The sequence below is a fragment of the Urocitellus parryii genome, chromosome 4, assembly GCF_045843805.1.
Source record: "Urocitellus parryii isolate mUroPar1 chromosome 4, mUroPar1.hap1, whole genome shotgun sequence".
Lineage (NCBI taxonomy): Eukaryota > Metazoa > Chordata > Mammalia > Rodentia > Sciuridae > Urocitellus > Urocitellus parryii.
The window spans coordinates 16,013,205-16,085,293 of NC_135534.1; the positions used below are offsets into that span (position 1 = coordinate 16,013,205).

Below are 72,089 nucleotides of genomic sequence, written 5' to 3' on the forward strand. Positions count from 1 at the left end.
TTAATATCACCTTTAAGCACCTGAATGAGGACTTTGGGTTTATTAAGCAAGTTACATGTTGCTCATAAACACGGTAAGCAGGCAGGCTGACACACCTAGTCTTGGCAGGAATGACTGGTTATGTCTTTCACCTGGTAGGAGAGTGCCTTTGGGGCTCAGGCACCTGGGATTTAGCATGGTGGCTGCTGCCAAGAGGATGAGGACAGAGCAGGGCAAGCCAGTGTGTTGTCAGATTCATCAATTAAATGTGCGTTCCTCCTCTCCAGGAAAGGAATGGGGAGCTTGACATGGAGAGATGAGCCCTTGACTACATACATTAAACTCCTTTTATAGGAAACAAATACCAAAAGCAGGGAAAAAGACTCCCCCCCCCATTTGCAATAAAAACCATGTTACATTTTTCCCAGGAATGAGTATTTTTTTAACCACTGGAAAATTTATTATATAATTGGCCATATTAACATAGAAAAGGAGGACAGTCAGATGATCTTCTCATAGATGTAAAATTATTTGGTAAAATTCGAATAGAGTATTAGAAAAATGGAAATGGAAGGGAAGAGTATTAACTTGGTAAAGATTATCTCATCCATTGCTGTGTTAAACATGCTTATTACCATAAGACAGAAGAAGCTGGACCTGTAAATGTAGGGATAAGGCAAGCCTGCCTGTGACGACTGAATCTACTCAAGACTTCCTGAAGTCCTCACCAAGGCAAAAGGAAATGCAAAATAAATGAAAATTACCATGATAGAAAGAACCACAACTATTTTTATTTTTGGATGGTGTGATTGTCTCCATAGAAAACCATAAAGATTTGTCAGACAAATTCTTAGTAATCCTAGAATTGATGTCAACTATCAATTATGTTTCTATTTACCATAAACAGGAAAAATTTTATTTAAAAATTTTAGAGCTAAGAGTTTGGTTCAGTGTTTGATTAGGGACCTTTTCTTTTTTCTTTCCTTCTTCCTTCCTTCCATCCTTTCTTTGTTTCTTTTCCTTCATTTCTTTCTTTTTTTTCTTTTGGTATTGGGGATTGAACATAGGGATACTTTATCACTGTTATACTCCCAGTACCCAGCTGGCCTCAAAACTTTCAATTCTGTTTCTACTGAGTCAGTCGTTGGGAGTACAGGCATGTACCACTGCACCCAGCTTGCTTGAGGAAAATTTATATATACCCTGATTAACCTGTTTAAATTTTACAGGGAAGAGAATAGATCCCAGAATAGCTAAGATAATTTTAAAGGAAAATAAGATGTGAACTTTGTCTTATCAGACATGGGGAAAGTTATTACAAAGCAGCAATAATAAAGACAGTCTGGTATGGGTGTGAAGGTAGACTTGTATCCATGGTGCTGAGAAAATGAATCAATGAAGAGATCTATCAGTCATGGAAACTTAATGTCTGAAGACAGTAGTAGCAAGTTGATCCATGAAAAATGTGGAGCTATAAACTTTCATAACATTAAAAAAAATAATATTGGAGTCCTTCTTTGCATTTTGCAAAATCGGTTTCAATGGAATTAGGGTGTAGATTTGAAAGCTTCCAGAGTAGAAGAGCAGAATATCTATGGCTTAGATATACAGATAAATTTTAAAGAGCACAAATCATAAAACATTGAAAATCAACTACATTAAAAATAAAAATTATCAATCTCATAAAAGAGAAAAATGATACTGACTAAATGTCACAGGATTAGTATCTAGTGTATCTAAATAATTTCTATAAATCAATCAAAAGAAAATCTTCATGAAAGACAGAGAATTATAGAAAATGAAACCTAAATGGTCAATGGAAATAGGAAATGATGCACAACTCACAGGAATTAGATAACCATATATGAATACTTCATTTAAATATAATTTTATGCTTATAAACTGAAAATACCAAGTCGTGGTCAGGATGTGGAGCTGCAGGGCCTCATGTATTTCTGCTGGAAAGGTATATTATCTCATGTTGGTGACAAATTAGAAAATATTAGTGAAACTAAATAAATACTTCCCTTTGATCCAGAATTTCAGTGGTTTAGTGAGCTTATTTCTGAAGCTCTGACCAAAAAGACCTGATAAGAAAAATGTGGAGAAGAAAAAATTTATTTTGGCTCCCAGTTTCAGAGGTCTCAGTCCATAGATAGCAGACTCCAGAGCTTGGAACCAAAATGAGACAGAACATCATGGCGGAGGGGAGTTGCAGAGGAAAGCACCTCAAGACATGGCAATCAGAAGGATGTGGCTCAAGCGGTAGCGTGCTCGCCTGGCATGCGTGCGGCCCGGGTTCGATCCTCAGCACCACATACCAACAAAGATGTTGTGTCTGCCGAGAACTAAATAAATAAATAAATATTAAAAAAAAAAAGCAGAGAGAACTCTGCTCACCAGCAACGAAATATACACCCCAAAGGCATGCCTCCAGTGACCTACTTCTAGTCACATTTTACCTGCCTATAGTCATCATCCAGTTAATCTCTATCAGTGGATTAATCCACTGATTGTCATACCTCTCATGCTCTAATAATTTCACTGTGAGCCTTTTGCATTGTCTCACCTATGAGCTTTTGGGGCACCTCAATCTAAACCATAATATAAATACACATGTATATGTAATACACATATATGCACAAGAATATTTATAGAAACACTGTCAAAACAACATAAGTTACCAAATAAATCAGTAAGCTAGTGTTACACCACCCACATGGACAAATTTCTCAAATGGAAAATTGCAGAAGTTAGAGGGTGGTTACAGCAGAGGTTGTTATATTATTTTAATGGCATGGTTTTGTATATTTTGAATATTGTATCATAACAGGATTTTGTCATTGAAGGAAAAAAATCTTATCTTTGCTTACATGTCAGTAGTGCCAGGCAGAGCTGTAGTTCCAAAGATTAGTAAGCGTATGCCTTTAGCAAAGGGAATAAAGCATGCTAAGGCTGCTGTCTATGTGGATTTCTCTGGTTCCTTCCAGTATTTTGAGAAACAGGCAGGGTGTGAAAACTGCAGTGATGGAACAAGAAATAATCCCCTTCAAGTCTACATTGCGTGACAGCTAAGGGTCAGGGAGTGTTGAGTTGCCTTCTCTGGTAAATTTGCAGCACAGCTGAAGTGCAGACCTGTAGGGAGGCTTCCATCCAGAGCATAGAAGCACTTGTCAGAGGAGCTACAACAGGTCCAAGTTCACTAAAACCAGAATTCTCATAGGGTAATGACAATGAGCTGATTTATGTAAACTTCCCAGCTCAGGGCCAGCATTGACAGGGCACTTAAAATTAGTTATAATGTATACAAATAATGCACTAAGGGTATCTTATGTTCATTCATTCATTCAATCATTTGTTCATTTATGGGCTTTTGACAGGCAGTGCTCTGCTCAGTTCACCTCCTCATCATTCCAAGTCTGTCACATCACCAGTGATAAGGAGTCCTCTTGGTCTTGCTTAACAAACAGGCTGAAATTCTGGCTCCATCTCTTTGCTCCGACATTGTCTGTGCACATGGAGAGACCCACAGCTGATGTTGGAAAATGTCATTTGCTCTGTTGTACTTACTCTGAAGTTGTCTCCAGATTCTCTTTCTGCAGCTGGTGCAGGCTGATTGCCCACGGGGGTCCTCTCTGTTTTGTTATCCCACAGCAGGTGTTTATCATCGGGGCTTGAGGGATCAATATTCTCTCCCTGGAGGTCTGAGGCACCAGGGACTGAGGTGGAATTGGGATAAACAATGTTCTCTACTCAATTTATGATGACAAGAATTTAAGCTTTCTAGAGGGGGCAATGATTATTTTGTGTTATCGTTGTTAGGGATTTCTTCTATTTTTTACAGAGTTGTCTTGTTAGAAAACAGCTGCTTTCTTTCTTGTTATTAATGAAATTGAGCCTTTTTCCATGTCTAAGAAGCTGTGTTTAGGTCTAGTTAATTATGCTCACCACCACAATCAGCAATAAACATGGCTTTCTGAGAAAACCTAAATCTAAGCTAAATTTAAGGATATTTAGTCATTACTGTCACAGTAGAGATACTGCCGTTTGAGCATATTTTACACAATAACATTGGCTATCATTATTTAAAGAAAAAAATTAAATTGAATCCATTTTTTTTTCTGCCCTTTGCTGAAAAATTTACGTATTTTTAACATTGGCCCTATGAGAAGACAGACTTTATTCCGTGTACTTCATGACATCAGAATATTTCAAGTCAAAATTCGTGAAATTAGAAACTTTGAACTGTGTTTGGCTAGAAAGCTGCTAGGGCCAAGCCTCAAGTTTAATCAATCTGAAAGGGGAAAGCTAAATTCAGTCAGTCTGCAGCGTTTTTATTAACAAGCAAAAATATGAAGGAGAGTTATTGTCAAAGATGCTGAATTGACGTTCAGCACTACCTGTTGCATGACCAGAGTATCAGGAATGGGTTCAACTGCTAATAGAAGAAAAGTTGACTCCCTTTGGCTTAAATACTGGGATTTATTTTTCCTTCATAATAATAATTTGGGAATCAGGACTAGGACTTTTGGGATTTGCTTAGTCTTTCTCGTATGCTGGTTGCTTACAGTCCAACATGTCTATTGTGGATCCAGACACCACATTCTGTTTCAAAATGGTGGGTGGTGGGTGGTGGGTGGTAGATTATCAGAAGTATCTATGCCCCATACCACCTTTCCCTGTATCTGATTTCCATGCATCTATGGTACATAGCTCTGTCTGTGCTCCTAGTGGCCATTCTCTTACTGTGTCTCTTGCTTCTCTGCCTCAGAAATGTCTCTGAAAACATGGAAGATGCCTCAGCAGGGTCACCACATTTGTGTGGGGATATGAACAACAATGGCAAATGTCTTAGCCCCCTGTTCTTTAGAGGAATAATTCTGAAAGATATCCATGTCGTTCATCAGCGTCCCCTGTGGGATGGAGTTCCATTTTCCAAGAGTGTGTCCCAGCTAGTAACTCACCTGTTCCGAGCTTTTCTCCTTCTGTATCTCTCTTCCTGCTCCTTCTCTGCTGCTGGAGATTTCCTTCAAGGAGTTTAGCAAATGCACATTCTAAGGGAACACTTCTCATTACACATTCAATCTCAGGTTTGATAGCCACCAAGAATAATTCCCCAAACTCAGGTGGTAGAGACTGAATCGGTATCCTCTCAAACCGTATCTTGAATCTTGACCATTAATGTATGGTTTAGGAGGTAGAGATTTTGGAAAGAACTTAAGTCACAAGGGTGGAACTCTTATGAAGGGGATGTTTTCTTATTTAAAAAGAGCCCAGAGAGCTCTCTGTCTCCTGCCTTTTTTTTTTTTTTAATTTTTTAATCATGTGACACGCAGAAAAGGGCCCTCATCAGAATCTGACAATGCTAACACCATGATCTTAGATTTCCTGCTTCCAGAACTGGAAATAAATTTCAGTTATTTGTAAGTCACTCAGGCTGTGATCATTTCTTGCAGCAGCCTGAACTAAGACATAAGTTGGCACACCGAGTAGGGTGCTGTGTTGCAAATACCTAAGATTGTGAAATCTGCTTTGGAATTGGGCAATGGGTAGATGCTAAAAGAGATTTTAGTTGCCTGTGAGAAAAAGGATTGGTTTCTGTGAACAGACTTCTAAAAGAATTTTGGTGAGGGCTCAGAAAAACAACAACAATAACAACAACAATAACAAATACCAGGAGATTGGCAATGACAATTTCTGTCTTAAAGATTCCTAGGTAGCTATGAACAGAACATTGTATGTATAGATGGTAAAGGCTCTTCTGTTGCGGTCTCAGACAGAAATTAGGAACATATTGCTGGATAGAGGAGAAAAGGATATCCTTGCTATAAGTGGCAAACTGACTTATTATGTTTGTGTCCTGGGGTTTTGTGGGAGACAGAAATTCTGAGCAATAAAATTGTCTATTTTGCTGAAGAGCTTTCTAAGGAAAACATCAAAGAAGTACCGTGGTTCCCCCTAACTGCTTATAGTAAAATGCAAGAAGAGAAAAGTGATTTGAAGACAGGGTTATTAAGCAAAAAGGGAATGGAACTAAAAGATTTTGGAAATGGCCTGTCCACACTGAGTAACTGTATGAGAAGTAATGGGAAAGCACATTTGGGTAAGGAAATGAGGATGAATGTGAACCATGGTCTGTATTACCATCTCAAACAGGAATAGATATGACATTAAAGTGGAAGAAGCTGTTCCTGCCAGGACTAAAGGAAACAGAAAATGGTACAAAATTAAGGAAGTGTGCCAGACTTCTTAGACCCTACAGGACAAACTGTAGATCTATCTGGATGTGTATATGTGGGGTAAGTGGAATAATGACCCTGAAGCAGTTTGGATATCTTCAGGGACACCACTCCCACTAGAAGCCCAGAATGCACAGGTGTAGGTTGCAGGGTTGCCCACTCACCTGGGCCTGTGCATTCTGGTGTCACTGGGACTAATGCCCAGGGGAACTGTGGGGCAAGACAGTGGGTAGAGAGCCTTATTGGTGATGCAGTCCCCACCCTAACAGAACTGATCATGGGTGACCATAGCAGAGAGCCACTGAACTGTGGGGGCAATTTTTTCCAGCCCAGTGAATCTGGAAGGCAGATCCTCTGCCCCAGTGATTTTGCTTTAGGAAAGGAAATGTCTGTCCTATGCCTGACCCACATTTTGTATTTTGAAGCGAAGTAACTTGTTTGGATTTGGAGGTTCCCTGCTGGAGAGGAATCTTGCTTTGGCATAAATTGCACCTTAAGTTTTATTCATATCTGATTTAGATGATACTTAGATGACATTTCAGACTTTGGAACTGATGCGGGGTTGAATTAAGACTTAACAGGGTGGGTGTGGTGGCGCATGTCTGTAATCTCAGTGGCTCAGGAGGCTGAGGCAGGAGGATGGCAAGTTCAAAGTCAGCTCCAGCAACTTAGTGAGGCTCTAAGCAACTCAGCGAGACCTTGTCTCTAAATAAAATACAAAAAGTTCTGGGCTGTGGCTCAGTGGTTAAGTGCCCCTGGGCTCAATCCCTAGTACCAAAAAAAAAAAAAAAAGATTTTGGGGTTGTTGTGATAGAATGACTATATTTTACATGAAAGAAGGATGTAGATTTGGGGGATTGGAAGTAAAATGAGTGTGAGAAATAAAATTAGGAGTGTGAGAAATAAAATTTCAGTCTCTACAACTTAAAGAAATAAATATGTTTTGTTTATAAGTCACTCGGTCTATGGAAATTTGTTATAGGACCTGAATTAGGTTTCTGGAAAGCTATATTCATATAATTGTAGGTTTATTATAGTTGAAAGCCTCAAATTAACGGGCAAACAAAGAGACACAGAGTGAGCTCTGGGAGGGGTCTAAATGTGAAACTCCCATTATGTTCAATACTGGTTATCCTCCAGCAGCAATGGCGGCATGAATGCGGGTGTTCACCCAGGAAATTTGCCCAAACCTTTGTCGTCCTGATGTTTTATTGGGGTGCGATCATACACTGCCTATAAAGCTGATGTTTATTTCCCACATCTTCCAGCGATTCCACATAATACCTTTTGTCTTCAGTTCTCTGGAGTTTGGAAATGGCATGAAATGTCCCAAAGCCCCCGTAAATTACATTGCGAGACCGTCCAGAGGCCAGAGCTTTCTAGACAAAACTATTTATTAGGAAGGACTTTTCAGGGACTTAGAGATCACCGTCTAGCAGCAGAGGGCAAAGGCCCAATATGTCTGTAAGTAAACTTAATTCTTATTACTCACCATCACACAAATCTTCTCTCTCATAGCCATATATCAGGACTACTAACTAACACATGTGTCACCAGAGCAGCAATGGAAGCTTAACCTGGAAATAAATACTTATACAGTTGCTTCACCTTCAGTAAAAAATAATATTAGTGGATAAGCAATCAACTGTAGGCCCCTGCCAGTGAACACAACATGGCATCATGGAAGACTTTCAATTTTGTGGATCGTCTCTTCTCCAGGCCATTCTTGTCCCAAACCATTTTGTGTATGATGCAATATTTTCTCCAATTAAGGAAATTTTTCGTGTTTAAATCTTTATTTACAAATACTTTTAAATGTTTTTATTAGTGCATTATAGCATTATAGTTAGGCATAATAGTGGGGTTCGTTTAGACATGTTCATTTATCGTATTTGTTCTCCTGTGAAGTGTCCATTCAGATCTATAGCCCGTTTATTGATTGGGTTATTTGCTTTTTGGTGTTAAGTTTTTTGAGTTCTTTGTCTATCATCATGTTTTAGGTACAACTCCTGGATTCAACACGTATTTATAAATTTTGGTCTGCTACAAGTATAGTTATCTCTACTGTATTGTGACTTGTCTTCTTTCTCATTTTAGTGAACACAGCCAAGTTTTTGGCGTACATTCTTTTTTCCTTCACTTAACGACTATTTAATGAGTACCTAATATATTTATGACAATTACAGATGCTGGAGATACAGTAATGAGAAAAATACAAATTATTCTGCCTTAATAGGGATTAAATTTGTGTTTCTCATATATACATTTACAATAGAATGAATCATATCTTGAGCAGGTTGCCAGCTAAAAACTAATTCACTCTTAGTGGGGACCTATTGTGGAAGGTTATAAAAGTGGCCACAGATCATCTCCTTCTCTGCATGAAAATTCTCATTGCAGTGTGATGTTGCAAATCTGTCTCTCCAGACCTTAAATAATTTGGACACGAGATATCAGCAAATATGGTAGAACATTCACTGCAGGATATTTCTGATGCTTAGTATTAGTAATTGATGCTCAATTTACGAGTATTTTTTTTGCTACTGATTTTTGAGTTTCTTATCCTTCCTTATTTCATAGGTGGTAGATAAGGAGGTTTAATGTGAGGCTCTTAATGCTGCAAAATATAGATACTTGTTTTTTTTCTTGTTCTTGGAATGGGTTTGGTTCAGGCTGGAAGTTCACATAAGAGAGGGTCCTACTGAAAATTTCTGACAGTGGTCAAATGGGAGACACTTGTGGGGAAGATTTTTTTCTCTTTCCTTATAGGAGAAAACAAGCTCAGGATGGTGGAAGGTATGTGTGTATAAGAAAATGGTGAACTAGGGCTGGGGATGTTGTGTCCGCCGAGAAGTAAAAAATAAATATTAAAAAAAATTCTCTCTCTCTCTCTCTCTCTCTCTCTCTCTCTCTCTCTCTCCTCTCTTATTCTCTCTAAAAAAAAAAAAAAAGAAAATGGTGAACTATACAGTGGTGATCAAGTTAACCCCAGTGAAAATTAGCAACCACTTTCACTAAAAGTATTTCAATTGAATTTTTATAAAGATGATTATAGATTCATATGAAGTATGAATTGCAGATTGTATGGATTATATGAATTGTAGAATCTTATTATTGTAGATGCAGAAGAAATAATTCAGAGAGTTCTCTTGAATGATTTTCCTTTCTCTTCTGTGATAAGCAGAGTAATGGTTCCCTAAAGACATCTGTGTGGAACTGTGTGTATGTTAGTTTACATTGTCAAGAGATGCTAAGGTGGCAGAATTAAGGTTGCTAATCAGATGATCTTGAGATGGGATATTATCCTGGATTATCCAGATGAGGCCAAAGTAATCATGGTGTTCCTTTAAATAGAAAAGGAAGTCAGAGGAGTAGGAGTCAGAAAGAGATTTTAAGATGTTGTGATGGTTACAAGCCAAGAAATGCACGTGACTTTGGCAAACTTAAAAAGGCCAAGCAATGGATTCTTCTTTAGAACATCCAGAAAGGAACACAGCCCAGTTGACACTTTGATTTTCTTTTTCATTTTTATTAACATGAATTAATTATGCTTATTACTGGCATTCAGTGTGACATTTCCGCATACACATAGAACATGAACTGATTAAATACAATCACTCTTTTTCTATCTCCCTACCACTTTTCCAAATCTTTAGTAATTATGTTCTACATTTAGGTAGACATTTTGTTTAGCTTTCACACAGTAGAGAACACATATACTTTATTTCTGTGGCTTATTTTGCTGACTTACAGTTCTGTCCATTTTGACGCAAACATCAGTGTTTCATACTTCTTTATGGCTGAATAACACTCCTTCATCCATCCATCTGTTGAAAGGTATCTATGTTGATTCCAGATTGTGAATAGAGCTGTATAAAACATGGGCTTGCAGATACCTATCTTGAGACTCATTTTGGACTTCTGACTTCCAGGACTGTAAGATATTAAAATTGTATCATTTTCAGCCTTTCTGTGTGTTGTCATTTGTTACAGCAGCAATAGGAAACTGATACACTCCCTAAGTGGACATATTGTGAGTCTATAGTGTAATACAATGATGACTATACTGTATTATTATTATTATTATTATTATTATTATTTGTGGTGCTGGGGATTGAAACCAGGGCCTTATGTATGTAAGGCAAGCACTCTACCAACTCAGCTACTATACACCCAGCCCACTGAAGATGCTGGATCTTATTCAGATTTCCCCTTTTAACTTTACTTGTGTGTGTATGTGTGTGTGTGTTTGTTTAAGTTCTGGAACATTCTGTCACCTTGTAGGTTCCTGTATTCATCTTCACCATCAAGACACTGAGCTGATCCTTGTGTTTCTTTTATGAGCTTTATCCTGTCTTTCCCCTCTTCACATGACTTTATCACTCCACTCCTTACCCAAGCAATCACTAATTTTGCCTCCACTTCTGAAATATTTTTCCTAAAGATATATTTTATAAATGAATGCACACCTTCCATGACCTTTTAGTATCGGCTTTTAAAATCCAGATTAATTCTCAGGAGATTAATTCAAATTGTTCTGCGTATCAGTACTTCATTTTCTTTTTCTCTTGAGAAGTATTTTTGTGTTATGTGTGGACCACAGATTGTGTCACCATTGAAGACATCTGAGTTGAGTTGAGTTTATATCTACTGCAAATGAAGCAGCTGTGAACATTCATGTACAGGCTTTTTTATGAACCTAAGTCTTCGTTTTTCTGGAATAAATGGCCAGATGTGCTGGGCCATATGGCATTTGCATGTTTAGTTGTATAAAGACACTGCCAAACTGTTTTCCTGAGTGGCTATATCATTTTATATCAATGCATGAGTAATTCCATTTTCCTGAATTTTCATTGTTGCATTTAGCATTGTTACTATTTAAAAAAATGCCATTCTCATAGATATACAGTGATATATAATTATTTTAAATTTGCATTTTGTTAATTTATTTCTTAAAGTAGGATAGTGTATGTTTGAGAATGGTGACATAAAGTATGTCTGAGTTCACTTATTTTTACCCTTTTCACTAATAAGAAAATATTGTTAGGCATTTTAATTTATCCTGTTTTCGTCTCTTAAAGCTGAGAGTAAAATTGAACCATTTGTTAATGTTAAATGTAGGGGGTTCTTAGCTCTTCTTTTCTTTTTCATGAATGTTTCTGGCAAGTGTCTCCCGTTTAGCCATTGCCCTAGGACTTTAGACGTTTAATTTTGTTTAACATTTTAATGAATAAGTCCCATTTATATTACCCATAAATCCCATTTTATTAAATTATTTCCCTACTAGAAAAAAAGTCATGCAGTAAATTGTGTGATCAACATTCTGTGTTTTAGTCAGTTTTTGCCATTGTGGCAACACCTGACAACAGCAATTTTACAAGAGGAAAAGTTTATATGGGCCTCAAATGTTTGGGAGTCTCAGTTAATGAATGGCTGGATCCATTGCTCTGGGCTCAAGGTAAGTCAGGACATCATGGAGGAAGAGTGTGGCAAAAGAAAGCAACTCAGGATATGGCCACCAGGAAGCAGCGAGATCTTGAGACCCACCCTTACCAGGGACAAAATACCTACCCCAAAGGTCTGAGCCCTATGACTGCCTCCTCTAGCCACATCCCACCTGATGTAGTCATTACTCAGTTAATCCATTCAACTGGATTAACACACTGATTAGGTTAAGGCTTTCAAACTCGATCATTCCACCTCTAAACTTTGTTGCATTGTCTAATACATGAGCTTTGGGGGATACCTTATATCTAAACTATAACACTCTGTTACAGCTTATTCTTCTTTCAGCTTATATTTTCTTATTTTTTTTAACTTCTAAGGCATTTTCTTATTGTTTATGTTCATAGCTAACTCATTTTTATTTAAAATGTACCATAGTTCTTTGAAGTTGTGAGCCCAATGTCTGTGTCCTTAACCATTATTTATGTTATTGACCATGGAGAATAGCAGAGCCATAGAATTTATGCTGTTTATGTTCTATGAGCCACTCATATTTCTGAGTCTATATTTTCTTGGTAAGATTTTAATATCTCTGACTTTTGAGGTTGCTATAAAGCTCAGTTTACATTATAAATCTGGATACACTATTCAGCAAATAAGTAAATTTTGATCATAAATATGTATACATATATATATATATACATAAATGTGTATGTGTGTGTATATATATATATATATATATACACACACACACATAATATAGACTTACACACAGGTACACACATATGAATTTATTGTCTTCAATAATGATTTGGAAATATAAGACTACCATACAGTGAAAAAGTTAAATATTTGGACCTTTGAAAGTGTAGTCACCAATGAGGTTTCTGGAATTGATCTTCATGGGATTAGTGTCTTGTTAGACATAGGATATGCTATCCAGACATAGAAGCAAATTTTATGTACACTATTTTGTATTTTTTGCTTTTCTGTTTTTCCAAATATTGGAAAAATGCATGATTAATTGTGAAAACACAAACTTGTTTTGTTTTTCTTAGATTCATCTTGCAACTTTCTGCAACTGGTGAAGACTGATTGCTTTCTATAGTAGTGTTTTCCAACTGCTCCACGTGGGCATTTTATTTCCAAGGCCCGTGGAGATGGGACTTGACTTGCAAAGATCTCAAAGACTAGGGACAAAAGTGAGCTCACAGGATGCAGCATTTATTAGTGTATCATGGTCAGACAGAGCCAATGAGGTCATTTCTATAATGTGTATTATAACCAAAGTATAAGAGATTGTCATCCCATGTTATTCTGTGTTATGGTTTGGATGTTAGGAGCCGCCAAAGGTCATGTGTGAGACAATGTAAGAAGGCTTAGAAGAGAAATGATTGGGTTATGAGAACCTTAACTCAATCAGTGAATCAATCTCCTGACAGGATTAACTGAGTGGTAACTGAAGGGCAGGGTGTGGCTGGAGGTCATTGGGGTATGGCCTTGGGGTATATATTTTGTATATATTTTGTATATATATTTGTATACATTTTGTATATATTTTGTATATATTTTGTATCTGGCAAGTGGATTCTCTTTCTCTGCTGGCTGACCATCATATGAGCTGCTTTTCTTCACCATACTCTTACATCATGATGTTCAGCTTTGCTTTGAGCCCCAAGGAATAGAACTAGCTGTCTATGGACTCTTAAATCATGAGCCCTGAAATAAACTTTTCCTACTCTGAAGTTGTTCTTGTCAGGCCTTTTGGTCACATTAGCAAAAAGATGATTAAAACATTTTGCCTCTACCCTTAGCTTGTATTCTCTCTTGAATGAATGGTTGCAGGGCCAAAGGACCTGGGTTGGAATCAAGAAAATCAGTTTCTCATCCATAAATAGGGTTTTTATAACAATGTTCTGTAGGCCATAGGGAGATAGAAAATGTATGGAGCCGGGCATGTTGGTGCATGCCTATAATCCCAGAGGCCCCGGAGCTTGAGACAGGAGAATGATAAATCCAAAGCCAGCCTCAGCGTCTTATCAAGACACTAAGCAACTTGGTGAGACTTTGTCTCTAAATAAAATATAAAAAAGTGCAAAGACTGAAATCCAGTTGGGCAGACACATTCTGTCCTCGGTGTCCAGCACTGGGAGCACATGGCATTGTGACATTCTCTCCACAGGGCTTGTGTAGCTCTGCCCTTTGACTGTGCTGATTACAGCCCATGTGGCCTCTCTGTGGGTTTGTCTCTGCCTGGTTCCTGTAGGTTTACTCGGCACATGTCCCACATTACTGGCATTTTTTGATCGTGGGGGATCTCCACTTCAGCTTCAGCTTCCTCTTCACATCTCCACACGGTTCCTTCTCAGGGGCTGCTTGCAGTGACTCCAACCCTATTGCAATTTGCCTGTCCTCCCAGGCCTTTCTTTGAAATCTTGCTGGAAGCCTCTGTCACCCCCTAAATCCAGCATCCTGCTTTTGTGCAGAACCAGCACCATGTGGTTGCCAACAAGGTCTGCTTCTATACTGAGCAGTAGCTAAGCCTTCAGGGACCACAGTTTCAGCAAGCCTTTAAGTGCCTGGGTGGCTGAGGATGGTGAAACCACTTCCTATGCAAGCAGGGTACTGTGCAAGCAGGGCACCCCACTGGTCTCTCCTGATTAGAATTTTTATTCCTTTGGGCCTGAAATGGGTGTGACCTTGCCAATTCCTGAGATGCCCCCAAATCATCTTTCCTAGGTGTAGTATTTCTGGGCACAGTCTTTAGCATTTCATTATTGGCTACAATGTCTTTAGTAACTACAACTTCCTAAGCCCTGCTTTGGGCCTGGCTATATGAGCAATGACCAAACAGACTGCATTTTGCCCTGAGACTCCAAGTCATGTAAGAAATGCCTTTCCCAGGGAAAGCCCCACCTCTGTACCCATCAACAGTTGCTTAGCACAGCATGTTTAGCAACACAAAATGGCAATTCTTATACAATGTAAAAGTGTTCTCTCTTTGGTTCCCATTTTTCTTGGACAATGTACCCCATCAGAGATTGATTGTCTAGATGCTAGTAACCATTCCTTAACTCGTACACAACTAGGGATGTTTTGGCCCACTCTCTTTTCTGCCAATGATTCAGATCTCATGACGTTTGTTTATGGTTTTGAATCATAGCAACAGCCACTTACGCTTTAATATGGTTTTATACTATAAAAGATGTACTCAAACCCCAGAAGGTATAGACTTGCAGCCTACCCAGGGCCTGTCAGCTGGTGGATCTGGACCCCCATCTGGTGAATAAAGTTTCTGTTTCCTGCCTTAAGATCAATTCAGTGATTTATTGCAATCTCACCTTAACAGCCCCAGTTTTACTCCCACCTTTCAAGTCCAAGTTTTTCAAATCTTTCTGATCTGTTTTCTGTTCTGATTATTATAATGAATTTGTCTAAAAGCTGCCAATAACGCCACCATCTGAATGCTAAGCTGCCCAGAAATTTCTTCTGTCAGATTAAGAAGTCCATCACTTTTAAAATTAGCTTCCTAGAAAGTCTTAGGACATGGGCAAAATGCAGACAACTTCTCAGCCAGAATGTAGCACCATGACCACTTTTCCAGTTTCTAATAGAGTCTGCCTTTTCTGAAACCTCAGGAGTCCTGTCTTTACTGTCCACAGTCCTATTAGCATTCTAGTCTTCGGAACTCCCACTAGAATTTCTCATTAAGCTCCACTTAAAACAATCTAAAGCTTTTCCAGCTGTTATCCCTAAACTTTACAAAATTTCTCCCCCAAATTCCAAAAAGTTCCAAAAGTTTCTAGACCATGTTGTCTGGTTAGTCACAGCAATGACCCCACTTCATGGTACCAATTTCTGTTTTAGTCAGCTTTTCTGATGCCATGATTTAAAGACTTGACAAGAACAATTAGAGGAGAAAAAGTGGGGGCTCATGGTTTAAGCCATCTCATTCCATAGAAGGCCGGCTCCATTCCTTAGGGTTCAAGGTGATGCTGGACATCATGGCAGAAGAGGGTGGTGGAGGGAAGCAGCTCAAGACATCACATCAAGAAGCAGAAAGAGAGCTCCACTCAACAAGCACAAAATATAAACACCAAAGGTACACCCCCAGGGCTTTATTTCCCCCAGATATACCCTATTAGTCTACAATCAGCACTCAGTTAGTCCCCAATCAGGCATCAGGGGAATAATTCACTGATTGGGATAAGGGTCTCATAACAACATAATTTCACCTCTAAACCGTGCATTTTCTTACACATAGAATTTTGGGGGACACCTCACATCTAAACCATAACACCAGAGATGATGAACCTCTTTTACCGGTATTTCCTGGGCGTTTGTGCTGCTTTATTTTAGCAATGTCCACTTTGTTTATTTGCCTATTTGTTGAATGGGTCGTGTGTGTGTGTGTGTGTATGTGTGTGTGTGTGTGTGTTGAGGTTTTTAGGCTCTATTTTCACCTTGATAATTGTTTTATTTGTATGCAGAAGTTTTCAATGTGATGTCATCTTAGTTAGTGATTCTTTTTCTTCCCCCTAAAAGCTTTAGTTGTCCTATTCAGGAAGTAGTTGTCTGTATCCATAGTTGGGCTGTTGACCTTCTATTTTCTTCTAGCAGTTGCACCATTTCTGGTTTTATACTCAGGTCTTTGATTCATTTTGAGTTAACTTTTGTGCAGGGTGAGAGAGAGAGGGATTTACTTTCATTCTTCTACACATTGGTCTCCAGTTTTCCCATTACCATTTGTCAAAGAGGCTCTCTTTTCTCTAACATGTTTTTGGCAGCTGTGTTGAGGATAGGATGCCTGTAGCTGTGTGGGTTTGACTCTGTATTCTCTTTTTCTCTGAGCTACATGTTTGCTTTTATGCAAGTACCATGCTGTTTTATTTATTTATTTATTTATTTTTTTAAACTAAGACTTTGCCTTTAATTCTTTCATCTCTAGCTTTAAGTAAATTTTCACGCCTGAACAACATATTTCCTAGTGTTCTTATTACTGATCTTAATGAAAAATTAGATTTTATTTTCTTCTGAGATGTTTATTTTTTACTCAATAGCACTAAAACCTGCCTGTTGTGTTGTGATAGTAGTATCATAAATTCGTTTTCTCTGCTATGTAATATTACACAAGTAATTAGATTCTAATTCATTCATGTGCGTGACAGTTGTGTCATTTACACAAGAGTGTAAATGACTAAGGGTCTCAGTTGCTCACTTTGAAATCCACTGTAGCAGTTTTGCTGAGGCCACACCTCCTGTGGGCTGTTCCCTGCCCATGACTGTGGGAAAGGATTCTGAGGCAGACCCAAAGGACTAGACTCCTTGGTACTAGTCTCCATAGTACTCCTTTGTCAGCCCATTTGGCTCAGGAATTTCTTGGCAACCTTACATTTTATGACAGTCTCATATGCTCATTCAATCTTTTCTCCTTCCCTCCTTTATTTGGGATCAGACTTGCTTCTTTCTCAACTTTTCTCATTGCCCTATCACCTTTTATGTGAGAATTCTCTGAAACATTTTGTTTTTGCATATGTAATCTCATCTCGTGTTGGCTTCTTAGGGGATCAGGACTAACAAAAACATATCCTGCCAAAGAATGTGAATTGTTTCAAGGTGTTTCTAATATACACAAGTTTGCATCGAACTTTATTGTACATGGTACATGGATATTGTATTACTTCCTGTTCTTATTGATGATGTATAAATTACCACATGGTTTGCCATTTCCTCTTCCTTGAGTCCAAATTCCTACATGCATTAGAATGGTGTTCTGCAGGTTTTCAAATGGGAGGGTTTCCATAGATTATCCTATGACTAAAGTAGAGTTCATATGAAGGATTGGGAAGGGATAATGATATGTGTGTCAAAAGAAGCTATCTCGCTTTCTGAGAGAGAATGCATCCCCAAATAAGTGTCAGTGCATAGTATAAAAGGTTGTTTGTTCTAGTACCAATAGCACCCCTGGCACAACAGCTTAGATAGGTGCTACCATTTGTCTACATCTGTGGTAGCCCATCATCTGGGTTTCTCAGGTCCTGGACTGGTTAATTAATTGGAGATATTATGGAGACCACGATTTGTGTGTATTCTCATTCTTACAGAGTGGCATTATTCTACTCCTTTACCTCCCTATGTAGAATTTTTCTGAGATAATTTCGTGTTTACTCTCCCCTTAAATCCTTCCATTACAGTTGTGCATAACCATAATCTTCTGCTTCCTAACATCAATGTCCTTGGCAGTAGTCTGACCTTGTTTTAGACAGAACTAACCATTTATTTATAACCAACAGTTATGCCAAGTTTAACAGTTCATTTTATATTTCTTTAACCGAATATCTAAGGCTGGATAGTGTATAAAATTTGTTTACTTAATTCACAGTTTGGGAGGTTGAAAGTCCATCTAATATGGCATCAACTCTGGTGTGGGCCTCCCTGGATGCATCATATCACAGCAAATGGCATCAAGGTGCGAGCATGTGTGAAAAGGAGAGATCACATGGCAAGACCGGAAGCCAGAGAGTATAGGGAGAGGCCCCCTGTCTTGCTCTTTTATAATAACCTTCTTGTGAGAATTAACTGGGGTCCCATGAGAATGACATTAGTTCATTTTGAGGTCAGTAACTCCAATGACCTTCCACTAGTCTCCTATTCTTAAAGGTCCCAGCACTTTTTATCTTTTCCAAATGGGGACCTGCAACACATATACCCTAAGGGGAAATACTCAAACCATAGCACTAAGTGTCTAGGATTAGTCTAAGAAATGTGTGATTTGTTTGGTGGGGAATGTTGGAAATACCATCCATTCATTGTTATGGTTTGGATATGAGGTGCCCCCCCCCCAAAAAAAAGCTCACAAGTGAAACAATGCAAGAAGGTTCAGAGGAGAAGTGATTGGATTGTGATAGTCTTAACCCAATCAGTGAATTAATTCCCATAGGGATTAACTGAGTGATAAACAAAGAGGTAGGTTGTACCAGGAGGAGGTGGGAATTGGGGCGTGGCTTGGGGTACATATTTGTATCTGGCAATTGGAGACCTCTCTTTCTCTGCTTTCTGATTATTATGTGAGCTGCTTTCCTCCACTACCGTTTTTCTACCATGATGTTCTGTCTCACCAGAGCCCTGAGGAATTAATTCATATGGCCTTCTATGGACTAAGACCTCTGAAACTGTAAGCCCTCAAATAAACTTTTCCTCCTCTACAATTGATCAGATTGAGTTCTTTCATTGCAGGGGGTGAAAAAACTGACCCAGTCATTCATCATTGCCAGAATGGGGCACGACTCCTCTTGGTTAATGACATCTCTGGTCAGGCTCTTTTTTATGGCCCTAGTTTGCCTGTGCCAGTAAACAACTCCGTCCATGTGTCTTCTGTCAACACATAACACATACAAACACTCAAAACTCAAAAACAAAAAGAAGACAGCATCAGTAATAACAAAACAGAAACAACTCTTGGAGATTCTCCCAAGGCTTTCTCAAGCTACAAAGCTCCATCCACATATTTATTCCATAAACTGTGTATGATAAAACTGAGAACATCAGACACTGAGGATTTGGGGGAATAGATCTTATCACTTGTGTCTCCTTGTTCCTTATTCCAGTCTTCACATTTAAAGTGACGGAAACATTCTTTAAAATTTCATTCTGTGGGTTGATTTGTGATAACAGTGTTTGATGTTAGTACAGGAAGCTGCCTCTCTTAATAAGCTTGCAAAGCTATGGCTGTGGTTTCCCTCTTCAACCCAGAAAAGGCCGGACCCAGCTGCTGGCTGCTACTTCCAACTCCTATGAGAGTGCTCTGTTTAGGTTTCTGAGCTTTTGTTTGGCCAAAAAAAAAAAAAAAAAAAAAAAAAAAAAAGCTCAACAAATGTATGAGTAAAACAAAAAGTATTTACTCAACAAATATTTATTGAGCAATGAATAATATGTTAAGGACATGCTGAATGTTGGGAATCCAGTATTGAGCAAGATGTCTTCATTATCTTTATGCGTCTGTATTGGTGTGGACATTCATTTCTCTGGGTGGCAGGATGAATCACACTGTCATTGTGGAGCCAACAAAGAAGGAAATTTAACCATTAGAAAGATGTTAACAGCATTTCCGGTGTAATTAGGCATCTCTCTATGCCTAGTCCTTCTCTATGCTTGATCTGGCTTTAAACTAGTTCAGTATCAGTACTTCCTGGGAGGCGTTTTTTTTTAGTTCCTACTCTGATTCCCACATTTGAAGACTGCTTTCTTGAATGAAAATGTATTGGTTTAAGATGTGAACATGTCTTCCTATCTTAGAAACGTTAAACTGTGGTAGAACATCTCCACTGGATGCTCTCACGTACTGAACACGTTCACCTCCTGTTTCTCAGGCTGTAGATCAGGGGGTTCAACATGGGAATGACCATGCCATAAAATACAGAGGCCACTTTCATATTCTCCTGGGCATTCTCAGAATGAGGCTGTAAGTACATGTAAGCAAGGGTGCCATAGAAAATGGTGACTGCTGTCAGGTGGGAGGCACAGGTGGAGAAGGTCTTCCTCCCTGCACCTGGAGCTACCAAGCTCCATTCACATATTTATTCCATAAACGATATATTACAAAGCTGAGAACATCAAGACAGCGAGGAATTGAGGGAATGGATCTTCTCACTTGTGTCCAGTCTTCACATTTCAAGTGACAGAAACATTCTTTAAAATTTCATTCTGTGGGTTGATTTGTGATAACGGTGTTTGATGTTGGTACAGGCAGTTGCTTCTCCCAATAAGCTTGGCAAAGCTATGGCTGTGGTAGAAGATGTAGAAGACATCTTTGGGATGGTGGTCATGATGTAAATGTAGAAGATGATGATCAACACAGTGAACATCGAGTTAAATCCCACAAACACCACAAGTAGCATGATACTGATATCAGTGTGGCAGCATGAAGAGTGAGATTTGGGGGACATTACAGAAAATCACTGATGCTGTTGGACTTATAGAAGGACATTGAAACAGTAAGTCCTGTGTGGACAGAGGCATTTATTGAACCAATGAGAATCTAACTGTGAATTGACTGAGGACTGTTCAAGACAGAATTATGGGACAGCAAAGTGGCTTACAGATGGTTATCTAAGGGTCAACTGCCTTGGCTGGTAACTGACACTGGTTGCCCACTTTGCAAGAACCAATTGCATTACCCATCCTCTTAATGATAAGGACTTGTTTTCTATGATGAAGTTTTTCAGCATCTTGGGATCTGGGATCGATAGCAGTTGTGCAACAGACATCACCAAAGCCAAATGTTGCAAGAAAAGTACATGGATATTTGGAGTCTGGAATCTGTCCTAATGAGCAAGGGTTATTCCAGTATTCCCCACCATGGATGTCACGTAGATCATGAGAAATGATGAATAGGACACTCTGAAACTCATCATGTTGGACACCAAATCCCAGAAGGTAGAATTCAGTCACTTCAGTGCTATGTCTTTATGTCATGGCTGCTAAAAACTCTAGAGAGAACCAGGCAAAGAGGGAAAAGAAAAGAGGAAAATCTTTGTGACATTTTACAGCGAATGATTCTTCCATTTCACATCACTTTGATTTGGACTTTTCTGACAAACACTCACGAGGGAATTTAGTACTTTCCAAATAATTCTTTCAATATTTTTCACATAATCAGTATAATTCAGCCATTTATTCATTTAAAAATGAAGACCACTGCGTATAATGCTGACTTTTTATGTCGGATTCTAAGAAACATAGATTAATGTACTTTTCAACTATTTTAAACAGGCGTCTCTACTTGGATGAGACAGTAAACAAATATGATTTTGTACCTTCTCAGCAGCCAACAGTTTTTCTCAGCCATTTATCATTTTAGTCATAGCTCTGGTTCAAGCTCTTGACATTAATAGAATTAGAGTGAGAAAAATTTTCTGAGCTATGTTCATGGACAATACACCTTTCATCTTTTTTTTTAAAAATCTATCCTTTCAGACAAACAACATGATTTTTAGTAGAAATATAACTAAAATATTGCATGGAAATATTGAAATAAAACACTTATTATGAATCTGAAACTTGAATTTAAATGTGCATCCTGTATTTTCAACTGTTAAGTGTGGTGACTGTACTCATGTGGCTTATTGCTGTTTACTGTATGCTGGGCTCCTACGTGCTTGTGTGAAGTGGAATCTGTGTCTCAACGGATTTCATGTTCCTCTAGTTTGATGGCCTGGGATTGTGTGCTTGTACCATTGTCTTTTTGTAACTCCCATCAGAAAAGTTCTCCTTGCAAACTAGGCAATCTTCTCATTTTATATCTATATGAAAAGGATGTTTGAATTTTCCATGGAATTCTTTCTTTTCAATTATGGTGTAGCTTAAGGAAAAGACAGGTGCTAACAATTTGACTAATACATAATGATAGCTTATTTTAACTCGTAAGTATTTTTGCATTTTCTATCTAAGTTTTTTTTTCTAAGTTTGGTGCTTTGATGCACATATGCCTGATTTTTCATGTGGTGTAGAGTGCCCTTAAACACCCTGTTATTGTCTTTATGGTAACACCCTGATTATTGTGGGATAATGGACCTTGGTATGGCAGGAATTGACTTGGTATCCTTAACACCTGTGTGTACATATATCTTTTTTCTGGAACAATTGCATACACTTTTATTCACATTTGCTTGTGTGTGCAAATGATACAATATTCTGGCCAAAGGAACATGGGTAAAAGCTATCTTTAGGCCTGAATCATCTCTTCTCTCCCATTCCTATGCAAATAAAACCAAATGACTTTGTGCTCCCTTTCTTCCTCACATATTAGCTGGATGTTGACACTCAGGGACACTATGCAAATCCTGTGGTAGGGTGGCCAGATACAATACCAGATGCCAAGTTAAAATTTGAATTTCAGATAAACAACATAATTTTTAGTACCATTAAAACAATTACTGCATAGCCAGAACTCAATTTTAACTAACTGTGCATCCTGTATTTCCATCTGTTAAGCCTGGTGACTGTGTTTGTGTGGCTCATGGTGGTTTACTCTATGCTAATTTCCTGTGTGTGAAGCAGAGTCCCTGTCTTAAAGCATTTTGTGTTCCTGTAGTAGAACACAAGGGAGTAGGCGATTTATACAGAGAAGGAAGTTTGGGGACCTCATGGTCTGGAGCCTGGGCATTTTGAGATGGAGGAGCTACACCAGGTGTGGACTTTCTTACTGTGCCATTCCATGGTAGAAGGTGGAGGGCAGGAAAGAAGGAGAGCAAGAGAGGGCCCAACTGGTTTTTGTGACAAACCACTCTTATTGTAACTAAGCCTCTTCCACAATAACATCATGAATTTTCTCATGAAAGCAGATCAGGCCCCAATTACCTGTTATTAGGCCTCACCTCCAACCCTGTGGTGTTGGCAATTCCGTTCCAGTATGAGAACTTTGGAGACACATTCATCCTGCAGAAGTCTCCCTGTTAGCAACATGCTTCTGCCTCTGGATTTTATGTGATGGAGAATTTCTATCATTTTATGTCACTGAAACTTAGGGATTTTTTTTTTTAAAACTACATATAGTCTTACTTTAAATCATTAATCTTTCAGTGACACAGTACAAAGAATTTTTTTTATTAAAAGGTATAAATGAATGCAGACGTAGCAACAGTTTAAATTTCTATCTGAAAGTAGATTGGCAAGTGATTGCTCATTTATCAGACCCCAGAAAATAAAATACTGAGGCAGAAATAGAGAAAGCATAGAATCAACTAGGTTTATACTACAGAGTCCTCCAAATGCTGATATCAACAGGTATACTCTGAGAGCGTTGAAGGGAGTGTTAAAAGAATGAGGGTCGATTGAGAGCCTTCTAAGAAGCAAGTTATAGGTTATAACTTTTGGTTACAACGTTTAGGTCAGTAGCTTACCTCTCTGATACCTGAAGAAGAAAAAAGAAAGAGAAAAAAGTCCCTTGGATGAAGTCAAATCTACAAGGAAGAAGGACCATCTTTGAAATGTACAAGCCACCCCCCAAACAAGATATCAATGCATTTTATGTTATTATATGTTATCTTCTATATATTTAGTAAACTTACTTTCATGGTAGAAAGTGAGAAGGTCATTATTGAAGCATGTGCATGTTAGTTAAAATTAGGTATTATCTTAAGTTGGAATGGTACCATGACTAAAAGTGCGGTTGAATTTCTCCCTAGAATTTTATACATCTTTATTCATGGAAAATGTTGTATAATAAAAGAACCATTGCAGAGGGGGAGAAAGACACATCCCTAGTTCATCAGTAGACTGCTGCTTCTTCACTCATACCGAAGCAGAGCTCCATCTTCAGGGACAAGATTGGCACTGAAGCTAGTGGTTGATATCAGCTTCTCTGGTTCTTTCAAATATCTGCAGAGGCAAGCACGGTGGGATAACTCAACTGACGGAACAGGACACTCTCGTCTCAAATTCAACTTTTAGGGAGGCCTGAGAACAGTAAGTTCTAATGAGCTCCTTCCTCAGGCAAATGTGTTGGAAAGCAGGTGAAGAATCCATCCATCCAGCAGGGACAATAATTCTCAGAAGCTGGGGTAGGTCAGGTGTCTATGGAAACTGCAGTCTTGATTGGGTGAGGATATTTACTTTATCCATTTTACTGTAATCATTTTGATTTCAACGAAGGTGATGTCACATTATGGAGACCCTTTTCAAGCCTGAGGACTAACGCCCTGCCCATCACCCCACAACAGAATGTGTACACTGGGATGAATTGACTCGATGTGAACTATTTTGTTTTTGCATGATGGAGGCATTTCCTAGTCAAAAACAAATGCTGCAAAGAAAGTAGCCCACTACCAGAATATTTTAAATATGCTTAGCATGCACTTGGTCTCCATGCTTCTGAACTTTCATCATATTCTCCTACGTGCAGTAGAAAGGAGACAGGCAGCCCTGTGTTTGAATTCCGGTCTTGCCAGTTAATAGAGGCTACGGATGTCGCCCCCCTCTGCCTTACTTCCTTCCTCTGTAAAATGGGAGTTATGGCACTCACTTTGAAGTTCATTATGTGCCTGCAACAATGTTTGTCCAAAATGATTTAAGAAGTAGGTTTAAATAAATCACAGTAGGTTAACATTGTGGATCAACACACAGCCCCCCAAATGAGATAAATATATGCCTTTATGGAAAGGTGCCCGTGTCATATGGTCAGAAGAGAAAGCAAGGCCTAGAATGATGGTTAGGGTGTGGGCCCTTCTAATAACCAAGCTCTCTCTCTCTCTCCAACTCTTTTGTTCTCATTCCCTTTATTTATTTGTGGGTAAACTTGAGAAATGATACACACTCACTCTTTGATCATTATTATCTGTAGATGTGTTTTGGGTTGAGAGAGAACCTTGCTTTTTAGATCTTTGTAAACTTTGTTTTTTTGACTTTCACTGTTGAATTTGGAATTCATGACTCCTATTGCTTTAAAAACAAAGATCATTTATTTTTTAATTTATGTTGTCCTTGATACTATAACACTTGAATGTGATTTTTTTGTTTTCTCTTTGTTTCTTTCCCTTTTGTTTTTTTCTTTTATTTTTCATGCTTTTCTGTGGGCTGCTTGAACATACTTTAGAATTATGGTATGATTTATCAAGTGTTTACACGGGTAGCTCTATGTGTACAGCTACATATTTATTGTCATATTTTACTGTTAAGTGGCATAGAGACCTTACTTTCTTTTATATCCCTGACTCCCATTATTATTATTACTATTATTATTATATTTAGTTCTGGGAATTCAACCCAGGGGCACTTCACCACTGAGCTACACCGCCAGCACTTTATTATTTTTAAGTTTTGAGACAGAGTCCCACTAAACTGCTGAGGGTCTCATCTGATCGCTCAAACTTACAAATCCTTCTTTCTCAGCATCCTGAGTTGCTGGGATTACAGGTGTGGGAGTACCACTGCACCTGGCCAATTTTTAATATGATCATGTTAAATATTTTCCCCAGGTACATTGAGAACCATATCAGAGAGTGCTGAATTTTTCAACAACACTCCAGATTAATTTAGGAAATTCAAGAGGAGGATGTTTCCATGCTCTCTCATCTTTTCTGATATTCCAAGATTGCTTCTCTGATGACAATTCAGAGGAGAAGTTTGGCAGAATGGATAGAGAAACACTGTGTTATTATACGCTGTGAACAGAGAGTCACTTCAAATACCATGATATATGTAGGTCAAAAGTAAAAGGAAGGAAATGAAAAGCCTTACAAACATTGATCAAAAGATTGAAAGGGTGGCTATGTCAAATGTCAGATAAAGTAGACTTCACAGCAAAGAAATTTAGCAGGAACAGACAGAAGGAGATGTTATACTATGGTACACTTATTGATCCACCAATAAGAAATAGCAGTTCTAAATGTTCAGGCACTAAACGAGAGAGCAAAAACTGAAAAGAGTGAAGAGTAGAAAAGATAATCCACAATTATTATTGGGGAATTTGATAGAACCTCTAGACAAAGATCAGCAAAGAGAGACCTCACTTTCAACTGATAGGATTTTCATAACATTTGCAGGACATTCCACGTAACGTGAGCAGAATACACATTTTTTCAAGCATGTACCAATTTTTTATTGAGACAGACCACATCTGACCACATCAAAATTTGGTATTTAATTTAAAATATTTGAAACCATATAATATGTGTGCTCTGAACATGATGAAATTGAGCCAGAGACCAATAGTAGGAAGAGAAAAGAGATTTCTCTTGTTATGGTTTAGATATTAGATGTCTCCCAGAAGCTCACGTGCGAGACAATGCAAGAACCTTCAGAGGTGAAATGATTTCGTTATGAGAGCCCTTAACTCAATCAGTGAATTAATTCCCTAATTGGGATTAACTGAGTGGTAACTGAAGGCAGGTAGAGTGTGGCTGGAGGAGGAGGTGGGTCACTGGGAGGTTGCCTTTGGTGTAGATACTTGGCGAGCTGAGCTTAGGCTCTCTCTGCTTCTTGATCATCCCATGAGCTGCTTTCCTCGCCGTGATGCGCTGACTCACCTTGAGCCCCAAGGAATGAAGCTGGCTGTCGATGGACTGAGACCTCTGAAACTCTTTCTCCTCTGAAATTGTTATTGTCAAGTCTTTTAGTCACGGCAGTGAAAAAGCCAACTAAGACATTTCTATAAAGTGGAAAAAGAAATAACTCATTTCTAAATAAAACATGGGTCAATGAGGAAATCTCCAGGGAAATGAGAAGTATTGAACTGAATGAAAGCAAGATTGCCATACACCAAAATTTATGGGATATAGCTAAAATAGTGCCGAGAGGGAAAAGTACATCCTGGAAGCTTAAGGTAGAAAAGAGAAGAAATCTCAACTCTGTTGTCAAAGCTTTCAGCCCAAGAAACTAGGAAGAGAACAAAGTAAACATAACACAAGCAGAGGAATAGAAAAATAAAGCTGAGAGTAGGAACAGATGACATGGAGCAGAGAAAAACCACAGGGGAAAAAATTCAATGAAAAATTAGGTGGTTTTGTTGAAGAGATCATTAAAATTGATGATGTTCTAGTAGATCTGATAAAGAAAAAAAGAGAGAAAAAGCACAAATATCAAAAAGAAAAAGAAAAAAGAAAAGAACCCAATAAAGGAATACTATGAACAACCCACACACATAGATTTGAACAGCTCAAAAGAGAAGGATGAACTCACTGAAAAGTAAAAGCTTGACTAACTCAATATGAAATCAATAATCAACCATTAAGAACATTGAATGTATAGTTTTAAAATGTTCCCATCAAAATCCCCTAAGGAATTCACCAAAACTTAAGGGAGAATTAAACTCTAGGTAGAAAGAGCACTTCCCAACTTAATCTGATATGAGAGCTACTCTCAGGTAGGAGATAGGGCATGGGGTTCTGGACTCTATATAGGGTCCCTCCGCCCCAACCAACACACTCTCTGGAAATCCTTCCTGTGAAGGGAAACTGGGCCATCTTGTGGTTAAAGGGAGGAAGCTAGATGAGCACAAGAGGAATTCAAGACTCTGAAGGACAAGTCCCTGATCCTGGGCATGGGCAAGAGCCCAAGGGACTGACCTGAAGTTAATTTGTTGCTAGTTTAGCAATATCATTAGCCTTGTATCTTGGTCCCCCCTCTCCAACCCCGCATTTTCCTAGACGATGGTGGGGAAGAAACTTATGCATGGACAGTAGACAAGAAATTATGTCAAATTCAGCTGTCAATCAAAGTGCCACCAACCCCAGATCCACCCAGGAGAGAATGGGAGAACTAACACAGACCAGTGAAAGTGAGCTCCACTGTGTAGACAGGGCTTTAAGCTACTTCGCAGCTCAGCCTACTCTGCTGTCCTGGGTGTTTTCTTTCATTTTAATAAACCTTTGCCTTGCTTGCCAACCTCTGGCATCTTGCTCAATTCTTTGTTCAAGACACCAAGAACCTGGACCTGGGACCCCCTGGTTGGTCCTGCCTGTGAGCTGGTAACACTCTGATAATAATACCAGATAAAGACAGTATAAAAAAACTAAACTACTGTCCAGTATCTTTTATCAACATAGAAGCAAGATTCTTTCCTAAAATATCAGCAATTCAGAATACACACACAATTATGTATATCACCAGGTGTGCATTACCATCGTGTTGAAAGCTTGGTTCAGTAAAAGAAAATCTGGATCAGGTAAGTTTAGGAAAAAAAATTCAACACCTATTCATGATTTTTAAAAAGGCTCAATGTTGGAGGAGTCACAATATCTGATTTCAAAATATGCTACAGAGACATAGTTTAAAAAGGAGCATAGTTCTGTCAGAAACACAAACATGTAGACCAATGAAATAGAATCGAGGACACAGAAAGAAGCCTGCACAACTACAGCTACTGTCATCTAGTTATCGAGAAAGGCAGTAAAAGCACCTGTTGGAGAAAAGACAAATGGTGCTGGGAAAACTGGCTATCCATAGGTAGAAGAATTAAACTAGATCCCTCTCTCCCTGTAAAAAAGTCAATTCCAAATGGACATCAAAGACCTACCTATAAGACCAGAAGTTTTGAAACTGCCAGAAGAAAACAGGGAGAACACTTCCAGATATATGCACCAAAAAAAAAAAAAACTTCTTCCTGAATAGACTCCAGTAGCTCAGAAAATGATAGCAAGAATTGACAAATAGATGATATCAAATTAAAAAGCTTCTGCACAGTAAAGGCAATAATTAACAGAGTGAATAGTCAGCCTACAGAATGGAGAAATGACATTTCTGTCATTTCTCTGACAGCTACTCTTCCAACAATGAATGAATATCCTAAATGTATAAAGCACTAAAAAACCTAACACCAAAACCAAATGCAAATACAAACAAACAAAAACAAAACCAAAAAACAACAAAAAACCCCAAAACAAGCATGCAATATATGAGAAATGAACTAAACAGACTCTTCTTTAAAGAAGAAGTACAAATAGGTAATAATTATATGAAAAAATGTTCAACATCGTTAGTCACCAGGGAAATGCAAATTAAAAATACATTGAAATTCCATCTCAGCTCAGCCCAGTCAGAATGGAAATTATCAAAGAGAACAAACAGCAACAAATGCTGGTGAGAACGGGAGGAAAAAAGAACCCTTAGACCTTGTTGTTGGGAATGCAAATTAGCATAGCTAATGTGGAAATCAGCGTGGGGATCCCTCAAAAAACTAAAAACAGAACTGCTGTTATGATCCAGCAATACCACTCCTTGGTATATATAAATGCACACCCATGTTTATCATGACAAACTTCACAATAAGCAATTTACAGATTGCAAAAGGGAAATGTGGCATATATATATATATATATATATATATATATATATATATATATATACACAATGGTGTTTTACTCAACCATAAAAAAGAATGAAATTATGTCATTTGCAGGAAAACAGATGGAACTGGTTATCACAATGTTGAACAAAATGAGTCAGACACGTAGGAAAAAAAAGCATCATGTATCTTCTTTCTAAGGTGGAAGCTAGAGGGGAAAACCAAAACAAAACAGGAAGACAAGGGACACCATCAAAGTAGAAATAGAACATGAAGGTAGAGGAAGAGGACCAGGAGGAGGGAACATGGGTTTGTATTCCAGAATGAAACTGGCCAAATTGTTTCTATGTATGTGTGAATATGCCACAATGAAATCCATCCTTCTGTAGTAATTAATGTGCACAAATAAAAATCACAATAAAGTTCTGATCACAGGAATCAATGCTTCTTCCACCGTATAGGCCAAGATTCCTCAGGCCTCTACCATTATCATATGCAAAGCTGCCTCCATTTTCGATATTCAGAACAGCAGTACCTAACCTTCAGTCCCAGTATCTGCCTTAGTCAGTTTCAGCTTCTATAACAAATAACAAATAGTCTGCGTGGCTCATAAATAATGGACATTTATTTCCCACCAGTCTGGAGGCTGGAATTCTGAGGTGAGGGTAGCTGCTTGACCAGGTTCTGGGGAGGGCCCTGTTTTGGGCTGCAGTCTGCCAAATTCTCATGGTCTCTCCATAGAGCAGGGAGCAGAGAGGGAAAGAAATGGGTCCTGTGACACTTATAAGGGCACAGATGCCATTCATTAGCTCCAACCTTCTGACCTCTTCAAACTACGACTGCCTCTCAAACCTTTTAATACCATCACCTTGGTGGGTAGGACTTCAACATTCTGTCTAGAGTGCCAGAGTTTTATGAGATAGTCTAGTGAATTATCAAATCTGAGGGGGATTGTGGAAGCCTCCAAATTTGTAGCCTGTAGGTCTAAAAGAAATGTGGCCATGGGGACCCCAAAACTTTGGGATGCGTCTGAACTAATATCAGTTCCCTGGGAACTGTTCTCTCCTACTGTGCAGTCCACTGAACTTTTTTTTGAAGGTGGTCATCTCGGGAAACAGAGAACAGCAGCAAGAAGAGTGAGATACAGATGCAGCAAATGCAGGAATGAGTGAGGAAAAAAAGGAAGAAAAGAAGAAAAAGAAACCCCAATGAGAAAAACACATAGAAAAAGTTGTTCTCTCTAGAGAGAAAGCTTACATTTTAGTCAGTAAAAATAACAGTGAACATTGTTTATCCAATTCCATCTCAAGGCCTGGAACCTCCTATTCTCAAGAGAGTGAGCCCTGATCCCTGAGGCCCCAGCTGTCACCTCCCTGGTGGGGAACCCCTCAGAGAGACCTTGGTGGGCAATCAGCTGTGCCAGCTGCAGAAACAGAATCTGGAGGCAACGGTGATGTAAAGAAAAGGCAAATTTCACTTTCAACATCCGCTGTGCACCACTGTGGTAGGTGCAGCTAATGGTGGAGCCAAGGGTCAGAGCCCACGTTACAGGAGTCACTTCATCCCTGGTGATAGGATGGGAACAGAGTGAGGAAGCTGCATTGGGCTGAGAGTTGCCTAGGAGGGATGTGAATGATTGAATGAAAGGAAGAACAGGAGATGCACTCCGTGTCCTTTGCTTGGGATTTTGAGACCAACGGATGAGAAGCTGAGGTCGATGTAACAAGGTTACAACGAACATCATTCTCTTCTAACTAGTTCCATATTCCTCATTTTACAGAGGAAGAACTGAGGCTGAAGACAGATGCATTCTTGGTCTCTGAGGTGGTGGAACCAGAATTCCAACCTAGGTCAGTCTATTTATTTCCAATGCACAACTTAAAAGAAGCTTCAGAAGCACAGCGATGTAAAAGAGGGTGAACTGTTCAAAAACACTCAAGTGATTGACTATCCTTTCCATAGCATTCCTTTGATTATCAAATACCCTCATCAAGATGGACCAAAGAATTTCACATTGAGTAAAACCTTCCATAAGAGGCAGATCTCTGTGTGTATGCCCCTTGTTTCTATAGCTCTTGAAAAATGCCCCTGGCAATGGCATATCCTTCTGTTTGAATTCAGAATGATCAGATTGTTTCATTGTTACAGAATTATTCCACTCTGTTATTTCTCCAGATACTCAGAGCACCAGATAAGCCCACATCAGTGACAGGCTTAGCTGGCTCTATTCCCATCACTAGAGGCACATCCACATCTACCCCCAATCACTCCATATGTGGAGCCAGCACAGCTCTTCTTGGCCTTACTGACCTCTGAGCGAGGCTGACTTCTGCCTCTTGTCTTCATTACTCAGGGTTCCATAGGAGAGATTCATCCATGTAGTGGCACCGTCTCCTGAATTTTCACTAGGTATGTAGTAACGATGACTATTGTTTCTATGACAGACAATGCTGACAAGAACATTCTTAAGTGTATGTACATATTTGTATATATGTATATTTATAAATACACACATGTATTTGTGTATTACCATGTTTATGTGATCATTAATCTTTCTAGAACATGTACCTATCCTGGAAATTCTGAGCCATAGAGATGCAGGTTCAATTTTACTAGTATTTCTAAATTGTCTTCAACATTACTGTACTCATTTACTTTCTGAAAAGACAAATATGATTTACTGTGGGATCTCATTGTGTCCAAAGCTTGGCAATTTAAATCGATGAGTATGAAATTATAATTCAATTCAGTATTCTTAGGCAGTTGACTGATTACTATAGTGAGCTGGGAGTCTCTTCACATTTCCTTTATTTACTTTTTTTGGGGGAAGAGGATTGAGCCCAAGGAGCTGTATCACTGGATGATATCCCCAGAACTTTTTATTTATTTATTTTTCAAGCTTTGAGACAGGGTCTCCCTAATTTGTCCAGACTGTCTTCCAACTTGAAACCCTTCTAGCTAAGCCTCCTGGGTTGCTGGGTTTACAGGTTCCTACTACTAGCATGGTATCTTTTCATATCTCTATTGAACATTTAGGTTTTCTTCTATAAATTTTTTTTTTGGCAGGAGTGAGGGTACAGAGGATTGAACTTAGGAGCACTCAACACTGAGCCACATCCACAGCCCTATTTTGTATTTTATTTAGAGGCAAAGTCTCACTGAGTTGCTTAGAGCCTTGCTTTTGCTGAGGCTGGCTTTGAACTTGTGATCTTCCTGCCTCATCCTCTGGAACTGCTGACTTTACAGTCATACACCACCATGCTCAGCTATAATTCTCTAATTCATGTCTTTTGTGAAATTTCCAATTAGATTTATTTATAGAAACTATTTATAAATACTAAATACTAATCTTTGACATGGATGAGTTGCAAACAAGTTTGCCAGATTAAATTTCCAGTGAACATCTAATACTTTCTGTTTTATAATATTGGCTTTAAATAGAGATGAGTTTTCAAGTTTTATCATTTGTACGTTTATGTCTTGTGTCAATATTTTTTTCTACATCGCTAGGTCATACATATTCAGCAATATTTTACTCTCAAAACTTTAAATTTTAAATCTGTAACCCTATTGGAAACAACTTTGGTGAAACATAAAGTAGGAACCTAATTTTTTATATATACAGATAAGCACCAAAGAATATTGCACTGTTTTCATTGATGTACACGTTCATGTTTTTATACATCAGGTTTCCATAGACAAATGAGTCTGTTTATGACTTTCTTTCCTCAGTTTCACTGGTCTATTAGTCTACCCTAAAGCCAGCTCCACAGAGTCCTTATAAATTTCTTTATAATAACTTCTGATATCTGGTAGGGCAAATTCTCTTCCACCTTATTTTCCTTTAAAATTCCACATAAAAATATCAGGATGAACACAAAAATTTCTCAAGTATTTGACTAGAATTCATAGAATCTATAGATCAGTTTTGGGGAAATGTGGTGTTTGTAGTACTGAATTCTTATCCATGAAAATGGTCTATGTCTTGGTCTTCTTCAAACTGTTAGACAAAGCTTTATTTCCTTAATAAGTATCATGACAAACTCTTTTGGATTTACACTTACATATATTATATTTATTGTCATCACATGTATTTTTTGAAATAGCTTCCCCCCATTTTTCTAGAAATTGTAATATCATTTTGCATATTAGCTCAATATCATGTGAATTTGCTGGTCTACAAATTGATCTGGCAACACTTTACAGTTTTTTCATGCAGAAAATTTCATCATCTCCAAATAATAATAGTCATAGATCTTCCTATAAATGTAGTGGCTTTCAATTCTTTTGTGTGTCTTTTCTTCTCCTGGTTAAAGACTCAAGAAAAACATTGAGTAGATTCGTCATAGTAGGCATCTGGTCCTATTCCTTCGTTTATGGCCAGTGCTTCTCAAGACTGACTAGCAATGAGGGTGTTTGGTACAACAGGGTGGGAGACCACACGTACCAAGGCAACATAGCTCCCCTCTAACTCTATTTTGCTATCATGAAAGTGTTTAATTTTATCATATTTTTTGGTATCTGCTGAGAGGATCATATGGCTTTCCCACATTAATGTGGTGGCATGGCAAATTAGATTTTCAATGTTAAAAATTCTTCCATCCTGGGATCAATGTCACTTGATCTTGATTGCTGGTGGAAAGTGCATTTTCCTTGCTTCTGATGTTTCTTTCCTGCAAGAGGGCTTCGATTTGTGAAATCAAGTCCTCCTTCTCTCCACTTTATGGGTTCTGTTTCTAGAAAGGTGAAATGGCCTGTTTGATTGGTGAATCTGAGAAGAACATCCTGGCATGTTCTGCTCTGCCCTTACCTGCTTGGAGCATCTGGCCTTCTAAAGCCCATGACCCTGCACCCTGAGGTGCTCCCCTGCAATGCTTCAGAGAAAAGACAAATAAATCACTGTTGCCAAGACTGAGTTGGTAAGTCTATCTACCTACTATGTTTATTGGGAGCAAGTAATTTGCTTAATAAATCCGAAGTTTTCCCCAGCTGCCTAAAGATGATATTAGAGTCTCTCTATATGCACTTTCTTTTATTTCTCAATTGGATTAAAAAACCTGAGAAGGGAAGAGAATAAATACCGAAGAGTCCTTTGTCCCCAGCAATCACTTATTTACTACATGACTGAATTTGGTGAGTTTTTTTAAAAGTTGTTTACATTTCCATTCACAATGAATGGGGTTGTAATTTTCCTTTAACTATTATATTACTTTTGTGTTGAGGCTATATTAGCATCATGAGTCAGAAAATGTTAGGACAATATTTGAGACAATATTATGCAATATGGGAGGTAATACATAAATGTTTGGTAGAAATTGCTTGCAACATAGATGAATTGAGTGTTTTTGTGTGTTATTTTTAAATAGCAAATTTAATACTTAAATTTTTATATATGTCTGACACATGCATACATGCAAGCTTGCACACAAACATTATCACTCTTACTACTATTAAAAAATAAAGAATGAGAAAACATAAAAGAACAAGTGTCAACTTATATTTATGGTACAAACTATCATGATTCAACAAACACCATGTACCAGCAACCAAATGTAAAAGGGAAAATAACTTGTATCACAGGATTTGACTCTCAGTAAAATGACTAAGAAACATGAATGGACCTCATTGCAGTTCTTCTTTAGAAACAAACCATGATTCAAAAATGAGAATTATTATGTAACATTGCTGTTTTCCTAATTTTTTTTAGGAAAACATTTTTTTAATTTAGCATTTAATGATTTCTGGCTCATAAAGGACAACATAGAAAATGTTAATTTAGACAGAATGTGAGAAAGAGCAGATGAGAGATTCAAAAGAAGGCTAGACAAAAGTATCTGCAAATCAACTCAGTAGAAATATTGGCAAAAATAAAAATTTTAATGAGAAAGTAGAACACCCAACATTTAGTGAGATATAGAACACCAAAATCTTTGACTATTGGACAATGAGCAAATTATTTTGTAGTTAAGGAAAGAAAATGAAAAAAAGGCACTTTGTGACACCAGTGACCACAAGGAAGTGAGTATATGGGGCCCGTGAGCAGGTAGCTACAGTGTGCACTGGGGCTTCCACCAGAAGGTGAAGTGGCCACACTTGGGTGGAGTGAATGTATGTGTCAGGCCCTCAAACTCAATGGTGGTGTTTCCAGGAATACATCACAGAGAAATGTTCACACTGAGGTATTTTCAGTAAGACCAGTTGTAGGCGATCTGCTCTTCATCACTAGCAGAGGACACAGGTAAATGGAGACAATGGACAACACAGAGCACACCTGTCCAGGGGTAGTCTGTGGACCATCATTGCACCAGGGACTCCATTACCTGGCCATGGTGAGATAAGTGCAGAAAGTGACCGTGCACATTTAAAACTACTAAAGAATTTTGACAATGCTGACATTGGGATCGAAAACATATTAATAATTTAAAAAGAAACAATCCATTTCCATAGATACATTGAAAACCTTTTTACAGAAGACTGTATGTGCCCATGAGCCCATGTTAGTCACAGTGGAGTTGGTGAGTAGGGAAAGGGGTAAAATGGGAAAATGGACATAAATTAGAGCAAGATCATATACAACTATCTGGGCAGGCTAAGGTTTTCAGATATGACAATTTATATTTGGGTAAATGGTATTTTCACTAAAACATATAGAATGGTTTTAAAAAGCGTAAGTGAATAAAAGCCAGCATATTTTATGTGCCTTAACTGATATATTTAGGAAACATCAATCACTTCCTGAAAACTCAGCTGATGCTCAAATAGCCCTTTCTCCAAAATACACAGGCAATTATCTGTGCTGAGCACCAAGGTTCAGCCTGTAAATTCAAGTCCATTATGTCACAGAAATACACTCTGAGCCCACTGTGGAACCCAATATTATACTATTTTCACATCTACATTAAGAGAATCACAGGGCCATACCTTTTCTGCTCTTGTCTCTTTGCCACTTTACACATGCTGTTTAATCTTTAGCAACCATGGGACACAGTAATGGCACTGAAGTGACTGAATTCATTCTGCTGGGATTTGCGGGTCAACACGAGTTTTGGCACATCCTCTTCATGGTATTTCTGGTGACCTATGCAGCCACCTTACTAGGCAATGTGGGGATGATCCTCCTCATCAAGAGACACTCCTCCCTTCACACCCCTATGTACTTTCTCCTCCAACACTTGGCTTTTGTGGACCTCTGCTATGCCTCTGCTATCACTCCCAAGATGCTGCAGAATTTCCTGTGCAACAAGCAATCCATCTCCTTCACAGGATGTCTGGTGCAATTGCTGGTCTATGGTACTTTTGTAACCAGTGACTGCTACATCCTGGCTGCGATGGCAGTGGACCGATACGTGGCCATCTGTAACCCACTGCACTACCCAACTGTCATGTCTCGGAGACGCTGCATTCAGCTGCTGCTGGGTTCATACTTCATGGGTTTCCTGAATGCCTCTGTAAACACAGGTTTTACTTTCTCATTGAACTTTTGTAAATCCAATGCAATTAATCACTTCTTCTGTGATGTACCCCCAATCCTTGCCCTGTCATGCTCCAGTATCCGCGTCAACATCATGGTACTGACTGTCTTTGTGGGGTTTAACTTGACATTCACTGTGCTGGTCGTCATCTTTTCCTACACATGCATCCTGGCTGCCATCCTGAGGATATCTTCTGCTGCAGGCAGGAAGAAAGCCTTCTCCACATGTGCCTCCCACCTGACAGCAGTCACCATTTTCTATGGGACTCTCTTGTATATGTATGTACACCATGGGACCAATAGATCTCAAGAGCAAGAAAAAGTGGCATCTGTGTTTTATGGTATCATAATTCCCATGTCAAACCCTCTCATCTACAGCCTGAGAAACCAGGATGTGATAAAAGCCCTAAAACACATAGGAAATAAGACCTTCTAGCTTGAAACATGATTTCTATGTCAGCAGGATCCAAAAAGAAGGCCAAAGGGCTCTTCCTATTCCATCAAGTGATGAGGCAAATGTTTCTGACAAAAAAATCTATTCCTGAATTATCAACAATAACTAAAAGATGCCAAAAATAAATTGATTACATAATTGAATTTCTAATAATATGTTTCCTAGAAAACAGCCATCTGAATATAAGTAATAAGTTTTTGCTATTGCCTTTGTACACTTCGATGAGCCTCTTGATATATCTGGCATTAAATTAATTAAAGAGAACATAATCAATGCTATATCAATGCCTCTTCAGTTGCACTATGAAGATTCATCTAGGGAAAAACCTGTTTGGTTTTTATGAAGTACTTGCCTTCTCTTCTCTTTTGGTCTTTTCTTCAGAATAAAAATAACTCTTGTTTTTCTCTCAATATCTATCTTATTATTATGAAGTCAATTTTAGAGGGCATTTCTTCAGATAATATGTACCTACAGAAGAGTTGGACCAAGAGGACAATAGGATAGATCATCACACGTATGGAGGAAAAAGGAATGAAATCCACCCTTTCCGTCCTATTTTCTTAACAAATTAGGAATCTGACACTGAAGTCAGGAAAACCTGGTATATGTCAGCATTATCATTGTTAAAATGTACCTTGAATCTTCACCTCTCTTCCACTATCGGTGTATGTCTTAGGAAAACAAAATCCAATGCAGAGGAGACTCATTGCCCAAACTCCAAAATTGAGAACAGATACAAGAATCCAGGATTAAATCTGGAAGTCAAGTATGCACTTGTTAGAGTCTGTAAACAAGTCAGGATGGCGCCTGGCATTTTGCAGAGGGAGTGGTTTGTGAAGTGGCACCAGAGAGCCATTAAGTGTGGAGATTTCTTATTGGTTGACTGCTGTATCTAGTTTATGCTAATTAAGATAAGCTGTGTGGAATGTATAAATATCCCTCCGGTCCTACAATAAACGGCTCCTACTCCTGCTGTATCAATGTACACAAGTTGTTCGTCACCTCCCGGTTATTTTGCTGCAGCTGGACTGCGGCATGCACTCAGAACATGGTATTCTCAACAGCTGGAGGAAAAACGAAAGGATTAAGCACCCACTCATCCTATTTACAGGAAATATAAACTAAAAAGCTGAGAACCCTTGTTGCAATTCTGTTTTGGTATTTTCTCTGGTTAGTTAAACCACAGGGAGGTGTCAGTGGGGTCATTGTTCACCACCTTTCCCAATGTTTCCAGAAAGTTCACTGAGAAAGAAACAGTGGGTTGTCAACCAACCATCACCCCAATGTGCCAAGGGAATTCAAATGGTTCCCAACCATGCAGCAGGGTGCATCACAGTAGAGAAGTCCCCAGATTAGTTAAGTCTGGTCTCACATGATGATGCTGGTCTCCTGTCCATCCGTCCCCCAGTTGAGAGGAATCTTAATGCTTCTCTGAAATGTAAGGAAATCTCTAAAAATGAAGTGCAAGTTTGATCTTTTCCATGCTGGACCATCCTCATGGAGGGAACGTCAGGAAGTTTTCCCATCCTGATATTCTCCTAATACAATTGTTCTTAGAGATAATGGCTGCCAATGCCCTTGCTCAGAGGAACTGGACTGCTCAGAGATGGGAAAGATTCTTAGTCAATTTCTGTTCCAAATTAGTTATATTCAACATTTACAAACTAGAAATACATTAAATAAAGGACAAAAATAAGGCAATAGTTATAGCAAATTAACCTGTTCCAGCCTATGACAGACCACATTAAGAAAAAGTTTATTTTATAGAAAAAATAATTAGATATAATTAATGAAATTGATCAAGTTCATATTTAGGGACTTTAGTTTGTTTTAAAAAGCATGGATTAAACCATGTCTAGAGTTAAAAAGTTCAGGTTTTTTTTTTTTTAACTTCTGCAACACATGCTTAGAAATTAGGCCTTATCCTAGGAGGCATTAGGGAGGGCATCTGTAGTTTAATATGAACTTTGCTTAACGAGCCCGAGTATGGATTAGGGGAAGAGGGAATTTCTCTAGATTTCTGCCACTTTGAAAGTTAAAAATCATGTAAGCCAGCCTTTGGTTGAACAAAGTTTGCAAATATCTCTAAGAATTTACAAGCCATTTTAGAAGCTACGTTTTAAGCTACGGTGTTCAAACAAAATTTATGACTCTACAAATACTAGAATTAATAAGCACAAATAGGTTAAAATAATTAAGCCTACCTTTCAGGCGAGCGCGCTACCGCTGAGCCACATCCCCAACGCCAAGCCTACCTTTCAAAAGATGATAAAATTATTGTAAGTTGAGAAGAAAATTCTTTTATTTTACATAAACTTAGTTTATAATCACTATTTTTAAGTGATACAACTCATAAATCTAAGGCCTCATTCTTTGCAGCAAAAGCAAAATGTGGGTTTTTTTTTTCTTTTCATTTTATTATTTGCTATCTTTTAAAGAAAAATAATGCTTGGGGAAGCAGGAAATACAGAAAGGAGAGGATAATTAGCTTCACAGTACGGAAACAAATTAGAGAGCCTGGTGGAAGATGATTTTCTGTCAGAAAGTATTGATCACCAAAAGTTATACAGAAGATACAAAATAGCAACTACGATGCCATCATAAGGAAAGAAGGAATTGATTACAATTCAGGAGCTACAGCACCTATCTGTGGGCCTGAAAGTTATCATGGACCAGAAAACACTGACGTAAGGTGACCCCATGTAGGGCACGGCAGAAGAAGGAAGGCTTCATGGTAATTTACGTGAAGCAAGCTAACAAAGCTCAAAAACTAGCCCAGTGCCACTCACAGACATTAATATAAAATCACGAAATAACCATAGCAACACAAAAATAATGGCAGCACAGCGAAAAGAAAATTGTCTCAAAACTAGCAACTCAAAGCAGGAGTTCTTCCATAGGACCACAGAATACTTGAGTATTAGAAAATCTACTATAATAGTTCCTTCAAGAGATATCTGCGCCCCTGTGTTTATTGCAGTATTATTCACAATAGCCGGGACATCAAACAATGTAAAGTCCACCAAGGGGTAAGTGCATGGAGAAAATGGGGCACAAGCACCCCTCTGCACACATATATGCACAATGGAACATTATTCAGTCTTTAAAAAGAAGGAGATCAACCATTCCTGACAATATAGGCAAACCTGCAGAACAATATCTGAAATGAAATAACTCCAACACAAAAGACACTGCCTTTGCCTTCTCTGAGCAAAGGCATTTAGAGCCGTTATGTTTAAGAATAATTGCTTTGTGAATGGGAACCACTTGGGTTCACTGGGTACATTTGGGTGATGATTGGTTGACAACCCCATTGTTACGGTCTCAGTGAACTTCCGGGAAACACTGGGAAAGGTGGTGAACAATGTCTCTTATCCATGATCCCACTGACACCTCCCTGTGGTTTAACTGGCCAATGAAATACCAGAACAGAATTACCAGGAGAGCTGTCAGCCTTTTACTTTACACTTCCTGTACACTATAGGAGGGTGTGTCTTGATCCTTCTTTTCTTAGCCCCCAGCTGTTGACAATACCATGTTCTGAGTGCATACTTGACTTCTGGATTTAAGCTTGAACTCTCTCTATCTCTCCTCATTGTTTTTGAAGACTGGGTGATAGAAAGCATCAAGATTTGGGTAAATAAATCTGCTCTGCACTAGGTTTTGTTATCCTAAGAAGTACAGCTTTCATCACAAAGCTAGAGAAAGCCAGCTGGAGATTCAAGTTGTACTTATCAATCATACAGCCAATAGGCACCGGATCTTCCTGACACCGATGTCAATTTCCTATTTTGTTAGGAAACCAGGAGAGCATGAATATCAAATGCCTTGATATCTGTGAGGATTTCCCTGTTTCCCTGTCTGCTCCCACTCTTGTTTTCTGTACCTATTATCCAAAGAAGCAGCCTTTAACATTTTGTTTCAAATAAAAACCTAGATAGCTAGAGAGAAATAGCAGGAGTTATTTTTTCATTTTAAAGAAGGGATAGACTTCTTTTTCTTATGTTTCTCTTGGTGTATTATACATGATGGTTGGATTTATTTTGACATAATCATATAGGCATGGAAGTGAATTTGCTCCATTTCAGTCCCCAGTGCTTCCCCCTTCCCTTCTATCCTCTTATTCCCCTTCCTCTTACTCTATTGGTTATTTACTTATTGGTAATCAGTGCATTATAGATACACATAAAGGTGGAATTCACCTGGGTATTTTATACAGGTATATAGCCTAATTTTGTCAAATTTATTCCACATTTCTTCTCCTTTCCCAACTCTCTTTATCCCCCTTCAATCTAAGAGGAGATGTGCTTTCCTAGAGGAAAAGTGGAATAAAGTCAATGAAGCTCTTATTTCCTATGTGTTTTAGGGCTTTTATCACATCCTGGTTTCTCAGGCTGTAGATGAGAGGGTTTGACATGGGAATTATAATACCATAAAACACAGACACCACTTTTTCTTGCTCTTGAGATCTATTGGTCCCATGGTGTACATACATATACAAGAGAGTCCCATAGAAAATGGTGACTGCTGTCAGGTGGGAGGCACATGTGGAGAAGGCTTTCTTCCTGCCTGCAGCAGAAGATATCCTCAGGATGGCAGCCAGGATGTATGTGTAGGAAAAGATGACGACCAGCACAGTGAATGTCAAGTTAAACCCCACAAAGACAGTCAGTACCATGATGTTGACGCGGATACTGGAGCATAACAGGGCAAGGATTGGAGGTACATCACAGAAGAAGTGATTAATTGCATTGGATTTGCAAAAGTTCAATGAGAAAGTAAAACCTGTGTTGACAGAGGCATTCAGGAAACCCATGAAGTATGGACCCATACATTCAGCAGCTGAATGCAGCGTCTCCGAGACATGACAGTTGGGTAGTGCAGTGGGTTACAGATGGCCACGTATCGGTCCACTGCCATCGCAGCCAGGATGTAGCAGTCACTGGTTACAAAAGTACCATAGACCAGCAATTGCACCAGACATCTGTGAAGGAGATGGATTGCTTGTTACACAGGAAATTCTGCAGCATCTTGGGAGTGATAGCAGAGGCATAGCAGAGGTCCACAAAAGCCAAGTGTTGGAGGAGAAAGTACATAGGGGTGTGAAGGGAGGAGTGTCTCTTGATGAGGAGGATCATCCCCACATTGCCTAGTAAGGTGGCTGCATAGGTCACCAGAAATACCATGAAGAGGATGAGACAAAATTCTTGTTGAGCCGCAAATCCCAGCAGAATGAATTCAGTCACTTCAGTGCCATTACTGTGTCCCATGGTTGCTAAAGATTAAACAGCATGTGTAAAGTGGTAAAGAGATAAGAGCAGAAAAGGTATGGCCCTGTGATTCTCTTAATGTAGATGTGAAAATAGTATAACATTGGGTTCCACAGTGGGCTCAGAGTGTATTTCTGTGACATAATGGACTTGAATTTACAGGCTGAACCTTGGTGCTCAGCACAGATAATTGCCTGTGTATTTTGGAGAAAGGGCTATTTGAGCATCAGCTGAGTTTTCAGGAAGTGATTGATGTTTCCTAAATATATCAGTTAAGGCACATAAAATATGCTGGCTTTTATTCACTTACGCTTTTTAAAAACATTCTATATGTTTTAGTGAAAATACCATTTACCCAAATATAAATTGTCATATCTGAAAACCTTAGCCTGCCCAGATAGTTGTATATGATCTTGCTCTAATTTATGTCCATTTTCCCATTTTACCTCTTTCCCTACTCACCAACTCCACTGTGACTAACATGGGCTCATGGGCACATACAGTCTTCTGTAAAAATGTTTTTAATGTATCTATGGAAATGGATCGTTTCTTTTTAAATTATTAATATGTTTTCGACCCCAATGTTTTAAAAGCAATAAAATGGTCTCAGCATTGTCAAAATTCTTTTGTAGTTTTAAACGTGCATGGTCACTTTCTGTACTTATCTCTCCATGCCTCTTTTTACTTTTTGGCAATATAGCTACTGAGGTGATTTAGGGATACTTTTGTTCGGTCTATTGTTAAACCTCTCATGATGTGTCAACAAAGATGTTCTTATGTTCTGTACCCCAGTAACACAACTTTTATCCTTTATAACCAGAAATCAATGACTCCTAAATAATATCTGATATTTTTTTGCCTCATGATTTGTTTCAAAAAAATACAAATATTAATGAAGTTCATTCTTTTTGAAAGTTTATTTTGTTATGAGAGCCAAATTCTGTGATACTCATGATTGCATCATGAGCCTTATTAAGGAAAAGAAAACATTAAAGGCTTGAAGAAGACCAAAAATCAGACTGTTTTTTCTGGATAAGATCTCAATACTATAAATATCACATATCACCCATAAATTAATCTATAGGTTCTATGCCATTCTAGTCAGATACTTGAGAAAATTTTTTGTTCAACTTGGCATTTTACATGGAATTTCCTAGGAAAACATGGTGGGAGCAGGACTTGTCCTATGAAACATCAGACGTTATTATGAAGAAATTAATAGTAAGAAAAGTGTGGAGGTGGCTTTGGTAGACTAACAGGACAATGGAACTGAGAAAAGGAAGTCACAAACAGACCCTTTAGTCTATGGACACTTGAGGTGTGAAAACATTAATATGTACATCAGTGAAAAAGGGAGCAATACCTGTGTATCTAAATGCTTACATATTGAAAAAGTAATATTGATTCCTTACTTTATATTTTACAGAAGTGGCTTCCCTATGTGTCAGAAATTGAGATTTCAGTTTTGAGAATAAAACATTGCTGAATATGTATGATTTAGCATATAGAAAAAAATTTAGATGACTTAAAATCACAAATCATAAAAATTAAAAATTCTATTTAAAATTATCACTATAAAAGAGCAAAGACTGAATAGTACTGGAAATTTGGTCAGGCAGATTTATTTCCAACACGTAGATGTCAAAGATTAGTATGTATCCAGTATATTATCTAGTTATAATTCAGTGTAATGTGAAAATTCGTGAGAGATATGAACAGGGTAATTATGGAAGAAAGCAAACCTAAATATTCGATAGAAATATGACAAGATACACAGCTCTCTAGTAATGACTTATATATGAATACTTCAAAGTATAATTTTTACAGACATTACTTTAAATTACCACCTTTTGGTGACAACATGGTCCCTCAGAAACTCCTATTTTTCTGTTGGTAAGATAAATTAGTACAGTAATGTTTGAGACAATTGAAAATGTTAGCACAATTAACTATGTGAGTCTATAATTCAGTATTTCTAGTATAAGCTGTATTCTAGCAATATTAGTGACTACATATAATGGACATTCACACATATGTACATGTTCATGTATGTGTAAGTTTTGATACAAATAGACATATACAAACAAGAATGTTTTGAGCAAATTTTTTTTTTGTAGTGTGCTATGCTCTGAATATCTAAAAATATGGTAGCCTCTTTGTGTATGGATAATGGTAGAGACCACAGGAATCTTGGGTTACATGCAAGAAGGAACATAGACTTCTGAGATCAGAATTTCAAAGTGTTTCACATAAGGACTCAGAAAAAAAAGAATTATAGAGATAGCTTTCTTATTATTAGAGAATACCTGATTAACCATGAATGGAATATTGGATGGATATTATAGAGGCTCCTCATGAGGTCTTAGATGAAAAGGAGTAGCATGTTATTTATTGGACAATGGGGAAAAGACAATCCTTTTCATGAAGTGGCCAAGAACTTGGCCGAGATGTGTTCACATTCTTGTGTTTCAAGGCAGATAGGGTGATGAAAATGCATATCCAGCTGAGGAGATTCCTGGAGAAAGTGTTGAAGGAGTCATTTGCTTCTTACTAAGTGCTTTTGGTCAAGTTGAAAAGAGCGACATTATTTAGGATAGATTTGTCAAACACAGGAGACTAGGAGCTTAAAGAGTTGGGAAACTCTCAGGATATCTGTACTGCAAATTATGACACATCATACTTGGAAGAAATTACTAAGAGCATGGCCAGGTGACTGATGAGGAGATTCATAGGGACATGAAACCAGGGATCTTATGTGAATCAAAATAATCCCAAAGCCAGGATCTGAGATGGGATTATACCAGCAGAAAAAAACACCAGTTAGGAGTCAATGAAAAATGGAAAAGGGGAAAAATTGAAGCAAGATTGTTGAACTGCTTGGAACCTTCAGGATTGACCCATTGCTGATTCCTCCAAAGGCAGGAAGAAGGACCCTGCAGGCCATTCAGAGATCACTGGGGCTGCCACACTTGCCAAAGGCACAGAGTTCATAGGCTCATCATAATCATCATCATGATCATCATCATTGAAAGAACAAACAAGGCTCGGTGTCGGAGCAAATGCCTGTTTATTGAGGAACAACTCTGCATATTTATAGAGCCAGAGGTGATTTGATAGTTGGCATGGGGTGCTTTCTGATTGGTGGGTGGAATCAGGTGAGCCAGTAGGGCTAGTCTGATTGGTGGGTAGGATCAGGTGAGCCAGCAGGGCTCACCATTGGATGGCTCTTCTTGGGGGATGGGGATTTTAGTCTTTGGAGCCAGGGTGACTCCCAACAATCATCACCATCATCATAATCATTAGTGGTATTGAATTCAGGGGTGCTTTATCACTAAGTTACATCACCAGTCATTTATTTATATATTTATTTTTTAAATAGGGTTTTGCTAAATTGCATGGGCTGACCTCAAACTTGTGATTCTCCTGCCTTGGCCTTTTCAGTAGCGGGATTACAGGTGTGTACAATTACACTCAGCTCAAGAGGGTTATTTATTTATTTATTTTCACAGAATGTATCTTATATTATTCACTAAATAGCAGATTTCTTGATGAACAATTATTGATGAAAGTTGTTGTTCATCAACTGTTATCTCACTAGGGTTATTTTTAAGTAAAAGATTCTCGTAGAGTTTACTTTCCTAGGTTTGGGACTTGTTTTGGACAATTGCTTCTTTCTTATTTCTTCTTTTTGGAGTGGGAATTTCTATACTATTCCCATCCTGCCAATGTTTTTTGGAAGCACATAAATTGGTTTGAGAGGTTCACAGCTGAACAGGAGTTTTGCCTAAGAATAAATCATATCATGATTCTCATTCATATTTTATTTAGATGATGTTTAGTTAAGACTTTGGACTTTAGGCTTGAGTTGATGGTGACATACATCAGGATTTTAGGATTTTTGAAACTGAATGAAGGCACTTTGTGTGCAAGATGGATATGAATTATAGGGACCAGAGATGGGATGTTATGAACTTAATATATATGTCCCCTTGAGGTTCATTTGCTGAAATTATAACTCTTACTTTAATAGTAAGACATGAAATCTTTAGGAGATCATTAAGTCACAAGGGTGGAGCAACTCCGAAGGGGTTTAGTGAGCACTTTAACCTTTTTTATGCTATGTTAGGAAGGACACATGAGATATCATGTTCAAGCCGGCATCTTCATTGTGGAATTCTAGCCTCCAGAATTATGAGAAAGAAATTTTTGTTGTTTATGAACTACTCTATCAATAGTCATTTGTTACAAAGTCCAAACTGAGGAAGATACCAGGAAAGAACTATACATACAAGTACAGTTTTATTACAACAAGCAAGAAGATACAAATAAGAAACAACCAAAGGAATAGATGCATAGAGTGAAGTCTGGGAGTGATCCAAATATGACTTCCACCATCCTGGGGGATGAGTTATGCTTCTGACTCCAAGTAAGGCAATGTGCATGGAGTATTACCTGCTTAAGAAGCTCACCTGAGTCTTTGGTATCCAGAGTTTTTATGGGGGCTTGAGGACAAACTAGCCACATGACTGATCTTTAGATACAGGCTGCTCCTAGAGGAACAATATCGTCTTGAGCCTCCAGTTCCTCTTGCATTTGAAACTGATGTAGAATATTCCCATGTTTCCGTTATAAATCATTTTTTGAACTGTCCAACATCAAAGACTCAAGGAAAATGTTGACATTCCTATGGGTAGGACATTCCTTCAATTTAAAGATCATTCCCTAGTATCTGAGAATAGGCAAAAACTTTTTTTTAGGCAAGCTTAATTTTTCTCTGTACAACCTCAAATATATGACCTCTATTCAAGATATGTGCCATGAAGCTGCAATGAAGTCTGGGGTATAAAATTTCTATTTCTGCCACTTTACTTTTTCTATAAAATCAGAGTTCTTTCAGGAAGTATTAGGATAATGAATGGATTGTCTAGTGCATAGACAACCAGCTATGTTTTGCCACACAAGGAATGGTTATTGATTCTTTGTATTTCGGCATATGTAGCTACTCTTTCCTCCATGCTATTCCCATTCCAAACTATTTGGAGTATGGTATCATATTTCTTTCCTTATAGTCTAAACTTACACTTTTTAAAAGCATAGTTTGCCATTAAAACAGCTTACTGTGCTGGACTGTAGATGGTGAACTTCCTCATTGAATGGAACCTTCACCTTTTCTATATGTATTCTCTGTTCACTTATTCAAAAAACAGTCTGATGGGTACTTAGAGAATTCCTGACACTAATAGATGCTAGAGACATAATAATGAACCTCTTCATAGAGATCCAATTTAAATGTTTCTATAGTTTTCATATATGGCAGGATGAAACATGTCCTAATCAGGGTGTCATCGAGAAATAAATTTTCTCTGAGTAGGAGCTTACCATTTTGAGGTAGGCATGATAATGTCCACAAGTGCTTTCTTTCTTTGCCTGTACATCATTATGGTATGAAGTACAATCTGAATACTAACACTTTTCTGCTACCTGTTCTTTGTCTTGACTCAAAGGGCTTTTGGCCTACATTCCTATTGGGTTTCTATAGCATTTATCAAAAAAAAAAAAAAAAGATCAGTATAGCTTTTGTAAATGAATCATCACTAGTAGTGTTTAGATGTATCTATTTCTAGTTACCTGTACTGGAGATGGAAATAGAAAATGTTTGCCAGAGTTCCCTTTCCCTAGGGAGAAAGGGATGGAATGAGATGAAAAAGGGTAACTAACGACAGAAATAAATGTATTCAGGTGCCAGGGAATGTAACAACATGGGAATTTTAGGTAAAAAGGATATCTTAAGCCAAAATATGCTTTTTAAAGAATTCATTATTTTTCATTGAGGTTTGTGTAATAATTTGGACAGAATATACAAAAGACCTTATTGTATATAATATAGTGAAATTGTTTAAAGATGAGGAAAATGAATTTACATTTTTTTTGATTGTGGAAAGTTAGGGATTTTTGTAGCCATTAAAAGTATACTTGAAAAATATTTAAAGTGATAGTCTATAAAGTCTATGCACTGTGGAGAACAGTGACAGTGCATGGGAGCCCAGTAACTGAGATTGGGGTCCCTGATGACTTCATGGCTGTAGCATGCTTGGTGACTGGGAAATTTTCTATCCAAAGGCGTAGGATGTCCAGTTGCTATGACAATGCTCTCCATGGGGAGACTCTGTTGCTAGGGTCTTATCAGCTTCAACCTTGCTCTCAGGCACACAGTTCCTGGGACTGAAGGAACTTCCTTGCTAGACAACAGCAGTGTTTCACCAGTTCTGCTGCTGCTGAATCTGCCCACAAATTAGTAACTTTAAACAATGGACTTTCTTGAGAGCTACACAATGCTCCTATTATTTCACATTGCAACCATGGAATGTAACTTAAGAAATAGCTGCATATGTTGCTAACTCTGTAACTTTCATGAATCAAAGAATAATGCTTGCATAGTCTTTAATCTGATTAATGAGACATATATAATAAAGATTGCTGGTGTAATTCTTTTGACCTGCTTTTCCATCAAAGAGCAGCACTCCACCAGATCCCAGCTGTTTTACCTTCAAAATTTGTGTATGTGACTCTTATTTCTTCCAATCTCCCATTGCCCCAGAACCTGCTACTTTGGCCGCCACACTAGCCATGACAATAGACATTTCTTAATATTTCAATATTATCCATAAAGCGTTCTCCATAGGGATTATTTATTTTCAAATGGTATTACAGAGTAAATGAGTCTCAGAAGAGGTCTTAAGATATTTCTTACATCTAAGATATTTTGTATCAATAAGGGTATCCCTGATTTAAAACATTTGAATGTTTTCAATTTTTGAAACAACTCTACTGGGTGCTTTGACGTGCTGAATTGGAAAAATTTGGATCCAACCTAAAAGAGCTTTTTGGTCACCACTTTTAAAGCTTCCTTCACCTCTTTGTTTCTCAGGCTGTAGATCAGGGGGTTCAACATGGGAATGACAATGCCATAAAATGCAGAGGCCACTTTCATATTCTCCTGGGAATTCTCAGAATGACGCTGTAAGTACATGTAAGCAAGGGTGCCATAGAAAATGGTGACCGCTGTCAGGTGGGAGGCACAGGTGGAGAAGGTCTTCTTCCTCCCTGCAGTAGAAGACATCTTCAGGATGGTGGTCAGGATGTAAATGTAGGAGAAGATGACCACCAACACAGTGAAGGTCAAGTTTAATCCCACAAACACAGTAAGTACCAGGATGTTGATGTCAATGTTGGAGCACGATAGCATGAGAATTGGGGGAACATCACAGAAAAAGTGATTGATGCTGTTGGATCGACAGAAGGACAGTGAAAATGTAAAACCTGTTTGTACAGAGGCATTTATTGAACCCATGAGGTATGAACCAGCTACCATCTGGATGCAGACTGTCTGAGACATGATGATGGAATAGTGAAGAGGCTTACAGATGGCTACATATCGGTCAACTGCCATCGCTGCTAGGAGGTAGCAGTCGCTGGTTGCAAAGGTTGCATAGACCAGTAATTGCATTAAACATCCACCAAATGATATGGACTTGTTTTCTGTGATGAAGTTTTGCAGCATCTTGGGAGTGATAGCTGTTGTGTAACAGATGTCAACAAAGGCCAGATGTTGTAGGAAAAAGTACATGGGTGTTTGGAGCCTGGCATCTGTCCTGATGAGTAGGATCATTCCAGTATTCCCCACCGTGGACGTCACGTAGATCATGAGAAACACAATGAAGAAGATGATCTGAAACTCATGTTGGGCACCAAATCCCAGAAGGTAGAATTCGGTCACCTCAGTGCTGTTTCCTTGTGTCATGGCTAACCAATGTCTGGATAGAAGCAAGAAAAGGATCAAGAGAAGAAAGGAAATCTTTGTGACCTTTTCAAATGAAAGATCCTTACATTTCATGTTACTTTTTAAAAATTTTTATATTCATGACAAAATCAGAATCTGGTTTATTGTATTCCAAATAATTTTTCTATATTTTTGATAAAAAGCCATCACAAACCAGTGTATTCAAGCTATAGATAAATTTTACGGCAGAGAAAGCTTCAGAGAGGAAGAACAACTTTTAACCCGTGATTATGAAAAATGTATATTAAACTACTTTTTCATTATTTTAAGTAAATATCTATACTTGCATAAAGCAATAGGATTTTCCACTTCTCAGCAATCTATATTTTTTCATAGGCATTTATCATTCTTGTCATTTAATCCTGATTCAAACTTCTGACATTAGAACTCATTGGAATGAAGAATTCCGAGTTATGTTCATGGTTGTGTTTGTCAGCTTTTCCACTGCTGTGACTGAAATACCTGATAGAACAATTGTAGAGCAGGAAAAGTTTATTTGGGGCTCATTTTTTAGAGGTCTCAGTCCACAACTCCATTCCTCTGGGCTCAAGGGGAGGCTGAACCTCATGGCAGAAGAGTCTGGCAGAGGGAAACAGCTCACGTGATGATCAGACAGCAGACAGAGAGACTCCACTCAACACATACAAAATGTATTCCCCAAAGGCTTGCCCCTTACGACTTACCTCCTCTAGGTACACCCTACCAGCCTTCAGTTAACACTCTGTGAATCCTCTCAGGATTAATTCATTGATTGGGTTAACCCAATCATTTCTTCTCTAAACCCTCTTGCATTGTCTTACACATAGGCTTTTGGGAGATGTCTCACATTCAAACCACAACCATAGTTCACATGATTGATGGCTTCATACTGTGTGTACCTCTCTTCTTTTTTACAACTCTCTTTTAAGTGATTACCTTCACAAAATGTTTCTGATTATCCCCAAGATAATCTTCTTGCTTCATATAATTAAGAGAGAGAGAAAAAGTTTCCTTTTCCATAGCATTGTTTCTCTTATAGTTTTGGCTTAGCTTAAGAAAGATCATGTAACTATTTGATTAGTATATGGTTATAGCTTATTTTACATCATGAATGTCTTTGTTTTTCTCTACCTGTGTACTTCTGTGCCAGGTTGGGTATACGGCTGAGATGTAATCATGGCTGATTTTCATGTAGTGTAAGCCCTCAAACTCTCTGGTTTGGTGTCTTAATTCTTCAACAATTCTTTCCATATTTCCTAGCACGTGTGTCTCAGACCATGCCTATACACTGCAGAAATTGGTTTGCTGCCTATCAGTATCTTCATCTTTTCTTCTGGAAATGCAGGTAGACATCCAACCAAACTTGCTTGTGTGAGGTTATCTTCTCAATGTAACATAAGTAAAAGCAATGTATGCTAAATCTAGGCCGGAAGCAGCCCTCTCAACCCCATACCTGTGAAAATGGTTACAATATAACCTTCTACTCCATTCCCACCTGAGCTGTTAGTTAGATATTGGCAATTTAGAGAGACTTTACAAATCATGAGATAAGGTTGCTGGATAAAACAAGGGACAACAAGTTAAAGTAAATTTCAGAATAAATAAGTAAAATATTTCATATTAATACAAATCAACTTTAGTATTTATGTTGTCTATTGCATGAGAAAAAATAAAAACAAAAAATACTTATTGTTTTCCAAAATTTACATTTAACTGGGCCGTGTGTGTGTGTGTGTGTGTGTGTGTGTGTGTGTTTGTAATTTTGGTAGCCCTCCTTGTATTGTTTATTGTGTTCCACTTCAGCCTGGGTTCTGGGATGACTGTACACAACACAGAATCTCTGTCCTACTCTATTTTGTGTTGACAGAGCAGAATGCCACACTTCATAATAATGAAATTCATAGAAATAAAAAAAATGTATTTGGGTGATAGCTGTTGATGATGGTAAGTCCAAGATAGTGAAGCTACATCACTTGGGCACCTTGTGACCACCTCATAGCATGGCAGAAAGTGGAAAGGCAAACATTGACATCAACAGAACAAGATAGGGATAAACTTTCTTTCATAACAAATTTAAGGTCAAGATAACTAACCTTTTTCCTCAAAATCAGCATTAATTCAGTCATAAGGGCCATACCTCTTCTCATGCTTTAACCCCTGACATTGTCACAATGGTGATTAATTTCCAACATGTGAACTTGGGGGACACATTCTATCCATAGCAGTCCACTGCCAACAATACCCTTCCTCCACTGGACTGTATGTGACTGAGAATTTTTAGTTTTGTACAAACTGATATTTATGGAGTTATTTCTTTATAACATTTACTATTATCTTAAATAACTATTATTTCTTTCATAAAATGCAATAATGATATTTTGTAAAAAGGTATAAAGGCAGGAAGTTGTAACAGAAGCACAAGTTTCCAATTGACTAGTGATGGCTTATTTATAGGTCCAAAAAACCTGAAATACCTAGTCAGCAATAGGAAAATCTTAGCCTCCACTAGATTTATGCTTCAGAATCCTCCAAATGGTGATCTTAACCAGGTGCATTGTGAGAGGGATTGTGAGCGAGTCCTAACAGAACGAGGTTTGGAAATGAGGTCCTTTTAAGAAGCAAGTTATAGGTTAGAACTTTTGGTTCAGCAGCAGCTTACCTAAGACACTAGAGCTTCCTTGTCTTATCAATGTAAAAATACAAAAAGGGATTCCTCTGGTACCTGAAAAAAGAAGAAATGAAAAGACCACTTGGAGGGAACATATACTATATAATTTATACTAGGTATACATATTTATATAAATATAAAATGTATAATTATACACAGAGAATTATTACCTTTGTGACAGATAAATAGAAGTACATTTAAGGGATTAAATAGAAATACGTGTAAGGGATTAAAAAACTGGCTGTAATATATCTTATATATATATTTGTGTGTGTGTGTGTGTGTGTGTGTGTGTGTGTGTGTGTGTGGTGCTGAGGATCAAACCTAGGGTCTTGGGCATGAGAGACAAGAACTCTACCAACTGAGCTATACCCCCACAAAGACACACACACACACACACACACACACACACACACACCTCACCAATATCAAAATCCCGCTTTTGGTATCATAGTGGAATCAAACAAGATGTAAAAGTGGGTGGAAGGTTCACAGGATCTCTTGGCACTGCTGCCCAATTTCCTGTGAATCTATGAGTATTTCAAAATAAAAAGTAAAAGAAAAACGAAGAGGAAAATACAGAGCCTAGCTTCAAGTGATGTGAGGTTCAAATTATCAAAGTTACAAAGACCTCACAGCAGGGTGCAGACATTGAGTGCTCACTCCATGGCCCAAGGACACATGCAAACATTATTTTAAGCACATTTAGTGTTAGTTGGTTGATTGACTGATTCATTCACATTCTTTCCTGGGCAACCCTTGGCCAGAATGAGGGCAACCCCTCAATTCCTTCCCATCATATCACCTGATGAGCTGAGTCCTGGTCTCGGGGTGTGACGTTCTGGAACTGCTCCTCTGACCCTGGTGGCTTGCTGCTTCTTGCACACAGGGCAGTGCTACACAGCTGCTGTTGACAGTGGGAGTTACCCTGTTGTACTGGAGCCAGAGTTGCCTCCAGAAGCTCTTTCTGCAGCTGCTGCAGGCTGACTGCCCATGGAGGGCTCTCTGTATGGCTCTTCCCCACCAGGGATCTTATAGCTGCCACCTCAGGGATCTATAGTGACTCCCTTGGTATCTGAGGTTCCAGAGGCTGAGATGGGATTGGAAAAGCAGTGATTAGCAGTGGTAATTGGCTGAAGAAAATGTACGTTTTCCAGAGAGAACAAATATTTTGATGTTATTCTATTTTTAGAGGGGACAATTATTTCTAATGTCATGTGTTGTTTAACAACTTTGCTTTTTTTTTTTTTTTTAAATTGTTATCCGTCAGATTAAATGCCTTTGCATATGCTGTCAGGACTAAATTTACACTTTCTGGAGAGGACTTTGTTTTTCAGTGTTACTATAATGCCTGCATAATAGTTTTTTTTCTTGTCATTTATTCTTTAACAAGTACTTAAAAATTTTTTATTATGAAACAGGTTAAGCATCTTTTCTTATATCTCAGGACATATGTTTAGGTCTAGATAAATCTTCTCACTAATCAGTAAAGAACATAACTTTCTGATAAAACAAATCTAAATCTAACCTAAATTTTGAAAAACATTTTTATTAGAGCATTATAGTCATACATAATTGTGAGGCTAATTTTGATGTATTCATAAATGTATATAACATAATTTGTTCCAGTTCAGTCCCCAGTACTACTACCTTTTCTTCTCACTACCCCAAATCCCTTCCTCTATTCTATTGGTGGTTCTTCTATTAATTAATATATTTAAATTGATGTATTATAGTTATACATAAAAGTGAAAATCATTGTGATATGTTCATGCATATTTGTAGCAGAATTTGTTCAATTTCATTTTAAATCTTTTCCCTTTTCTCATCTTCCCTCCCTCCTTCCAATTCCTCTTCCTCTACTCCTCTATTTTCCTTCTATTTTCATGAGATCCCTTTAAAATTTTTTATTTCTCTCTAGTTTTTACATATGAAGGAAAACATTTGACTCTGGACTTTGTGAGTTTGACTTATTTCTTTAACATGATGTTTTATAGTTCCATCCATTTATGATTTCATTCTTCTTTAAGACTGAGTGAAATTTCACTGTGTATATATTCCACATTTTCTTTATCTTTTCAACTACTGATAGGCACCTAGGATGGTTGCATATTTGAATATTGTGAATTGTGCTGCTATAAACATTGGAGTAAATGTATTAATTTAGTATAAATTTTTAGTTATCTTGGATAAATAAAAAGATGTGGTATAGTTGGGTCATATGGTGGGTTCATTCCTAGTCTTTTGGAGGAATATCCATACAATATCCAAAGCAATTGTACAAATTACAGTTCCATCAATAACACATGAGTGTACCCTATTTCCCACAACTGCACCAGTACTTAATGATCTAACCTAAATTTAAGGGCATATTGTTCATAGTATAACAAATAAAGATATTATTATATGTGTTATATTTTATAATATTATGCTGGCTATTATTTGTTGAAAAATATTTCTGAAAATTGCTTCTTTCCATTTTTTTCTATAAACTTATACATTTAAAAAAAGTCAGATTTCCACTATAATAACATTTACTCCTAGTTCACTTCATAGCATCAAAATAATTTGAGTAACTGTGAAATAAGAGACATTGAATTTAGTTGGTCTATAAACTTGCTAGGCTTAAGCATTTAATAAATATGCAAAGAGAAAGTGACACACACACACACACACACACACAATGTAGCGTTACTCAGTCATAAAGACATTATGGCATTTGCCAGTAAGTAGATGGATCTGGAGACTATCATGCTAGGTAAAATAAGCCAGTAGCCAAAAGTCAAGGGTTGAATGTTTTCTCTGATATGCAAAATCTAATCCAAAATAAGGGGTGGGGTGGATAAAAAAAAGAGAGAGGGAAAGAGAAAAAAAAGGAGAGAAATATGTAAATAGAGAAAGATAAGTAGAGTAGAGAAAGGGGATTGAGGAGGAGAAAGGAAGGACAGGAAAAGGAATGGACAGTGGAATGAATCTGACCAAACATTCATATGTGCGTGCAGGAGTGTAGCATGGTGGGTCCCAGCATTAGGTATATCCATTGGACATAACTAATTAATTAAAAGAGCTGTAAATGAATTGAAGAAAGATCAATGGAGTGGAGAGGTAGAGAAGGGGAGTGGGGGTGGGGCAGGGAGGGAAGTGCTGGGGACTGAGATGTGTTCCATGCTTTTGTGATAATGTCAGGGTGTGTTCTGATGTTGTACATAACTAAAAAGAATCAAGAAAAATAAATGTGTAGGGAGGAATCTTGATTTAGCCAGTCTGTTGTTCTTTGGTGAACTGCAATTGAATGCAGGGGAGTTATTTTCAAAACGCTACTGAATTCCACTTCAGTATCCTTTACTGCATGACTGTTTCAGTTAGGGATGTGCTCAATTGCCAGTAGAAGAAAAAACAACTTCCTTTGCCTAAATGCCACGATTCATTTCCCGTCATGACAACAGGTTGAGAGTCAGGACTAGCGATTCTAAGATTTGCTCTGTCTTTGTCAGACACTGGCTGCCTCCTCGTTGCCAACCCATCTGCTACAGTTCTAGAGCATCTAATTTCATGAAGTGGAAAGGGCAAGAAGGGCAGGGCAGTAGCCAGAGAGACCCTTGCTCTGAATCTCCCAGTAGTCTTGTAGCCAAATGTCACTGGCTAGAAACGTGTAACACAGAGTAACAAAAATCTGTGTCTTGCACCACATCTTCTCAGAACTTGATTTTAGTGCCTCTGTGGTAAAGAGCTTTCTCTGCCCTAAGAGGGGCCCATCTTCTATGGCATCTCTGCCTCTTGCCTCAGGATTGTCTCTGAGGCCATGAAAGACCACCCCTCAGAATCAGCACAGATGTGAGGGGTTTTAACCACCTTGGCAAACCTTCAAATAGTGGAGAGAGGAGAGGAGAAAAAATGTCACAACGTCCTCTCTTGGGAAGGACAATTCTGAGGGACATTCTTCCTAGTTCACTGGAGTCCCTGTGGAATTGAGTTCCAGTTTCCTAAATTGTAAACCAGGTAAGTCACTCACTCAGTCTTCCCTGAATTTCCTCTTCACTTTTTCTTGTTCTTCTCTCTGCTGCCTGGAATGAACACCACCAAAAAGTTTAGCAACTGCAGAGTGTGAAGGAATGGTTCCCACAAGAGCTGATGTCACTTCAGATAACACACAAAAGCTCAGGGGTGCCAAGGACCACCCTTTTTACAAAATCGCTACTAATTATCACTCTGAGACTTGAGAGTGCACTAGAATATGTCACAACTCTGATGTTAGGCACCAAAGATTCATGTCCCACCTTCTCCCTCCATTCATATGTTGAAATCCTGCCCCCAAAGGGCTGCTATTAGGGGGTGGGGAGTTTGAGAGGTGTGTCGGATTTTCTAGTTATAAGGTTGGAACGGTGCTAATTAAGGGGATTGTGCCTTGTGAATGCTGCGGGAGCTTGATTCCCGTCTTGCTGTCTGCTGTGACAGGACAGAATGAGAAGTTAGCCATCTCCACCCAGAAGACAGCCCTCACCAGAGCCTGATCACACGGGTTTGTTCATCTCAGACTTCCAGTCCCCACAACTGTGAGGAATAGGTTTCTGGGATTTAGAAGACACCCAGTGTACTACAGTAGTTTGTTATGAAGCTGAAAATAAGACAGAGATTTTTTACCAAGAATGAGGTGTTAATAACTAAAAATAACTAAAAATAGGAGAGCAGATTTAGACAGGGGAAATGGGTAGAATTTGGACATATTTTGCGGTTTTCTGGTAGAAAAAGTCTAGATTTCTGTGAACAGACTTCTCAGAGTAACCCATTTGAGTCCTCAGAAAGAAGAGATAGAGAGGATGTTTCCTTATTCTTGAAGACCCTATGATCTGTAAGTAGGTTCTGTTGAGATGTCAATCTCTGGGTCTGGAAGGTGGAACTTCTCTCCCAGAGGTCCTGGAGGGCAGTGTGTGGAGCCAAAGAGGATGGCTCTTGAGGCTTGGGGTCTCACAGAGCTCACCTTCCTAGGTTTTGCACTGACATGGGCCCCACCATCTCTCATTATTTCCTATTTCTCCTTCCTGGATTGGGAATGTCTATGGCTGTCCTTTTGTGTTTTGGATTTGAAGCTCACAGCTGGAGAAGAATTTTGGCTCAGAATAAATCATCCCATGAATCTGATCCATGTCTTATGTCTATGAAACTTAGATGAGACTTTGGACCTCAGGCTTTATGGATGATGGTAGATACAAGAAATTTGGGGGTTGCCAGAATGGAATGAATGCATTGTGGATGTAAGAGGAATAAGAGTTTTAGAGCCCAATAGTGTAGTTTCTCAATTCAAAATCTCAATTTCAAAATCCTCTACTATAACATAATAGTTTCAGGAAATGGCACTTTTGGGAGATTATTAAGTATAAGGATGGATTCTTCTTGAACAGGTTTGGAGAACTCTCTAGCCCTTTCTTCTGCCAGTGTGGACACACTGAGATGTTGACTGTCCAACCAGGAAGAGTTCCCTCACTGGATCCTGTTGCCTTCTTTACTTTGGACCTCTACCCTCCAGAACTATGATAAAGGAATTACTGCTGCTTAAAAATTCTACTCTCAATAGTAATTTGATAGTATATTTGATATACAGTCCAAACAGAGGACGAAATCAGGAACTTGCTATACATACAGGTTTAGTTTTCATATAGCAGAAGAATAAAGTTAGTACCAATAAAAGTAAGAGTGACACAGAATGAGTCTGGGAGTGGTCCTCACATGAAACTTCTACCATCCTCAGGGACACATGGCTGTCTTGGCCTCAGTTAAGGCAATATTTTTGGAGTATTACTGACCCAGGGAACTCACTGAGTTTTTGATGTCTAGTTATTGAAGCTTGAGGACATACTGACTATGTGGCTGTTCCTTAGATCCAAGGAACTCTGGGAGATCAGATAATACCTTCTGTCTTCAATTCCTCTGAAGTATGAAATTGATGTAAAACATCCTCCAATTCCTATCACCATTCACTGTGTTGGACTGTGCAGTGGCCAAAGCCTCCAGCCAGCACTGACACTCCTATCTGGCAGGAGATTCGTCAGTTAGTGGTCACTTCTCAGTAGCTGAGGACATGGCCAGACTTTTCTTGAGGTAAGCTTAATTCTTCTCTACATATCCCAAACACATGGCCTTTACTCAAGTCCGTGTCTCAGGAATGGAAACTAAGGCATGTATTGCACTAACTACAGTAGAGAATTAATTCACACATGGGATGACAAATATTTTTTTTCTTTTAGTATATGTGAATATATGTGAATACTCTCTTTTCTATGCCATTGCTATCCCAAACTGTTCTATACATGATATCATATTTTTCTCTGAGTTTATATTTATATTTTTATAAAAGTAGCCTTTTCTATTCATGATTAATTTTAAATTCTTTTAAAACCTTTTTATTTGTGCATAGCACTTACATGAAAGAGTTGGATTCATTATGACATATATATACATGCACAGGACATTCCCCAGTACCTCTTTTTGCCCTCCCGTGGACTTCAAGTACTAACTGAAGACTTGGGCCTTCACAAAAATGTTAAGCAACAGTTGATGTTCCTATGTCTTTATACAACACGTTTCCCTAAGAATAGATTGCCATACTGAACTATTAGAGAGCTGGACTATATATTTTCTCCTTTAATGAACAGATTCACGTTTTCTGTGAAAGTTACTTCTTTCCTCATTCTATAACTATTTTAACAACTACTTAATAAATTCCAGACACTTGATAGATGCTTGGGATGCAAAAGTGCTTGAGTGTTTTCTCATATACACACTATGGCAGGATGAATAGTAGCTTGATGAAGGTGTCAGGTGAAAACTCTTTGCTCTGGGAAGGAATCTTCCACTATGTGGTAAGTTGTGAAAATGATTGCAGGTGCTTTCCTTCATTGCTTGCCCACCATTATGAAGCTGGGTCCTGTCTGTGTACTAAAGCTTTCCTACCAAATAATCTTTCATTGACTCAAAGATCTCTTGCCCTATATTGAATTTCCATGGAGCTTCTGTAGTTTAACCTTAATTTGTTTGAACAAAATGATTGTAAATGAATGATTACTGGCAAGAGTTTAAATCCATCTATTTCTAGGTTACTTCAACTGGAGGTAGGAATAGAACTGTTATTCAGAGTTCCCTTTCCCAAGGAGGGAAAGTGATGAAATGGGAAATGGGTAATTTTTGCCATAAAGAAGTGACCCTAAGTAGTGTGGAATGTAACAAATATAAGAATGATGTATAGAAGTGATAGGTTGAGTCACAAGATGATTTGAAGGAGATATATTTATTTAACATAACAGAAATAATTGTTGTTCAATAATTGTAGAGTTGTGCAATAATTGCAACAGAATTTACAAAGTACCTCACTGTAGAAAGTTTAGGGAACGTTTTCAAAGGATGGGAAATCAATCAACTCCAATTTTAGTATGATAATATTCAAGCAATTTTTAATATTTGTAGCCATTTAAAGTATATTTGAGAAAATATTTAAAATAATATTTTGTAAACATTATATAAACTCCTTAATATATTTTACCATCTCCCTAAAGTCTTTTCCTGAAGATTATGTTTTTCAGATTATACTCCAGAGAAAATGAATCTCAGGAGAGTACTTAAACTATTTATCACACTGTAGCATCTTATGTGTTGATAGAGTAATCTGGATTTAAGAGCTGAATATGTTAACATGCTTTCAATTTCCAAATTATTAAAGGACAGTAACATGTTTCCACTGCATGCTTTGATGTGCTGAATTGGAACAATTTGGATCCAACCTAAAAGAGCTTTTTGGTCACCACTTTTAAAGCTTCTTTCACCTCCTTGTTTCTCAGGCTGTAGATCAGGGGGTTCAACATGGGAATGACAATGCCATAAAATACAGAGGCCACTTTCATATTCTCCTGGACATTCTCAGAATGAGGCTGTAAGTACATGTAAGCAAGGGTGCCATAGAAAATGGTGACTGCTGTCAGGTGGGAGGCACAGGTGGAGAAGGTCTTCTTCCTCCCTGCAGTAGAAGACATCTTCAGGATGGTGGTCAGGATGTAAATGTAGGACAAGGTGACGACCAACACAGTGAAGGTCAAGTTAAATCCCACAAACACAGTAAGTACCAGGATGTTGATGTCAATGTTGGAGCATTGCCGCAAACTGCCCGGCCCCGGGCCGGCTGAGTCCCGCTCCTGCTGCCGAGCACTGCCTGCGGCACCGCTGCTGAGCGATCCCCTGCTGAGCTGTCAGTGCACACGGGCTTGCAATCTTGCAACCCGGTTGGGCACAAAAACACAAGCCAGTCAAACTGAGACAAAGTTTTATTTAGAGAGAGGCCGTGTGCGTCCCCTAACAGGTGGGTCCGCCACGTGTGTGTTCTACCTGAGCGGGGGGGGGGGGGGGGGTTTCCCCTTCCCCCGGAACACCCTCCTACCATCCTTTCCCAACCAATGGGAACTCTCCCATTACAAGAGTGACATGAGTAACCTGAGTCTTGAAATGGGCCCAGCTGAACAGCATGAGTCCAATTACCATATGAATGTGAATTGCTGGCTGGCAGTCAATAAAATCCAAAGGTGCCTGTATCAATATTTTTGCTGTGGCTCCTAACATCTGCCCCCTACTGTTTAAATAAACAACAGGCAAATGTGGCTAGGGACCATGCCTGTTAGGTATGTCCAATTCACATATGGTTCTTACCCGTCATGGGAAAACTGACCTTATTGCGTCAGTCTCCTGGCTTAGGTTGATACCACTGTAACCGAATCATACCCGTCACTGACTACCGGTCCAGTATATAGCCATACCTGTGTAATAGGCCTATGCACCAGTGGGGGGGTGAGGTTCTTGCCTCACCTCTGTTGGCCCCCAAATTTAACCTTGGTGCCAGTGGGGGGGTGAGGTTCTTGCCTCACCTCTGTTGGCCCCCAAAATCAGACCATCACTAGCAGAAGGGAGAAAGACGCAGAATTGCCAGGACACCAAGCCAATTGACGGCTCCTTTGGAAACACTGGTGACACATCGGCTAAGATATTTAGCACTACCAGTTCGCTGTATCAACAAATAGAACACAATGTATACAGGTGATACATAGTCCAGACAAGTTGTGTAAGCAGTTCAAAGTGGAGGAGTCTATCAATATGTCCATTTCCTCCCAAGGTAAATTAAGTCCTTGATTGAGCAGTTCAAATTGGAGGAGTCTATCAATATGTCCATTTCCTCCCAAAGTAAATTAAGTCCTTGATTGAGCAGTCTTATTGAGTTATTTTGATTGATGTATCAATTTATACAGTTTATAGTGATAGCTATCATAAAAGTTGTAGTTTGGTCTTAGTCTTCACCGGCACTGGGATGGAGATGGGAATTATGGCCATGTTGCTAAAGAGACATTATCCTGAACAGAATTATGAAATATAATGAAAAGGAAAGGTGAAAGTAAACAAACATATCTGTTAACCACCTTTAAAAACAAAATTTAATAACAGCTGTTTACCTAAAGTAAATTAAACCATATAAGTCACATGACTAATTTTTTTTTTTTGAATACTTGTATCTATATATACATGAGCGCTCCTTATAAATGAAATATGGACATACACACATACAGACATACAACACAAAACAGCATACATAACATAGAACATATAAGACAATAGTAAATAAAGGCCTTGTAGCTATAGCTAGGTGAAATCTCCATTGCAATGTTTAAAAACTTTACAGTTAAAAAAAAATAAATAAATAAAACACAGTCAAAAAAATAAAACTGATCAGAAAAACATTAACCTAGGTTTGTATGAGCTTAAAAAATAAGGTAAAATAAAATAAAATAAAATAAAATAGAACTTTATGATGTGGGAAAAATGCAAATAATAAAATAGATATTGAAAAAGGCACCGTGGTAAATCACTGTCGCAGATGCAAGAATAGCCAGGCTGGAACTCTGGATATCAGCTGTTATGGATTTGAGTCAAATAATCTTCTTTTTCTGTAGAAATTGTTTTAGTTAATCTCTCTGGAATCCAAATTGGTTGCTGTTCCTCCTGTGGAAAAACACAGACGGAGCCCCGACTCCAGACTATTACTGGGTCCGGACCTTTCCATTGTCCTGTTAGAATATCTTTCCAAAGTACCTTAGGCTTATGTACATTTTTCGGATACATATGTCTTTCCGCAGCACTAAGTCCTGATGAATCCAAATTTAGAAAGTTTAGAGTAAAAAGGGTTATTTTAAGTTTATCTTTGGGGGATATATACCCCTTACTAATTCCCTCCCTTTGCTTTAATAAGTACATTTTTATAGTTTGATGAGCTCTTTCAACTATGCCTTGTCCCTGTGGGTTGTATGGGATTCCTGTTATATGAGTAATGCCAAATGATGAGCAAAATTGTTTAAAAGACTTGGAGATGTAACCAGGACCGTTATCGGTTTTTAACTGTTTAGGAACACCCACAGTGGCAAAATTTTGTAAGCAATGAGCTATAACATCTTTAGTTTTTTCTCCGGGATGAAGGGAGCCCATCAAAAATCCAGAAGAAGTATCAACTGTAACATGTAAATATTTTAATTTTCCAAATTCTGGCAAGTGTGTGACGTCCATCTGCCAAATATGGTTAGGTATCAGTCCTCTAGGATTGACTCCAAGATTAACTTGTGGCAAAAATGTCACACAATTTTGACATTGTTTTATTATATGTCTGGCTTGTTCTTTAGTTATTTTAAAACGTTTTTGTAAAGTATTAGCATTGACATGGAACCTTTTATGAAAATTTATAGCTTCTTCTATTGTGGAGAAAATATGTATGTCATGTGTAGATTTATCTGCTAGTTCATTACCCAAACTAAGGGCTCCAGGCAATCCTGTATGTGCTCTGATATGTCCTATAAAGAATGGATCCTTTCTATCCCAGATTAGACTTTGTATAGCAGAGAACAAAGAGAAAACAGTAGAGGAAGGAGAAATCCTACCAGCATCTTCAAGAGATACGATAGCATTAACTACATACTGACTATCAGAAAATAAATTAAATGTAGAATCTTTGAACATCATAAAAGCTTGTAATACTGCATTGAGCTCTACCTTTTGAGCTGATTGTTTGGGTACTAAAAATGTAAAAGTTTGATCAGGAGTAACTACTGCTGCTGTACCATTATTTGACCCATCAGTGAATATATTTGGAGCATTTATGATAGGGGTTTTTCTTGTCATTTTTGGAAAAACTACAGGATGCTTAGACCAAAAGGACAACAAAGGATTAGATGGCAAGTGATTATCAAATGCAACACTAGATTTACACATGATTATTGCCCAAGTATTTAACTCATTAGCTAACTCATCAATTTGATCCATAGTATATGGAGTAATAATTTTATTGGGAGAAATCCCAAACACTCCTTTTGCTGCCTTTATTCCTTTGAGTATTAATTGCCCTACAGCCTCAGGATATCTAGTAAGAATAGTATTAGGAGAATAAGATAAATGTATCCATAATAATGGACCTTCTTGCCAAAATACCCCTGTAGGAATATTTTTTGTCGGTAATACAATAAATAATAAAGGCAAACTTATATCAATTCTATCCAAATGCATATTTTCCATATATGTTTCAATGATTTTTAATGCCTTTCTAGCTTCAGGCGTTAACATGTGGGGTGAATTTGGATCTGATGGACCTTTTAAAATATCAAATAAAGGTCCTAATTCTCCTGTTGGTATGCCTAGATAAGGCCTTATCCAATTTATATCTCCCAATAACTTTTGAAAGTCATTAAGTGATTTGAGTTGATCTACTCGTATTTGAATTTTTGGTGGACGGACCATGGTTGAGGATAATAGAACTCCTAAATAATTAATTGGAAGATTTAATTGTACTTTATCTATTGCTATCTCTAGATTATAATTTTTTAATAAGTTTGTAAGCGTGGCATAACATTCTAGCAATGTGTTTTTATCTTTATGTGCCATTAACACATCATCCATATAGTGAAATATCTGTAGTTCAGGGTTTTGAATTCTAAGTGGCTGGATTGCTTTATCAACATAAATTTGGCACAAAGTTGGGCTGTTAGCCATCCCTTGAGGGAGTACTTTCCATTCATATCTCTGATCAGGACCTTCATGATTCAGTGCAGGGATAGTAAATGCAAAATGTGGACTATCCTCGGGGTGAATTGGAATTGAGAAGAAACAATCTTTAATATCTATAGCTAGAACATGCCACGTTTTTGGTAAAGCAGACAGTTGGGGAATCCCTGATTGAGCAGGTCCCATAATAACCATCTCATTATTAATGGCTCTTAAATCTTGTAATAATCTCCATTTACCAGATTTCTTTTTAATAACAAAAATGGGAGTATTATGGGGAGATACGGAAGGTTGTATATGTCCTTCCGCTAATTGCTGTTTGACCGGATCATGGGCTACTTGTATCTTTTCTTTAGTTAGGGGCCACTGAGGAACCCACACTGGTCTTTCTGATTTCCAAGTAATTTTGATTGTCTCAGTGGCCCTTTTTGAAAACCCAATCCATGTTTATCTATCTCTTGATCTACTTGAATTGGTGCTGTTATATCTTGTTCTTGATCTCTTAATCTCTTTTCTTTTCTAAAGCCTTGTTTTGCCCTAGTAGTGGGCGCGTTAGGATTGACGTTATTTGTTAATGTCAATCCTAATTGATCTAGGACGTCTCGTCCCCATAAATTTATGGGGAGATGGTCCAATACATAGGGCTGTATAGTTCCTTCACATCCTTCAGGATCCCTCCAATCTAATACCATTGCACTTCTATGGGGATTAGTTGCCACTCCTAGGCCTCTAAGCGTTTGGGTCGCTTGCTGTAATGGCCAATGCTTAGGCCATTCCTGGCGAGATATGATGCTGAGGTCAGCGCCTGTGTCCAGCAGTCCATTAAAATCATGCCCTTGAATATTTAATTTTAGCATAGGGCGAGAATCTAAATTTAAAGATAGCATAGCCCAATCTACACCTGTGGAGCCTAATCCCTTGGAACCTCTTTCTACATTACAACTGGAAAATTTATCATGTAGGCTTGGTATTATTAATAACTGTGCTATTCTATCTCCTGATGAAATTACTGATATACCTCTTGGAGAACTAGCTATGATTTTTATTTCACCCTCATAATCGGGATCAATTACCCCAGGACTTATCATAAGTCCTTTAAGTGTAGAAGAACTGCGTCCTAATAATAAGCCTACTGTTCCCTGGGGAAGAGGTCCTTTTACTCCTGTGGGAATGATTTGAACTCCCATCTCTGGAGTTAATACTGCTCTGGCAGAGGCACAGATGTCCAACCCTGCGCTCCCTCTAGTCTGTCTGATGAGGGATCTGATGGATAATGCGTCCTGGGCACCACCTTGATGGTACTGCTGGGTTCCTCCATTGCCCCGTATATTTGTGGTTTTGGGCCCCGGGGCATTGGGCCCTCCAATTCGTTTTTTGACAACGGGGCCTGATGCCTTTCTCCACGATATCGTGGGTAGACACTTGGTCTTTGTCCATTTTTTGATAACGGAATACCCTCTATGGTGGTTTGAGAATGGCATTCATTAGCCCAATGTCTCCCTCTATGGCATCGTGGGCAAATACCCGGGATTCTACTCTTTTGATACCTAGCTTTGTTAAACCCTCCTCCTATGGGGCAATTTCTTTTAAAATGCCCTTCTTGATTGCAATTATAGCATGTTTTTGGCTTGGTACTTAAAGCCTGTTTTACTTCAGCTGCCATGACTTGTCCTTGTTCATTAATGTCTCTACATAATTTAATATATGTGTTTAAATCTTCCTGTTTCCACGGTCTAATGACCTCTTTGCAGCAACGATTTGCTTGATCGTAAGCCAGCTGTTTTATAAATGGCATTGCCTGTTCTGTATTTTCAAATGTCTCAGAGGCTGCTTCAATAAGTCTAGCTACAAAGTCAGCGTAGGGCTCATTAACTCCTTGTATTATCTTAGATAGTTGACCTTGAAAATCCCCTTGTCCCTTTAAAGTTTTCCATGCCTTAATTGCATTTATAGCGACTTGAGCGTATACGCCAGGATCATATCTGAGCTGTTGCATCTGTTCTTGAAACTCCTCTTTTCCCAGTAACATTTTCAGGCCTCGTTCAGGGTAACCTGCTTCTGCATTTTGCCTAGCTGTCTCCTTGCAAAATTCCTCATTGGCAATTTTCCATAATAAATACTGTCCTCTATTTAGCACAGAATTACACACGTTAGCCCAATCTGCTGGTGTTAACTTCCAGCCGGTAATAGATTCGACCATACTGACTGTGAAGGGAGCGGCCGGGCCGTAGGCTGCTACAGCTTCCTTTAATTGTTTTATTATTTTGAAATCTAAGGCACGGTAAACTCGTTCTTTTTCTTCTCCCTGCTCAATTACAGGGCATGCTAGTTTTTGGGGTCCCGCCTCAGGATTCCGTTCATCATCTATGGAGGCAGGTAAAGCTGTTGGTTGAATTATGCCCTCTGGTGGTGGAACGGAGTTAGTAGCAGCCTCCCTATCTGACGACCGTTTTTTCCCTGAGCTTGCCTTGTTCAAATTTTCTTCTATCTGACTAGCTTGAGAGACCTTTTGTTTTGCTTGACCTAATATGTTTTCTGCCATGGCTTGGACCTCTAACAATTTACTTAACAGTTTTTCGGTTTGTTTTTTACTAGATTCTAATCTACTATAAAGGTAACGTAACCCAATAAGATAGGATAGAAGAAAGCCAAAACAGAATGAAACAGAAACGGAGAGGAGGAAAATGATTATGTCAATTTTCTCTCTCTCAGGGCCGAATAACTTCAAACCTTGAGTCAGCCATTTATCCCAACTCGTCTGGAAAAATTGTAAGGCTAGAGAGCCTGAAATAAGAGCAGAATAAATCAAAACAGAAATACCCATTCTGTCGCCTTTCCTTAGGGGCGAGTGATATTACTCACCTTTAAGTTTTGGGCGTTCCCAGTACAGGGCCACCAAAATGCCGCAAACTGCCCGGCCCCGGGCCGGCTGAGTCCCGCTCCTGCTGCCGAGCACTGCCTGCGGCACCCCTGCTGAGCGATCCCCTGCTGAGCTGTCAGTGCACACGGGCTTGCAATCTTGCAACCCGGTTGGGCACAAAAACACAAGCCAGTCAAACTGAGACAAAGTTTTATTTAGAGAGAGGCCGTGTGCGTCCCCTAACAGGTGGGTCCGCCACGTGTGTGTTCTACCTGAGCCGGGGGGGTTTCCCCTTCCCCCGGAACACCCTCCTACCATCCTTTCCCAACCAATGGGAACTCTCCCATTACAAGAGTGACATGAGTAACCTGAGTCTTGAAATGGGCCCAGCTGAACAGCATGAGTCCAATTACCATATGAATGTGAATTGCTGGCTGGCAGTCAATAAAATCCAAAGGTGCCTGTATCAATATTTTTGCTGTGGCTCCTAACAGAGCATGATAGCATGAGAATTGGGGGAACATCACAGAAAAAGTGATCTATGATGTTGGATCGACAGAAGGACAGTGAAAATGTAAAACCTGTTTGTACAGAGGCATTTATTGATCCCATGAGGTATGAACCAGCTACCATCTGGATGCAGACTGTCTGAGACATGATGATGGAATAGTGGAGAGGCTTACAGATGGCTACATAACGGTCAACTGCCATCGCTGCCAGAAGGTAACAGTCGCTGGTTGCAAAGTTTGCATAGACCAATAACTGCATTAAGCATCCACCAAATGATATGGACTTGTTTTCTGTGATGAAGTTTTGCAGCATCTTGGGAGTGATAGCTGTTGTGTAACAGATGTCAACAAAGGCCAGATGTTGTAGGAAAAAGTACATGGGTGTTTGGAGTCTGGCATCTGTCCTGATGAGCAGGATCATTCCAGTATTCCCCACCATGGACGTCACGTAGATCATGAGAAACATAATGAAGAGGATGCTCTGAAACTGACGTTGGTCACCAAATCCCAGAAGGTAGAATTCAGTCACTTCAGTGCCATTTCCTTTTGTCATGGCTACCTAATGTCTGGATAGAAGAGAAGGACCAAGAGAGAAAGAAAATCTTTGTGACTTTTTCAAATGAAAGATCCTTACATTTCATGTTGCTTTTTTTTTTAATTTTGATATTCATGACAAAAATCAGAATCTGGTTCTTCCAAATAATTTTTCTGTATTTTTGATAAGAAGCCATCACAAGCCAGTGTATTCAAGCTGTAGATAAATTTTACAGTGGAGAAAACTTCAGAGAAGAAGATTGACTTTTAACCTGTGATTATGAAAAATGTAAATTAAACTACTTTTTCATTATTTTAAATGAGCCTCTATATTTGCATGAAGCAATAAGACTTCCCCTTTTTCAGCAGTCTACATTTTTTTTTGTAGGCATTTAGCATTCTCTTCATTTAGTCCTGGTTCACGTTTTGGACATGAAAACTCATTGGAATAAAGAATTTTCTGAGTTATGTTCGTGTTTGTTTTAGTCAGCTTTTTCACTGCTGTAGCTAAAATACCTGACAAGAATAATTGTAGAGGAGGAAAAATTTATTTGGAGCTCATGGTTTCAGAGGTCTCAGTTCATAGAAATCCAGCTCTATTCTTCTGTGTTTAAGGTGAGCCTGAACATCATGGCAGAAGAGTGTGGTGGAGGAAACCAGCTCTCATGATGATCAGGCAGCAGGCAGAGCGACTCCACTCACCAGATACAAAATATACACCCACACCGTCATGTCCCCAACAACCCACTTCCTCTAGCCACACCCTACCAACCTTCAGTCACCACTCAGTTAATCCCATCAGGGGATTAATTCACAATCTCCTGTATGCCTTCTTGCATTGTCTTACACATGAGCTTTTGGGGGACATCTCACATAGAAACCATAACAATGGTTCACATGATTGGTGAGTTCACAGTGTGTCTGTACCTCTCTTATTTTTTACAACTCTCTTTTAAATGATGAGCTTCACAAAAAATTTTCTGATTATCCCTCAGATAATCCTCTTTTCGCATATAATTAAGAGAGTGAGAGAGAGAGAGAGATAAAGTTGCTTTTCCCCTGGCATTGTTTCTCTTGTGGCTTTGGCTTAGCTTAAGGATAAATCATGTGGTAAACGTTTGATTAATATGTTGTTATTGCTTACTTTATATCATGAATGTTTTTGTTTTTCTCCACCTGTGTACCCCTGTGCTTAGTTGGGTATAGAGCTGAGATGCATTCATGAATGTTTTTCATGTAGTGTAAACACTCAAATTCTCTGGTTTGGTGACTTAATTCTTAAACAACTTTTTGTATTTCCTAGCACTGCTTGTTAGTGAGTAGTGTGTCACAAACCATGGCTATGTACTGCAGAAACTGGCTTGCTGCCCAGCGGTACCTTTGTCTTCTGGAAATAGAGGTAGATCTTGCTTCCAGTCAAACTTGCTTATGTGAGGTTATGACTTCACAGTTCTGCTCAAAGTAACATGGTCAAAAGCGAAGTGTGCTACATCTAGGCCTGAAGCAGCCCTCTCACCCCCATACCTCTGAAAATGGTTACAATATAACTTTCTACTCTGACTCATCTGTTTGTTGGATATTGGCAATTTAGAGAGACTTTATCATGAGACAGGGTTGTCAGAAAAAAACACAAGTTAACGTAACACCAAGTTAAAGTAAATTTTGCTATAAATAAGTGTAATATTTCATATAAATGCACACCAACTTTAGTGTCTATACATTTTTTACATGAGAAACAATAAGAGCAAAAAATACTTAGTATTTTCCAAAATTCACATTTAACTGGGTCTCCTGTATTTTTTTTCTTTTGGTTATTTTGCTAGCCTTCCTTATGTTGCTTACTGTGGTCCACTTCAGGCTGGGATGACTGTGTGCAACACAGAATCTCTGTCTTACTCTGTTGACAGAGCAGACTACCACACTTTATGCTAATAATAATGAAATTCATAGACATGAAAAAGAAGGTAATTCAAAGAAACAAAAAAAATTGTATTTGACTGACAGTTTTAAATTCTGGGAAGTCCAAGATGGCAGAGCAACATCACATGGGCTTGATACTGCCTCATCATATGGCAGAAAGTGGAAAGGCAAGTGAGTCAACATTGACAGCAAGAGAACAGAGAGGGGCAAACTTGCTTTCATAACAGATCTTAGCTCAAGATAACTAACCCTCTCCCACAAAAACAGAATGAATTCATTCACGAGGGCCATACCTCTTCTCATACTTTAATCTCCTGACACTGTCACAATGGTGATTAATTTCCACCACGTGAACCTGGGGGACACATTTCATCCATAGCAGTCCCACTGCCATCTGCACCCTTCCTCCACTGGACTCTGTGTGACTGAGAATTTCTAGTGTTGTACAATACTGATATTTATGCAGTTATTTTTCAACAGTTAGTCTTATTTTAAATAACTATTATTTCTTTCCTAAAATGCAATAATAATATTTTGCAAGACGTCATAAATGAAACAAGTTGTAACAGAAGCACACTGAGAAATAGATTGGTGAGTGATGACCCATTTATCAGATCCAAGAAACTGAAATACTGAGTCAGCAATAGGAAAATCTTAGTCTCAACTAGATTTATGCTTTAGAATCCCCCAAATGCTGATCCTAACCAGGTGCATTGTGGGAGGGTTGAGGTGAGTCCTAACAGAATGAGGTTTGGTTGAGGTCCTTTTAAGAAGCAAGTTATAGGTTAGAACTTTTGGTTCATCAGCAGCTTACCTAAGACACTAGAGCTTCCTTGGCTTATCAATGCAAACCTACAAAAAGAGGCTCACCTATTACCTGAAAAACAAACAAACAAAAAGAATAAAAGACCACTTAGAAGGAGAAAAAGAGAACAGGGAGAAGGGCCATCTTTGAAACGCACAGCCTCCCCGTCCCAGATATTTCTCTCTCTCTCATCCATCATGTATCTGAAACATATACTATATAGTTTATATTCTATATACTAAGTATATGTAATATATGTATATGA

At 38.4% G+C, this 72,089-nt stretch overlaps 3 protein-coding genes and 2 pseudogenes across 3 annotated transcripts; 1 reads left to right on the forward strand and 4 right to left on the reverse strand.

Moving 5' to 3' along the window:
* Positions 1-20,014: 20,014 nt before the first annotated feature.
* On the reverse strand, positions 20,015-20,929 carry LOC113195127 (olfactory receptor 5AK3-like; annotated as a pseudogene).
* Positions 20,930-36,419: 15,490 nt separating this feature from the next.
* On the forward strand, positions 36,420-37,349 carry LOC144254545 (olfactory receptor 5AK2-like). Its single transcript, XM_077797850.1, has one exon. The coding sequence runs from the start codon at positions 36,420-36,422 to the stop codon at positions 37,347-37,349; it is 930 nt and encodes a 309-aa protein (XP_077653976.1).
* Positions 37,350-41,679: 4,330 nt separating this feature from the next.
* On the reverse strand, positions 41,680-42,637 carry LOC144254193 (olfactory receptor 5AK2-like; annotated as a pseudogene).
* Positions 42,638-49,508: 6,871 nt separating this feature from the next.
* Positions 49,509-50,438, reverse strand: LOC113195170 (olfactory receptor 5AK2-like). Its single transcript, XM_026406594.2, has one exon. It carries the CDS (start codon positions 50,436-50,438, stop codon positions 49,509-49,511), a length of 930 nt encoding a protein of 309 aa, XP_026262379.2.
* A 10,458-nt stretch (positions 50,439-60,896) lies between these two features.
* LOC144254480 (olfactory receptor 5AK2-like) lies at positions 60,897-69,118 on the reverse strand. The gene is made up of 2 exons (XM_077797687.1): positions 68,556-69,118; positions 60,897-61,263 (listed from the first exon to the last, which is right to left on the reverse strand). Exons 1-2 carry the CDS (start codon positions 69,116-69,118, stop codon positions 60,897-60,899), a joined length of 930 nt encoding a protein of 309 aa, XP_077653813.1.
* Positions 69,119-72,089: the final 2,971 nt, after the last annotated feature.

Excerpts from the sequence above, each read along its gene's own strand:
- LOC144254480 (XM_077797687.1), bottom strand. The coding sequence starts at position 69,118 with ATGACAAAAGGAAATGGCACTGAAGTGACTGAATTCTACCTTCTGGGA. Across the intron at positions 61,264-68,555 it reads CCCCCAATTCTCATGCTATC|ATGCTCCAACATTGACATCA; the intron begins ATGCTCTGTTAG and ends CAGTTTGCGGCA.
- LOC113195170 (XM_026406594.2), bottom strand. The coding sequence starts at position 50,438 with ATGACACAAGGAAACAGCACTGAGGTGACCGAATTCTACCTTCTGGGA.
- LOC144254545 (XM_077797850.1), top strand. The coding sequence starts at position 36,420 with ATGGGACACAGTAATGGCACTGAAGTGACTGAATTCATTCTGCTGGGA.